Source organism: Diabrotica virgifera, chromosome 7 (genome assembly GCF_917563875.1).
Source record: "Diabrotica virgifera virgifera chromosome 7, PGI_DIABVI_V3a".
Lineage (NCBI taxonomy): Eukaryota > Metazoa > Arthropoda > Insecta > Coleoptera > Chrysomelidae > Diabrotica > Diabrotica virgifera.
In genome coordinates, this window is record NC_065449.1 from 223,138,936 (window position 1) to 223,207,136 (window position 68,201).

Consider the following 68,201-nt stretch of genomic DNA (forward strand, 5'->3'; position numbering starts at 1 on the left):
AAGTAGAAGACTGACGAGGACAAAACCGTTTGAATAGTTTTAGTGAGAAGGAGAGCACAGCACTTGGGCGTGTGTTCATGAATTTATGATAGAATATTTCACTATTCCGTCAGTTTAGGTAAGAGATGCATAGGCTAGTGTGCAACTTTAACAGTTGAAGGGGTAATAATACTTAAGGCTATATTAAAATTATTGCTCCTGAAAATATTCCTGTTTATTCATAAAAACCAAATATTAAAAAAATAGAAGATGAAGAACATATTTGTCAAATTATTTATTAAATGAAGAAGAAAGATGTTTCCATATTATTTTCTTTAATAAAAATTAAAAATTACTGACAAAAACGTTAACAATTAACTTTTTTTCTTTTTTTAGTTCCATCATATTTTTAATCACTGGATATCCGTCGACTGCTCTGTTAAAGTAGATAACGACCAGACAAATAATTTCGCAAAAGTTATCGTTTTTTAGAAACACTAAATTAAATTATTGTAGTTCCCGCAATTCTGCCAGATAAGAGAAACCCAGAATTTTTTGTTAGTGGGTGTAATCAAATGAAAGAGTGTTACATTGTGATTTGTGATATAGTTTTCCTGTCTGTCGAATATTATAAATAGTTCATCAGTTTCATTTTATTACAAAAATCAAAATGATTTCCTTGCTGTTAGTTGCCTTGGTGTGTGTTGCGCTAAGCAAAAATGCAGTGTTGTTTGCAGAGGTAAGCTTGGTTCTTATTTAGCTCTATTACCGCTTATACACATGTATTCCCTTATTGAATATTCGTGTTAATATTTTATATATTCATTCATCTCAGGCCTTTAAATATTCTATCAAACTCATTTGTTCCATGCATTTTATTGTTTTCCATGCCGTCTCTTAATTTTCCAATTCGATCCAATGAATTCGACTAAAATATTTTACTATCCATTTTATATTTAGATGTTTGCTGGATATGATTTGCACTTTTAATTTTGCTCTTTATTTTAACGCATTTCGTACTTTAGTTTTGTATTTATCGTCTTACTATGCTCTCTCAACCAAAATTGGTTAACATTTTTAAATATGTACTCTAAAGCAACATTTAAAGTAATTGGTTGATATTGTGTCAGCATAAATAATCTACTTCATTTGAAAGCTTACACTAGTAAGTTTTGCTACTACTTTATTCCAAAAACATATTATTCTTCTTCTTCTTCTTCTTCTTCTTCTCATTCTTTGGTGTCATATTAGGTGCCCGAAACATTGGAAATTCTACTGAGAATTGTTTACGGTTCTCAGATAATCATTATAGTTGTTGGTCACCGCATATTCCTGTCCAATCACGAATTTTTTCTTGGGCTATGCCATCTGCTTCCTTTCAATTCTGCTAAAACTCTCTATTTCACCTTTGATGGTGAGCTACAATATTATGTGCCGGTCTCCTCTAAGAACATGTCCAAGGTATGAAATTTTCTATTTTAAACAAACATTATTTTGCTCTATTTAATACAGTTTCGTTGGTTTGTATCACTCTTCTCTATGTAACCACATCTCACATAATCTAGGCTTCTAGGCAATTCATCCTATTAGCCTTCATATACTAGGTCTCGGTGCCATGTAACAACAATTGATTTTATGTTTAAGATAAGAATGATTTTATTTTTACAAACGTTGTGCTAGCTGCTACACGTCAACATTTTTGATCTGTTGACTTGGATCTAGTTGATGTTCAGTTATCAGTAATTCAGTAATCATTCAGTCTCTATTTGCCATATTTGTATAGTGTAGATACGGATTTTGTGTTACGATTAACAATGTATATTATTGACCTGTTTGATCAATATCTTAATCTTAGCTGTATAAGACAGAGTTAACAAAACAGACTAATGCATACAATTTCTTTTCGAATCCTGAGGAAACTAATAAGTATTTTTAAAAAAGGGTACCCCCCCCGTTAAGACGGGCAAAATGCCCTCACTCCCAGAATTCAATTTTATTAATTTTTTTACGTTCTATGCAACTAAAAAATTAAATAACGCGGATTTTTAGCTCGCCACCCTCCTTACCCCTCCCCCCACAGCCAAAAACGTAGATTTTTAGATTTAATTTTTTTTAGTTGGGTTTTAATTGATTTAAAAATTTCAAAAAATTCACACGTGTAGCTGAGGCTTTTAAAAAACACGTCCATTTTTTATGGACCCATAGGTCGAGTGTACATAACCTCAAATTTTTTTTTAACTTTTTTAAAACCTATAACTTTTTTTTGGAGGGGCCTGCAGGTCCAATTTTTTTTGTATTTTGTGTATTTTATCAAAAGCTCTCTCTGATTTTTTTCAGATTTTTCCGTCAGGTGCGCCATTTTGAAAAATCAAGAAAACTGTTTTTTTAGGCGGTTTTTGGGGATTTTCTCCAAATTATAGACTGAAACTTATATCAACTCAAGGATTTGTTAATAGATTATGTATAATTTAAAATAACTGAATATATTAGGATATTCAAAAATTGGGCGAAACACTTTTAAACCCCCCAAAATCCATGTTTTTTTAAAGTTCTGTAAGGATTTTTGCAGGTGTAATTATATTTTTTGTGGTCGATTCAGCCTGAATTTTTTTTATTTTTTTATGTTCTATATGATTTTAAAAAATTAGGACTCACCGCAATTTTAGCCCACTTCCCCTATTCCCCCTCCCCCACAGCCAAAAATATAAATTTTTCGATTTTATTTATTTTTTTTTAAGTTGGTTTGCAATTAAATTATGAATGTTATTCTGAAGCTATTTATTTGTGGCATTTTTGTAATTAACTATTCTAAATGGTTTTTTTTAGTTAAATTGTGGCTTATTTTCCATTTAGAATAGTTAATAATTATTATTAAATTATAAATTACAAAAAATTCACACGCACAGCTGAGGCTTTTACAGAACATCTATTTTTATGGACCCGAAGGTTGAGTGTACATATTATAACCTTTTTTTTGTTATTTAATAGGTACGTATATTTTTTTGGTAATGGATATATGTCTATTTTTTTGTGTTTTGTGTATTTTATCAAAAACTATATTTCTGACTTTTTTCAGATTTTTCCGTAAGGTGCGCCATCTTCAAAAATCCGCAAAACTGGTTTGTTCGGTGGTTTTTAGGCATTTTCTCCATGTTATAGACTTCAAAATAGATTAACTCAAGGTTTTTTATAGGTTATGTAGGCATAATTTGAAATAACTAAGTTTTTAATGATATTTTATATAATTTGCTATTGAATAAACTTAAAAAGAACCTGCTAGTTTTCACAATCATAAACTTGCCAGGATGACACGTTCCACAATTAAAATTACGTTTCACAATTAAAACTTCCCCTGTTTCCATACCTACATCAAAGTTTGTCCGACTAGACACCGTTAAACTATTCACATATTTTCAGCTTGCTATTAATCAACTTTTTTTTTGGTATGCGGGATCCAGGCCTAATATTTTTTGAGATCAATACAGCCTGAATATTTTTTCATTTTTTTACGTTTTATGTGTTTAAAAAATAAGCCTTAGACCAATTTTAGCCCTCCTCCCTCTCAACCTGCCCAATATATAATCATTTTTTCGTTTTAATTTTTTTTCTCAGTATATCTGTTGCTCAATTTGTCCTCAAGTAAACTACATTTAACAAAATAATTTCAAATTTTTGCAATATTTTTATATAAAATAAAGATGTCATTGTGATATCTTTTGGGTAGGATACAAAAAACAAAAATAAAACAGAATAATCAATTTAAGAAAAATACATTATTTTAATATATCCTGCTTCTTGTTGTTTTGAGAATCAAAACATTGTGTTCTTTGTTCATTAGTTTGTATTTAGTAGGTACCCTAATATTACCTTCCATTATACAATTATACATATTCTAATTATTCAAACATGTGCTTGTACCATCTACATATCCTATATCTCTGCTCTGCCTATTATAATGTCATTTTGCTTCACGTTTACTGCCACGTAAAACACAATAAAAAGAATAAGGAAAGTATTACCAAAGAGTATAATATACTCGTAGAGTATTCGGAGAGTATATTCGTTGGTATTACACTTTACAGTTCTAAAGTCTTCATCGCTGTCTTCGTCTATTACAGGTATAACATCTGTATTGTCAAAAAGTTTTGTAAGATATTCTGCTGGCTTGATGATTTTTGTAAAATATCTTCCATGCGATAAATATTATATTATGGCAGTTAACAAATCCACATGGTGCCAGGCAGTACCGCGGTCGAAAAATTGTTAAACAATTTTTTAAACGAATTCAAAAAATCAATTTTTTCACTTAGGACAAATTTGTTTTAGATTGTCTGGATCAACCTGAGCAAAACAAGTCTCCTGTAATTTTTCTATAAAATTGACTGTTGTCGAGTTACGTACAATTTAAAATTTGAAAAACGCGAAAATGGCCATTTTCAAGGCTTAATAACTCAATTAAAAATTATTATTATGAAAGTCATAAAGTGACCAACTCAAAGTGTAAAGCCCCCATCCCCCTGCAAGAGCCTGAAAAAATGTTTGTCATTATTTTATTACTATTATTTTTAATAATCAAAAATGAGCGCTAAGCACGTATTGAACTGGCCGTCCGCGAGAGAGATGTACAATTCATTGGACGTTTAAAGAAAATATCGATTGGAAGTCAAAAATATGTTTTAAAAAAATAAAAAAGAATTTTGAGGTTATATGTATTGTACACTCGACCTACGGGTCTATAAAAATAGATATGTTTTGTAGAAGCCTCATAAAATTTTTAAATTAATTGCAACTTATATAAACAAAAAAAAAATAGAAAAATTGACGTTTTTGTGGTGACAGGGGGAGGGGGTGGTGGGCTAAAAATGCGATTAGTCTTATTTTTTAATCATATATAACGTAAAAAAATGAAAAAAAAGTATCCAGGCTGTATCGATCTCAAAAATTTAATTAGACTCGCAAACATCCTTACAAAACTTTAAAAAACATGGCTTTTGGGGGGTTTAAAAGTGTTTCGCCCAATTTTTGAATATCCTTATATACTCAGTTATTTTAAATTATACATAATCTATTAATAAAACCTTGAGTTGATCTATGTTGCAGTCTATAAAATGGAGAAAATCCCCAAAAACCCCCTAAAAAAACAGTTTTCTTGATTTTTCAAGATGGCGCACCTCACGGAAAAATCTGAAAAAAATCAGAGAGATAACTTTTGATCTAACACACAAAATGCAAAAAAATTGGACCTGCAGCCCTCTCCAAAAAAAGTTATAGGTTTTTAAAAAGTTAAAAAAAATTTGAGGTTATGTACACTCGACCTATGGGTCCATAAAAAATGGACATGTTTTGTAAAAGCCTCAGCTACACGTGTGAATTTTTTGAAATTTTTAAATCAAATGCAACTCAACTAAAAAAAAATTAAATCTAAAAATCTACGTTTTTGGCTGTGGGGGAGGGGTAAGGGGGTGGCGAGCTAAAAATCCGCGTTATCTCATTTTTTAGTTGTATAGAACGTAAAAAAATTAATAAAATTGAATTCTGGGAGTGAGGGCATTTTGCCTATCTTAACGGGGGGTACCCTTTAAACGCAGAATAAAAGACTGCATTATTACCGAGCGCCGAAAATGTCTAAAAACTTCTATAATATTTATTTTAATAAGTTACATGGGCGCAAAAAAGAGAAAATTGAGTGTGATTCTCTCAATCTCTCACTCAAATTTTTCAAAAATACTTTATTAGTTTTCTCAGGATTAGAAAAAAAAAGACATTGGCGCGAAATTTTGCACCTACGTTCTTAAGTATCGAGATCATTAGTAGCAATAAATATTGATGTTTTTTTATGAAAGAAACGTATTTCATTTTTAGGCAGTCAAATCCGAAAATGATCCTGTTAACATGAAGTTAACAAAATTGCTTGATGTAAAGATCGAAAGCAAAACTGATTATTGGAAGAATGACTTAAGCAGACTTCTTCAATCGCAAGCTGAGGAAAATAGTATAGGTAATGAATATAAAACATAGTTTTTAAATCTGTTTAAACTTGTGTTTGATATAAATGAAAGAAACATGGTTTAATTGCTTTTATAACGTATATAGTAAATTCAGTTTTAGAAGTAAAATGGAAAATATCACATTCAATGTCATTATAGTTCCAAACCAACAATTATTTCCCTTTAAAAAATTAATAAATAATTTGATTTTCTCTTTTTAACTCTGTTTTTTCTGTGTTCGTTAGTTTTCCCTACAGAGCATATTGGTGTTCCTGTTAAATTTGTTTTCATTGGACCTGCCATGAAGGTCGCAACATCCAAAATTGATAGGTACTACAAGAAGAAGAAGATAAAATATTTGCTTTTCACTGAAAATTTAAAAAAAAATAAAACCATATTTTAAAAATTAAAATCATATTTTAAAAATTAAAACCGTATTTTAAAAATTAAAACCATTTAAACCAGGTTTTTATCAATTTTTTTAAATATTAAATATAAATATTTTTCAACATAGAGTGATATTAATAAAATTTTGTGATATTTTAGGAAAAAACGAAGAAGAATATGTGCAGGTTCCTCTAAAACTCTCTTTTGGAATTGAAAGAATAAATAATAATAAAAACTTTTTTGAGGAAGGAATGGAAAATATTTTTAAAACTTGCGGATCTTTAGTTGGACGAAGCCAGTTACCATTCTGCCGCTTTAATCCACATAAAGACCAAGAAGTTAACTCCAATTCATATCCAAGAAGTTGTAGAGAAATATTAGAGAGTGGTAAGTAAACTATATGTATGACAACTTTCATAGCAATTAGACAAAAACTGTTGAAGAGAGAGAAATAGGAGCTTTTGAAATATTTTGAATTTAAATTAAGTTAATAAATTCAAATAGGATTTGAATTACTAGTTTAAGTTGGTAGTTAAGGCCATCGCTACATAATTCGCGAATATTTTAGGGCTATCCCTACTTTTTCTGTCTTTACGCGGCAAATTAAGTGTAGTAAAATTCACACTGGTATGGATATGTAAACATTACTACTTAACAGTGTCATCATTAACTTTAAAGAGATGGCTTTTGAAAGTTATTGGATAACTGTTGCTTGAATAATTGCAAATTATTAATTAAGTTAATAAATATGATTATTTTTTCACTAATTATGTATTTAGTGATTGTAACAATTTATATACTGTACACCAAAACTAATACTCCATCGAGAAAAGAGGAAAAGTCTTAAAGTTATTTTTTGATAATATATTGTTACTATGGAACGCTTCAAATTTTGAACATCTTCAACAACAAAATACTTGGATCACAGAATATATCCTGGTCAGTTTTTTGCTTTGATCTTAAATAAATAACAAACAGTTAACTTTTTATTAAGTTCACGTCTTAAATCAATTATTTATCAAATACACTATCAATAGTATTTAATCAACAACTCAAAATATTCCCGATGCTATATAAAATATTTAAAATTGTCACTGTCTTGTTATCATATTCTATTTGGCTCAGTGCGTTGTATGACAAAGATAGCGAATGTTCGATTTGGAAAATATCACCCCGTACTACATGGTGTCTATTTTCTTGAAATCTTGAAAAAACTAATAAATATTTTTAAAAAATTTAAACGCAGAATGAAAGACTAAATTATTATCGGGGGCGGAAAATCCCTTAGAATAAATAAAGGGTTTCCTTTTAACAAGATATTTGAAATTAAAAATCACACTACATTTTCTGCTAGTTTTTCACCCCTGTAAGTCATTAATATAAACATTACAGAAGTTTTCAGGTACTTTCGGCCCTCAGTAAGAACGTAATCTTTCATTCTGCGTTTAAATTTTTCAAAAGTACTTATTAGTTTTCTCAGGATTTGAAAAAAAAATGAATCCCATTTAAATAGCATTAGAGCCGAAACTAAGTACCCATCCCCTTAGGTGGTGTTGTCTATTAATTGATTAAAATTCTTTATGACATACGGGTTTAATATTGTGTATTTATTACTTAGTTACGAACCACATAATGGTATTATTTATGGCCGCGCGTGCATAAAGGAATTATTGCAATAGGAAAATAGAAACATTTAACATTTTACGCAATCAGTATTATTTTCTTCCATCCATTGTTGATATTTACCGTATTCCTTGTCGTACGTTTATTTGGATTTTTTCGGTAACAGATTCTCAGTCGCTCTTTTGGCTTTATGTCTTCAGAAATATCGAATTTTTGTTGGATTCTGACCTTTTTTTGACAATGTTACATAGAAAAACTTTGTTTACGTTAATAACAAATTGCTAACCAACATCACTTTCCTAGCAACGATACTAAATACCTGCTGCGATACAAAATTACCTCTAATTAATATAAAATAAAATTAAAACTTTAATTGATGCAATGAACCGGTATAACGTAAATTTTCGTATGCACCTCGTCCATTATTATATTATGTTTATACCCTCGGGCGACATAAACTCTCGGGCGCCAGAGGCCCTCGAGTATATAAGCTTGTCGCCATTAGGGTATAAACATATATTTAATGCCTTTGATACATAAATAACTATAATGACCTTTTAACAACTGAAACTATCTGAAATTGTATTTCATCTGAAAAGGATAAACTAGTTTATTAAAATGAGCAGGACAAGCAAAATATTTGTAGAGTCAGAACTTCTATAAAAAATGTTAAGCTACACGCAAAAGCCGCCAAATAGTTCCCTTACAAATCACCTATATACCTACAAAAAAAAAAAAGGGAAAAATAAAAAGATTTCAAAAAGACTAAGTTTTCACTCTAATGGAATATAAAACAACATAATGCTATTCTACATCCCACCAGAATGAAAACAATGGGAACCTTCTCTGGTTACACCTCCGAGGCTTCTACAATTTGCAAGCCATACGGATGCTGAGACTAAGGAAGATGAGGGAATTCTACAATTTACAATTCACGTCCCATCTGCTCAGCGCGGTAAAGTTCCAACGAGAATGGTTCCCTTCATACTCCACACAGAGTAAATGTAAATCAAAAATGAATAACCATTTACAATTTCGTTGCAAAACGAAAATACAGCCGAACCATATTCTGGTCCAATCAGAGAGTGCTGCAAGCACCTCTACCGGTTTCGAAACTTATTAATCTCTCATCAGGAGGCACATATGCTGCTCTCCCCGATCCAACCAAGACAAAACCCAGCGTGCAGTCCCGGATTGCAACGAACGAAATGGCATAGATGCCCTAGCGGCAACTGCTAGCAAAAAGACTAAGTTTTCACTCTAATGGAATATAAAACAACATAATGCTATTCTACATCCCACCAGAATGAAAACAATGGGAACCTTCTACAATGGGAATTGTAGAAGCCTCGGAGGTGTAACCAGAGAAGGTTCCCATTGTTTTCATTCTGGTGGGATGTAGAATAGCATTATGTTGTTTTATATTCCATTAGAGTGAAAACTTAGTCTTTTTGCTAGCAGTTGCCGCTAGGGCATCTATGCCATTTCGTTCGTTGCAATCCGGGACTGCACGCTGGGTTTTGTCTTGGTTGGATCGGGGAGAGCAGCATATGTGCCTCCTGATGAGAGATTAATAAGTTTCGAAACCGGTAGAGGTGCTTGCAGCACTCTCTGATTGGACCAGAATATGGTTCGGCTGTATTTTCGTTTTGCAACGAAATTGTAAATGGTTATTCATTTTTGATTTACATTTACTCTGTGTGGAGTATGAAGGGAACCATTCTCGTTGGAACTTTACCGCGCTGAGCAGATGGGACGTGAATTGTAAATTGTAGAATTCCCTCATCTTCCTTAGTCTCAGCATCCGTATGGCTTGCAAATTGTAGAAGCCTCGGAGGTGTAACCAGAGAAGGTTCCCATTGTTTTCATTCTGGTGGGATGTAGAATAGCATTATGTTGTTTTATATTCCATTAGAGTGAAAACTTAGTCTTTTTGCTAGCAGTTGCCGCTAGGGCATCTATGCCATTTCGTTCGTTGCAATCCGGGACTGCACGCTGGGTTTTGTCTTGGTTGGATCGGGGAGAGCAGCATATGTGCCTCCTGATGAGAGATTAATAAGTTTCGAAACCGGTAGAGGTGCTTGCAGCACTCTCTGATTGGACCAGAATATGGTTCGGCTGTATTTTCGTTTTGCAACGAAATTGTAAATGGTTATTCATTTTTTATTTTTTATTTTTTTTTTTTTTAAAGATTTCAGTTTAAAAATAAACAATATTTTAATGAATATTAACCCAAACGGGAAACGTGTAACTTAGGTTTTGTTTTTGTTTATTATTGTCATTAATTTAATTTTCTTTTGTGGTCAGATTAACTAACAGAGTTGACAAAATAAATGCAATATTTATTTTATTCTTTAACTTTGACTGGCTCTAAGACAAATCCAACGGTGGAAGTCAAAAATATCACTAAAATTTTATGCTACATGATATAATCAATTTAAGGTAAAAATCAGTCTGGAATATACGTCATTAAACCCAGAACAAGCAGTAAACCATATTCTGTTCTTTGTGATATGGAATCAAGAGGCGGCGGTTGGACTTACATTCAGAATAGATTTGATGGATCCCAGGATTTCTATCTGCCATGGAGAGACTACAAGTTTGGTTTTGGAGATCTGGATGGTGAATTCTGGATGGGATTGGAACATATTTATCATATGACAGGTAAGTAGTTTATCAATTTTTTTTACACTATACTCCTTACGAATTTTATTAAAAACTGTGGTAGCAGTAAATTATTGTTCCTATTGTTTCTTATTCATATTATACTTATTCATATTATACTGGTTAAACGTTTTTACAAGTTAAAACTTATATCTCTGCGATGAAGAAGTAGAAAAGATTTTAAATCTAAATTAAGATACAGGATGTGCCATTAAAAATACGTAACTTTTTTTTTCCTTACATTACGCATCAACCACGCAGGGTTATTAGCGTGTATGGATTGTGTTACAAAATTAGAACTTAAAAATAGATTTTAAACATAATAGGAAATTATAAAAAGCTCTAAATCTATACAAAGTAAAGTAAAATACTATATTTTTGGTAAGAGGTTGCAGTCTTTGAGGAATGTGAAGATGCTTTTTGTATCACTGTCTTTTCCGAGTGCACTTTTTAATGTTGGTGGTATGTTGCACTTTTTTCGTTGCACTTTATACTTCGGACACTGCAATAAACAATGCTTTACGGTAAGGACACTTCTACACAGATCACACACAGGTTGATCGGCACGTTGGAGTATGTAGTCATGGGTTAATCGAGTATGGCCAATCCGGAGACGAGTGAAGATTACTTGCTCTCTTCTGTTTTTGAATTGTGGAATTTGATTGTGGTTAATGTCAACTTCGTATAGCTTGGTTGATGAGTCCCTCCATGTATCCTGCCATATTTTAAAAGTATTTACTTTGAAATATGCTTTCAGGTCGGTGTGTAGGGTTTTCATGTTCTCTTCTGCGTTTGGGTTATTAGGTGCATTCTTTGCTATTTTGTCCACAACCTCGTTACCTTCGATTCCAGTATGAGATGGTACCCAAATAAAATTAAAAATTAATATTCATATTTTCTGCATATTTCAGTTCCTTTTTAATGAAAAGTAGTAGTGGATGATCAGAATAGAGTTGTTTTAATGCCAATATTGAGCTGAGAGAATCTGTGATAATGATGTTTCTCTTATTATTTTTGTTAACTATCAGAGCCAATGCTTTTAGAATAGCAAACAGTTCAGCGGAGAACGTTGTTGTATATGAAGGTAGCTTATAAGCTGCTGTGTAATCTGACGAGTAGATTGCTGCGCCAGTTCCGTCTTCGTCTCTGGAGGCATCGGTGTAAACTTTGAAGCAGCTACCATATTTGCTTAATATTTTAAGAAATTCTTGATTGATTTGACTTGCAGGCGTTTCTGATTTGTTTAGTCGCAATAAGCTGGTATCAGTAGAGGGAAGGCGAATTGTCCAAGGAGGAGGGGTTTGGATTGCGGAAATATCGTAGGTGTCTGGAAAATGAATACCTATTTTTGATAAGTAAGTTTGTATGCGGTAATAAAAAGGGTGATCAGTTCTATTTGAGTTTTGGAAACAACTTTTAAAGTGGTCAGCAAATACGTTGTGTATAACTGGGTTATCTTGATTAGAGGATACTGCAGCGGCATAAGAAAGACTTAGATATTGTCTTCTAAACGTGAGTGGGATCTCTCCAGTCTCCCAGTATAGAGTTTGTATTGGACTTGTGTGGTGTGCTCCTAAAGAAATTCGAAGACCTGTAGTTTGAGTCACATCTATTGTTTTTAAGTACGTCTTTTTTGAGGAGTTGTAAACGATTGAGCCGTAGTCAAGTTTGGACCGTACTAGGGCCTTGTAGATATGTAGTAATGTAGACGAGTCGGCGCCCCATTTTTTGTTTGCAAGTGATCGTAACAAATTTATTCCAGGCTGACATGTCTTTTTTAAATGTTCTAAACGTATTTTCCATGTTAGTTTTTGATCAAATATCATACCGAGAAATCTAACTTCGTCTACATATTTAACTTGTTCTCCATTTAAGTATAAGTTCTTCAGTTGTATTTGGTGACTTTTCGTAAAACACACTGCTTTGGTTTTAAGGGTATTAAACTGAAGTCCACTTGTGGATGACCATTCTTCAATATGATTTATGGCTTTTTGGACATGGTTATGGATGGTTGTTGGGTTCTTTCCTCTACAAAGTATAACCAAATCATCTGCATATAGCCTAGCTTTTACAGGATGTTTAATTTTTGCGGTAATAGAGTTCATAGCTATAAGAAACAGAGTTGTGCTAAGGTTCGAGCCCTGTGGTATACCATTTTCTTGATTTCTTGTTGAGGAATATACGCCATCTACTCTGACTTGAAACTGTCTATTTTCTAATAAGTTTGATATATATTTGAGTATATTAACTCTAATTTTCCATTCGCTAATAGTTTTTAATATTGATAATTTCCACATTCTATCGTAGGCTTTACGAATGTCGAAAAATATTCCGATACAATGTTGTTTAATTTCAAAAGCCTCATGTATTTCCGATTCTACGTCAATAAGATTGTCTACAGTAGAACGATGTTTTCTGAAGCCACTCTGTTCTGGTATAATTAATTTTTTTGATTCCAGATACCACATTAGTCTGTTATTTATTATTTTCTCTAGTATTTTGCCCATACTACAAGTAAGAGATATTGGCTTATATGTTTCGGGATCTGATTTTGATTTACTTTGCTTAGGAATAGGAATTATTATTGAATTTCTCCACGATTTTGGAAATACACTTTTCGAGAAGATTAAGTTGAAAATGCTGAGTAAGTGTTCTTTAGATGGGTAGGTGAGGTTTTTTAGAAAAATAATGGGTATATTATCTGGTCCAGGGCACGAGTTCTTACAGTTTTTTATTACCGTTTCTAATTCATCCATCGATATTGGAAAGTTTATTTCACTATTATTTTGATCTTCATAATCTATGGTATATCTTTCCTCATTTCTTTTGTTCCTTAAGAAATTTGGTGAATAGTTTGAGTCGCTTGAATTTTTTTCATAAACTAATGCCAATATATTTGATATTTCCTTTTGGGATTTATATATTATATTATTTTGCTCTAACAGATTTATTGACTTGTGTGATTTTGCACCAGATATTCTTTTTACTTTTTTCCATACAGTTGTCATTGGAGTAGAACTGTCAATTGTTGAAACGTATGTTTTCCAAGATTCGCGCTTAGCTTTTTTGATAGTAAATCTGGCTATAGCTCTTAATCGTTTAAATTCTAAAGAGTTTTGTTCATTTTTCTGTCGTTTGAATTTATTAAACGCTTTTTTGGATTGTTGTATTACTTGCCGACATTCATGATTCTACCAAGGAACTGGAAGGAATTTACTATTGAAGTTAATTTTTCCAATATTTTTATCTGCTGAATCTATTATTAGTTTTGTAATGAAATCTTCCGCTTCGTTCACATTACTATTTTCATTTATGGCATGCAAGTTGCGTTCGATATGATTTTGAAATTTCGTCCAATCCGCATTTTTTAAGTTCCATTTTGCTTCTGGTGTAGCTGTAGATGCATCTTCGTTATGGATTAAAATAGGATAATGGTCGCTGTCGTATGGCTCTGGTAATACATCCCATGAAAGTGTATGCGTTATTGATGGTTCACATATAGATAGGTCGATAGCAGAACCCTCGCCCGTTCTTATGTCGAAACGGGTATCTTGTCTATCATTAAGTAAATTTAGGTTGAGTTTTACCAGAAGTACTTCTATTTTTCTACCAAGGTGTGTTAATTTTTTTGAACCCCATAAAGGATTATGTGCGTTGAAGTCCCCGACAATGAATCGTGGAGTAGGTATTTGTTCTAAAAGATCCGATATTTCGTTATGGTTAAGTTCTTGATTGGGGGGGATGTATATGTTACATACGGAAAAACTAGGTACGTCTTCTGACTGCAATTGCCTCAATGTTTGTTTCTGTGTATTGCTGTGCTATTAATGTCGTCCTTTATGTATATGGCTACTCCTCCACTGGCGATTTTAGCATGTTGTCGATTTTTAAAGAAACAATTAAAGTTTTTTAGTTTATGTGCAGTGTTGTTTTTAAAATTAGTTTCTTGTAAACATAGAATCATTGGTCTGTATTTTGAGATTAGTATTTGCAACATTTCTAAGTGGGTGTAATACCCATTCAGATTCCATTGAATTAAACTAGTGAATGATATTGATATTTTAATATGTGTCCGTAGAGGTGTCGCTTTCTGGTTCGGTATGGAAGTCCGGATCAATCTGTCGTAAAATTTTATTTCTTATTCGGGTGCATGCACTTTTAATTTTTCGGTCAATTAGTTTAGGATAAATTTTTGTCAGTAGGTCTGTAACTTCAGAAATTTCATTGGTATACATTTTTGTATTGCTTATTGGGTCGGAAAAGCCTGTACAATTTTCGAAGAAATCTATTAGTTGATCATAGTTTAAGGGATAACTGGAATTTTGGTCTCTAAATAATTCTTCTGTAGGTTTCAGCATTTCCTCTAACGTCTTTTTTGGTTTATTGCCTTGGTTTAATTTAGTCTTTTTCTCTTTGTTTTTTGGTACTTCAAAAGCGTGTTCTGATGAAGGAGTTGGAGAACGCTCAGAAACTGTGCGTTTTTGAGATATGGGATCTGTTTCTATTTGGTTAGTTTGGAGTTCTGTGCTTAGTGTTTCATTTTGTACAACTTGATCGTTAAGTTTGGTTTTATTTTGTGGGATGCCACTCGTTAGTTCTTTAGTCGCCTGATTGTAATTATTTTCAATAGAGTTCTCACCTGATTCTGTATTTTGAGGAATTGAAGTGGTGTCACCTGATGCAGATGCCTTTGTTGGACAGTCTTTTGCTGAATGCTTGGTGTTTTTACATATATGACAAGTCTGGTTGTCTAAAGATATCCATATTCTATATGATGTCTCCTCGTGGGTTATAATAAAAGGATCGGGTAAGGTATGGTTGGTTAAAGGGGATATATAGGTTTGTCGCCTAAAGCTTAATATATGCTGGAACTCAGGACTGGAAGTCCCTATACGGAGAAATGATAAGGGTGACAAAAGGTTGACACCAAATGCTTGCAATTCGGATTCTAAGATTGAGTGTGGAATAGATGGACATACGCCTGAGAGTACTAGTCGTTGGCTGGGTGTGATTAGTCGTCGTGCTTGTAAGAGTTGTTGATTAACTTTGATTTTTCCATGGTGGGTAATAAAGTCGTACACTAATTTTTCATTTGCTAAGTAAATGCACATTCTGTTGTTGGATAGCTTTGAACAGAAAATAATATTTATTGGTCGAATAATTTGGCTTAAACTGTGGAGGCAATCTTCAATTTTGGTGTTGTCAATTGGTTTCTTGATGGAAAAACATTAGCGGTTGGTTGTCTGGTTACGGAAGAGTAGCTTTTAGGTTCTAGAGATTGTTGGTCTGGTGTAGAAGTAGGTTTAGTTGACGTAGATGAGGATGCCATGATGTAGAAATTGATATTTTGTATGCCAAAATATCAATTATTTGGGGCCAGTAAATACTGGCCTATTTTTGAAGTCGTCTATAATATGTATTTAAATAAAGTCACCTTACCAATGTTTATCGTTAAAATAACACATTCACAAAACGCGTTTTTATGTTTTGGAAAAAGTGTAAGCGAATATTAATTAGAATTTAACGTCTTTACTCGTCGGCTGGTATGATAAGACTCAATACGTAACTTTGAAACATTGAAAGATTGTATGAAACATCTTTTAAGTTTGTAGGTAACTTATTTTAGAATGTGAAATTTAAATCTGTGTACAATTTTTGTAAATACCTTTTTTTTACTATTACATATCTACTGAGCTGCTGTAAACTAAACCTTTTATTTTTAAACACAATGTTTAATTTGATTTTAGGATTCGAAACAAATGAACTCCTTGTTGAATTGACAGATAGAGAGGAAAAAAAAGCCTATGCACAATACAAATCGTTTGCAATTGGACCTGAGAAGGATGGTTATAAAATAAATACATTAACTGGATATTCAGGGGATGCTGGAGATTCTTTGATACAACATTTAAATTTTAAATTCACTACTTTTGACGTAGATCAAGATGGACATGCTACAGTTAATTGTGCACAACTCTACGGTAAATATAATATTTTTTTAAATAAATTTTGCTAAATAAAACTTTAATTTAACAAAATTTCGTGTCATACTTTTTTGATATTGTAATTTAGTAGTATAGCTAGGAATCCAGACCGTATAATAATGTCATGGTTGTGCAATTTGAGAGAGTGGTTTGACTGCACCACTAATGAACATTTTAGGTCAGCTGTAAACAAGGACAGGATAGCCTTGATGATTTCCAATCTTCGATAGGAGTGGCACAAGAAGAAGAAATAGGGATGTTTCAAAACTTCATGAACCTTGGAATAAGCATGCCAGAAAAAATTGATCCTGAAATTTTTAGTATTTTAATTTTCTACCGAATTCAATATAAGTTATCAAAAATAACTGTTTTCAGTAATGTCGGATTTCATAGTTTCGTTCGTAGGTTGACGTCATCAAATAACTGATTCAGGTTCATGAAATTTTATTTTGATGAATTTTATAATAAGACCTATATTACACGTCAAATTCTGAGAGCATCATATACCAATAGGTATATGGTGCGCTTCATATAATATGGTACAAATGTCAAAAGGAAAAATTTAATCTTTGTAGCTCACCAAGTTGATACTTTAAAGAGTTTTAATGTTAAACTACTTTATAGGTTATAGCTTATTAGGCAACGTTTTTATCATAAGAAAAATGTTATGAATTAAATATAACATATTATGGTAATTATAGAAATATTGATACAATTTACAAATAAATACAATTTACAAATTGTAATAAGAGCAAACATAATTTACAACAAAGCAATCTGAAAATAGTAAAGAAACCTGTTATGACTCTGAACTGATTCCTGATTTTTTTCTCTAGTACTTCAGCTCTTATTATGTACAATTTCCATTTAGTCATGTACCTACTTGACCGGGTACACTTTCTATATAGTCCATGTGGTGACACTGCTCCCGTCTGGAAAAATTTCTGATTCGGTTTCTGTGTGGATTCCTATTCAAAAATGTCCCCTTTTAGCAAATCTGAAGGGGGCCGGGCGGAATTTTTGGGCAGAAATTGTTTAAACAATTTTTTTAAACAAATACAAAAGATAAACTTTTTTTTGCTCTGGAACATATATTTTTAGGTTTTTTGGGTCATTTTAAACAAGAAAGGTATTTGTAATTTTTCTTAAAAATTTATAGTTTCCGAGTTATAGGCGATTTAAACATCTGAAAAATGCGAAAATACGCATTTCGAGGCCTAAAAACTTTTCGAAAAATGCGTTTTTTGGCATTTTTCGGATTTTAATCGCCTTATAACTTTAAAACTATTAACTTTTGAGAAAAATGCCAAGAAACTTATTTTATTTAGAATATCCCAAAGAATCCAGAAAAAATATTTTTTGGAAGAAAATTGGAGATTTTTGAAATAGAGCGCGCCGCACCGGCAAAAAAATCGGATAGACATGCATATATAATAACTAAATAACAACGGTTTAAGTTAAGGTTAGACGCAATCACTCTTCAGAACTTTGAAGCTGAATGTTTAAACTTCAATTTAAGTATCTGGCAACCTCAAAAATACTAATTTAAATATGAGTTTTTAAGCCTCGAAAATGCGTATTTTCGCATTTTTCAGATTTTAAATCGCCTATAACTCGAAAACTATCAATTTTTTAGAAAAAATACAAGATACCTTTCTTGTTTAAAATGACCCAAAAAACCTAAAAATATATGTTTTAGAGTAAAAAAAGTGATCTTTTGTATTTGTTTAAAAAAATTCTTTAAACAATTTATGCCCAAAAATTCCGCCCGGCACCCTTCAGATTTCTTTAAGGGGGACATTTTTGAATAGGAATCCACAAAGAAACCAAATCAGAAATTTTTCCAGACGGGAGCGGTCTCACCACATGGACTAATAACATTCCTTCTTACACTATTATTTTGTAAACACGTTTGAGAATTTCTGTTTGCTTGTTTGTAAATAATTAAAAATAATCAACGGTTTTGGCAGTTATTCTTCTTTTTCTTCTTCTTCGGCTTTTTAACATTATGATACCTTTGATAGAGGATGGAACTTAAAGAAGAAGAAGAGGAAATTTAAATATTCAAATATATAGAAAATGAACAAATTAGTCGATTTTTGAGTGATTTTAACTCTGCAAGATGCTTACAGATTTCAGGGGGTGCATCTGAACTTCAGGGGATTGCATTTAAATCTATACATACTATTAACCAGTATAAAATATACAACTATACATGTATAGCTAAGTACTTTCTTTCCGGACAGGGGAGTGCCATTGCTACTTTGACAGGGTATGTTTTAATATAAACAATAAATATTCTAAAAAAGACAGGTTTTTGTGTTAACATTTTGTGTCTGCCAGGTGATCAAAACAATTACACGTGTATATGAAGGAAAAGCGCTATAAGTAAGTTACAGTGTGAGAAAATTGTATTATCGATAGCTGTTTTCCGACCTCGTTCGCAGCGATTCCATTCGTTTGAGCAAAATCACGTCACCTGACGATACCCATGTTGTGCGTCAAAATGTTGTCAAGAGTAATTATTATATAATAATTTATATAATTTATATAATTTATATATGGATTTCTGGATTTCTTAGATATTTTTTATTAATCAAAAGAAGATAATACACACTATAAAAGATTTTATTGTTATACATAAATAAGCTTACAAGTACAAAAATATAAATTAAATTAATTCTACGTCCGAATCTTGTACTCCTTCAAACTCTTCATCTGAGTTTTCTTCTTCTTCTTCGTCGGAGTCCCCCCGAGACTCGGAGTCCTCTGTACTCTATATCAGGGGTCACCAATTAGCGGACCGCGGTCCGCATCCGGACCGTGAGCTACTTTTGTGCGGACCGTCATTAAATTCAGAATATAGCGTTTGGCAATTTTGAAAATCTTTGGCCATGAAATTGTATATTATGTTTGACTCAACTTATGTGTGCGAAGCCGCTTTATCAATAATGAACTTTATTAAAACTCGGTACAGATCTCAGCTAACAGATGAATATTATTTCAAATCCCCAATGAGAATCAGTTGCACCAAACTCACTCCAAACTTCAGACAGGTTGTACATAATAAAAAATGTAATTTTTCTCACTGATAATTCAATTTTGTAAAGAATGACAAATTTTCTGATTCGTTTTTTTTTTGTGGATTCCTGTTCAAAAATGTCCTCTTAAACAAATCAGAAGGGGCCCGGTGATGCCGGGCAAAACAATATTTATATACAAATTCAAAATTACCTTTTAGCCCCGAAAATTGTATTTAAAAAGAAGGTCTCTCGTCATGTTTTTTTAAAGTTTATGATATTCGAGTTATAAGCGATTTAAAATTTAAAAAATGTGAAAACACCTACACATTTTCGAGGTTTGAAAACTCATATGTAAATTATTAGTTTTCAGGTTGCCAAGTGCCTAAATTGAAGTTTATAAATTCAATTTCAAGATTCTAACGAGTAATCGGGACTTACTTCAATATAGACCGTTGTTGTATAATTGTGAATTATGCGAGTCCACTCGACTTTTAAGTCGCCGCACATCGCAATTTATAGTGCGTCTCTGTCGCACTTTGAAAGCACCTACACATTTTCGAGGTTTGAAAACTCATATGTATATTATTAGTTTTCAGGTTGCCAAGTGCCTAAATTGAAGTTTATAAATTCAATTTCAAGATTCTAACGAGTAATCGGGACTTACTTCAATATAGACCGTTATTGTATAATTGTGAATTATGCGAGTCCACTCGACTTTTAAGTCGCCGCACATCGCAATTTATAGTGCGTCTCTGTCGCACTTATTATACATATTATACGTACTTATGCAAATAATGCCCAACAAATACTCCACATTTATTAAAATTTTATAATTTATTATTAACATATTTTTTTCTTAATGATTTATTTATTTATTTAATTAATTATTGCCAATATGCTAATTAAATACGCCAATAAAAACAAATGGCTGAAATTTAAATAAACCTCGATAACTCATCAGCATCTTGAAATTGAATGTTTAAACTTCAATTTAGGCACTTAACAACCGCAAAAATAATAATGTACACATGAATTTTCAAGCTTCGAAAATCATTATTTTCGCATTTTTTAGTTAATAAATCGCTTGAAACTCGAAATCTATCAAGTTTTGAAAAAAATGACAGAAATCTTTTTTATTTAAGATGACAAGAAAATGCTAAAAACATATTTTCGGGAGCAAAAAAGGTGATGTTTTGGATTTATTAAAAAACTGTTAAAAACAATTTCTGCCTAAAAATTTCGCACTGCACCCTTCTGATTTGTTTACCGAATTGGAACAACCAAACAGGTAGTGTTAACTCCGGACCCCGGAAGTGTCATAGGTTTTCGAAACGGACCCTCAGGGAAACTAATTGGTGACCACTGCTCTATATGATCTGTAAATAGTTTTAATACGTGTTTATTGAATCAATTAAACATTAATTAATAATTATTTAATTAATTTGCTAAGTATTCTCTGTCCTTGAAAAAAGTCTCACCATTTTGGAGAAGTTATCGATGAATGTAAAAAATATAATGGACATAACACGGAACACACACAGAAACATTAAGAAAGATAAAAAAGAAAAAAAAAATATTCAATATAGAAAAACCCGAGTGTCGAATGGGGTCCGACGAAAAAGAAGAAGAAAATTAGTATTTTAGCTCAGATGAAAAGTTTGAAGAAGTTCAAAATTCGGACACAGAATTATTCATATTTGTAAAATTGATTTTGTAGTTCGTATTATCTGTTTTTAATTAATAAAAAGATATCCGAGGAATCTGAAATATATAATAATTACTACAATATTTTGAGGCACAACAACATGGGTAGGTAACGTCAGGTCACGTGATTTTGCCCGAGCAAATCGCTGCGAAAGGGGACGCAAACAACTATCTCTCTGTATCACACCGCAGCTTACCTATGGCGCTTTTCATTCACATGCACGTGTAATTTTTTTGATTACCTTACAGGTAGAAAATCTCTGAAAAACCTGTCTTGTTTAGAATATTTATTTTTATCATTAAAAATACCCTGTCAAAATAGCAATTGCACCCCCTTTTCCGAAAAGAAAGTACATAGCTATACATGTATAGTTGTGTATTATACAGGGTGTAACGAAAATACAGGTCATAAATTTAATCACATATTCTGGGACCAAAAATAGTTTGATTGAACCTAACTTACCTTAGTACAAATGTGCATATAAAAAAGTTACAACCCTTTGAAGTTACAAAATGCAAATCGATTTTTTCCAATATATCGAAAACTATTAAATATTTTTTATTGAAAATGGACATATGGCATTCTTATGACAGTAGCATCTTAAAAAAAAATTATAGTGAAATTTGGACACCCTATAAAAATTTTATGGGGGTTTAGTTCCTTTAAACCCTCCCAAACTTTTGTGTACGTTCCAATTAAATGATTATTGTAGTACCATTACTTAAACACAATATTTTTAAAACTTTTTTGGCTCTTAGTACTTTTTCGAAAAGTTAGTTTTTATCGAGATATTTTGAATATTTTTCAAATCCACCACATATTAATTTGTAACCCGTGTTGAGCTGGCCCCCCCCACTTGCAAAAATTAAAAAACAAATAGCCCTGATTTATGAGCTATTTATGAGCTCTCATATTCCGCAAACTAAAAATTTTGAGCTCGTTCCATTGAGCAGGAATTTAATACCCTAGTGGGGGGGGCTGAGTCAGCCCCCCCCACTACTTAAAAATAGGAATATTGAATCGGTTTTTGCGGCAGAATTACGAGCTATTTATGAGCTCTTGAAATTATATAGTTTCGATTTTTGAGCTCATCCCCTTCACCCCCAAACAACCCTTTAATTGATTTAACTTAAGAGAAAGATGCTGAGAAAACTTAAAATATATCGTATTGCGAATATAATTCCTATAGCTTATATACTCTAAGAATAAACTATTATATCAAGAGCATTTCGATTATTGAGCTACAACCCCTTCGCCAGAAAACCACCTTATCTTCCCGGCTTAAGAGAAAGTTGTACTTAAAATGCGTTAAACTAATTATTTGGCGACTACATATCATTTAATAATTTATAAGCTTCCAAATTACGCGCATTTAGATCAGTAAATTGCAATTTATTTTGTATAGTGCAGTCACTGAAGGTAAAAATAAACGATTACCTTCAATTCCGGTGAACCTTCATCGATTTTCACGAAAATTGGTCAGTGGTTAGAGGATACGTCAAGAAACAAAGGTGACATGGTACCACCTTGCGCCTTTACCCTGAGGGTGGATACCGCCCCTTCTCGGGGGTGAAAATTATTTTATAAAAAATAACTGCACAAATCAATAAAAGAACAAATTAAAAGCAAAATTTATTATATAAAGTTAATAAAATAAGTAAATACTTTTTAAGTTATTAAAGATCAAAGATTTTAATTATTTGTGAAAAAAATGCATGTTTTGAAGAGGTTTTTTGTAAATCACTAAAAAACTGTAAGTTTTTACAAAAAAGTTAATAGTAGTTTAATTCGTATAGCTTATATTCTAAAAATAAACTCTAAAATCACGCGCCTTTCGATTATTGAACTACAACCCCTTCGCAAGAAAATCATCCCATATTCCCGGCTTAAGAGAGGGTTGTACTTAAAATAATTTAAATTAATTATTTGTCGACTATATATTGTTTAATAATTTATGAGTTCGCAAAATATAGGCATCTCAATTATTGAATTGCCATTTTCTTTCTATAGTGCAGTCGCTGAAGGTAAAAATCAACTATGACCTTCGATTTCGGTAAATCTCCATTCATTTTCACGAAAATTGGTGAGCGGATTTTGATACTATCAACTTTTTCTGGATCTTATTTTTCATAGGTATTTCTTAGTACTTTGACAAGTATTTAGTACCTAAGTGTTATAAAATGCATCTCTTTCCCGTTATTTAAGCTTGAACCCTTAGATTTGAACAGTCGCGGAAAAAAATATACATTTAATTACCAATAACTTACTTTAAATTAACATTAAAGGGTTTTTCAAGTAAGCAATTTATTATATTTCTTATTAGCTTCAATTTTAGTGATGAAAACTTTTTTGTAAAAACTTACAGTTTTTGAGTCATTTATGAAAAATCGCTCTAAAGCATGCATTTTCTTTCCAAAAATCAAAATATTTGATCTTTAATAACTCAAAAAGTATTGATTTATTTTAATCACATTATATAACAAATTTTGCTTACAATTTGTCCCTCTCTCGATTTGTGGGGTTATTTTTAATAAAGTAATTTTCACTTCCGAGAAGGGGTGACATATACCCCAGGCTAAAACCCCAAGTTGTTATTGTCAATTCGTGAAAATAAATGGCGATTTGCCGAAATCGAAGGTAATAGTTGATTTTTACCTTCAGTGACTGCACTATAGAAAGAAAATGGCAATTCAATAATTGAGATGCGTATATTTTGCAAGCTCATAAATTATTAAACGATATGTAGTCGAAAAATAATTAATTTAAATTATTTTAAGAACAACTCTCTCTTAAGCCGGGAATATGGGGTCGTTTTCTTGCGAAGGGGTTGTAGCTCTATAATCGAAAGACGCGTGATTTAAGAGTTTATTCTTAGAATATAAGCTATACGAATTAAACTATTATTAACTTTTTTGTAAAAACTTAAAGTTTTTCAGTGATTTACAAAAAACCTCTCCAAAACATGCATTTTTTTCACAAATAATTAAAATCTTTGATCTTTAATAACTTAAAAAGTATTGACTTATTTTATTAACTTTACATAATGAATTTTGCTTTTAATTTGTTCTTTTATTGATTTGTGCATTTATTTTTTATAAAATAATTTTCCCCCCGAGAAGGGGCGGTATCCACCCTCAGGGTAAAGGCGCAAGGTGGTACCATGTCACCTTTGTTTCTTGACGTATCCTCTAACTACTGACCAATTTTCGTGAAAATCGATGAAGGTTCACCGAAATTGAAGGTAATCGTTGATTTTTACCTTCAGTGACTGCACTATACAAAATAAATTGCAATTTACTGTTCTAAATGCGCGTAATTTGGAAGGTTATAAATTATTAAATGATATGTAGTCGCCAAATAATTAGTTGAATGCATTTTAAGTACAACTTTCTCTTAAGCCGGGAAGATAGGGTGGTTTTCTTGCGAAGGGGTTGTAGCTCAATAATCGAAATGCTCTTGATTTAATAGTTTATTCTTAGAGTATATAAGCTATATGAATTATATCCGCAATACGATATATTTTAAGTTTTCTCAGCATCTTTCTCTTAAGTTAAATCAATTAAAGGGTTGTTTGGGGGTGAAGGGGATGAGCTCAAAAATCGAAAGTATATAATTTCAAGAGCTCATAAATAGCTCGTAATTCTGCCGCAAAAACCGATTGAATATTCCTATTTTACAGTAGTGGGGGGGGCTGACTCAGCCCCCCCCACTAGGGTATTAAATTCCTGCTCAGTGGAACGAGCTCAAAATTTTTAGTTTGCGGAATATGAGAGCTCATAAATAGCTCATAAATCAGGGCTATTTGTTTTTTAATTTTTGCAAGTGGGGGGGGCCAGCTCAACACGGGTTAATTTGTATATGGTTAAGTACGATTATGAAGACGTGGTAATAATATGAAAATTTATGTATGATTTACATTTTTAGGTATATTTTGAACCGTATTAAAAAAGAAGCCATATCTCGATAAAACTTGCCTTCTCGAAAAAATACAAAGAGGCAAAAAAGTTTTAAAAACATTTTGTTTAACTAATGGTATCGCAGTAATAGTTTAATTGGAGCGTACACAAACATTTGGGGGGGTTTAAAGGAACAAAACCCCCATAAAATTTTTATGTAAACATATTAAAAAAGAAGCCGCAACTCGATAAAAACTGCCTTATCGAAAAAATACTAATAGTCAAAAAAGTTTTAAAAATATTGAATTTAACTAATGGTACCACAATAATAATTTAATTGGAACGTACAGAAAAGTTTGGGGGGGGGGGTTTAAGGGAACAAAACCCCCATAAAATTTTTATGGGGAGCACAAATTTCACTATAATTTTTCTTTAAGATGCTCCTGCCACAAGAATGCCACATATTCATTTTCAATAAAAAATCTCTAATAGTTTTCGATATATTCGAAAAAATCGATTTTCATTTTGTAACTTCAAAGGGCTATAACTTTTTTATGTGCATATTTGTACTAAGGTAAGTTAGGTTCATTCGAACTATTTTTGGTCCAAGAATATGTGATTTAATTTATGACCTGTATTTTTGTTACACCCTGTATACTGGTTATTAGTATGTATAGACTCACATGCAATCCCCTGAAGTTCAGATGTAGCCCCTGAAAATAATCCTGGGGCGCTGAAAATAATTTTTAATCCTAAAAATTTGCAGACATATGCATTCGCGGGAACAATAAACGAATAGCCAATAATTTTTTTTATGTTTATTAATTGCTTAAATAAAAAAACCATCTTAACGGAAAATGCTTAAATTTTCTTGTTTTTTTACAATGAAGGAACTTGAAACATTTACAGATTGCAGCTAATTTTATGAACTATACATAATTTCACTTTTTACGTTAATTGTTTACGTTATGCTTCATAAATAAACAATAAAGTTTCAAAGTTTTTGCCGATCCCGACTACTTTTCATGTTTGTACATGTTTTATACATATTTTACTAAACATGACGATATATGTTAATGTTTGAAAAGTGTAAGACTAAAAAGTAAAAAATAAAAAAATATGAAAAAAAAATTTAAGAAACTCTTTTCTTTAGTTACGAGTGACTCAATTAAACATATGTATTATAAAAAAATCAACTAAAAAGCAAAAAATAAAAAAATTGAAAAAATCTAACACATTCGTTAAAGAAAAATGTGGGACGAATACCGTTTATTTGATGAAGATGCACCACGCTTTTCTTTGACGAATGTGTTAGATATTTAAATTTTTTTATTTTCTGCTTTTTAGTTGATTTTTTCATAATATTTTTATTTTAGTCACTCGTAACTAAAGAAAAGCGTTTCTTAAAATTTTTTTTAATATTTTTTTATTTAATTTTGCATTCTACTTTCATTCTGTTATATATTTCTTCTGTTCTTATTTTGCCCATTCTGGTGATTTGTAGACATCTTCTCATAAAGTCGTCTTAAAAAGATGTCTTTATAAAAGACATCTTTTCTAAACTTAAGTTCATATCTGCAACCTCGGATCCAATACATGTGTAAGGGCTTCGTTTCCGTGATACGGTGTTTAGAAACTTTTCTTAAAAACTGACGATTTATTTATACCCCAGTTAATAGGTAAAAAAACATGAAAAAATGTTAAGCAGGGTTTTGAAGGTGCTAAACGGTAGAGGAGTGATAACTGATGATAATTCCGTGAAGACGTACAGCTAATTTTTCTTCTTCTTTTTTTAAACAGTTACAAAGAATGAAAAACTCAGTTTTTTGACGATAAAACGTTTTTTGTTCATTTTAGAGAAAAATGTTTCAAAGAAATATTGTAGACCTTAAAAAGTTCTTTAATTTGGTGGGACACATATTGAAATATATATACAATTGACCGAGATAATTGCAAAAAACCCTCATTTTTTGCACTAATTTATAAATATTGATAACTTTACTTTTTGCATAATGATATATAATTTAACTACTTTAAATTATGCTATTTAATGGGCTATTTAAGTGTGCCAAATTTCAACCAGATCGACCAAATAGTTTATAAGTTATTCAATTTGTTTATCCAAGAGAGCAATTGTTTATACAACTGTTCTTGCCCTAACAGTGACTCTAGAGATATTTAGCAAGTCGCAATCAGTTACTCGAGACTCTATTTTTAAGATATATTAAAAAAATTTAATATTTTATTAAAATTGTTATTAAAAAAACCGTTTGAAAAAGGCCCTACTTTTTAGGTTATAAACAATTATAATAACTTTGACAGTTTTTATGTCACACGTTTGCATGTAGGCTCACTGAAAAGCTGATGAAAAAATACATATTAAAATAGAAAAATTAATTGTATATGACTAATATGAATGAAGTTATTATTTTTTTAATAAATCAATTTTGCCTTGTTTATAAACATTAAGAGCTGAAAATTGAACATATTGTATTTATGGGAATCTATATTTTATGATCCAGTGTATAGATTGCATAGGCAGTGAAATAATAAAAAAACTTATTATTATAACGGTATCGCTAACTGACGGTACTCGTGAAACACCACCAACGAAAGTGAAGGTGGGAACTGTTCGAGCTTCGCTTCCTTTTTTGGAAAAAAAAACTGCAATAAATTATCACCTTCCATAGCTCGCGCAACCTTCTTTTTTTAACTGGGTTAGCTCAAAAAAATAATAAAAACTGTGCAAATTTCAACTTCCGGGAAAATGGGAAAATCCCGTGAAAATCAATTGATTTAATTATACTATAAAAGTTATTGAATTTTACAAGTATTTCGTAAAAATTCTTTAAATTTTATTAAACAAAGTATATTTTTTATATAAGTATAAAATAATTATAAATTAGTACAATACAATATTTATTTATTTTAATTGCAATAATTAAAAGTATATAAAAGTCCTTAATAGTTTTTAAAAAATTAATTTTTGTTTTATTATGATTTAATTGAAAGAAGCTATTAATATTTGTCTAGGTAGGCATCTAATAAGTATAAAAATAAAAAATAAAACATTGTTTATGAATTTTAATTTGATTATTCTAGTGAACATCTACAACTTCTAAACTTCTCGGCAAGTTACAGTTAGTTCATTGTCTACAAAGTCTGACTCGACATCGTCAAGAACCACTGCAGCGCGTTTGCAACATTTTTTCTCCTGTTCTTCCACTGCACACTCTGCACAGTGTGTACAAAGATCCGTACAGTTTGTACCATATTTTTTACAGCCACATCTTGTACTTTTGCAACCCGTTAAACATTTACATGCTATTTGTTTTAATATCACTTAAGGAGTCAAACAATATAAGGTGTAAATGGGTTCAAAATCCATATCAGTCTTTTTCTATCCATATTGGGTATGGGTAGCATCCAGTTTTTTACCTAACCAGTGTTGTAATTGATGATAAACGCAATTTTTTTTCCCTGTATTTCTTACAAATTGTAAAAATCGTAACTCATTTAATGCCAATATGTTATTGTGTTTTTTTATATGTAACATCAATTGCAGCAGAATACAAAGCAACAATGATATATCCGTTTTTCATGATGTCCTCCTTGTTAGCATTCTCGTCATAAAAAATATTTATCAGATCTAAAAAGTTGTATCACACCCAGTAAAACTATATAAGAAGAACCCAACGTATTTTCTTATATGAGATTGTTTAAACCTATTACAACTATAATAGATAGATAGATTGTCCTTTTTCGCTTTTTTTTTTCTTTCAAAATATATGTAATTGTCCGGAACAGAGAGTTGCGTCAATACTATGATTATATCGGTATCATTACAAATTATTACAACGATCTTGTCAGGTTCATATGTATGTTCGTAAAGAGATGTCTGCACTATTAATACGTCTGCATCTTCATCTGCTACTTTAGTTCGGTACCCAGATTTGTTGAGCTCTGCACATAAAAGTTGAATTAATTGTAAATTGTTTTAAATTGGGATTCCATTCTAAAAAATAAAACGAAGCTATTCTCACCTTCACATTCGTTGGCGGTGTTTCACGAATACCATCAGTTTAACGGGTCATGAGTAGTCATGACTTTTTATTTTTTCACCGCATATGCAGTATATGAAGTGGATCATAAAATATAGATTTTCTTAAACAACTCATTCAATTTGCAGCTCTTAATGTTTATAAACAATGGAAATATGATTTATTGAAAAAAAAAATTCTAACTTGATTTATATTGGTCACATAAAATTCTTTTTACAATTTTAAAGTATATTTTTTCACCAGCTTTTCAGTGAACCTACATACAAGCGTGTATCATAAAAACTGTCAAAGTTATTCCAATTGTTTATAACCTAAAAAGTAGGGTCTTTTTCAGACGGTTTTTTTAATAACAATTTTGATAAAATCTTAAAACATTTTCAATACATCTTAAAATTAAAGTCTCAAATAATCGATTGGGATTTGTAAAATATCTCTAGAGTCACTGTTAGGGCAAGAACAGCTGTTTAAACAATTGCTCTCTGGGATAAACAAATTGAATAACTCATAAACTATTTGGTCAATCTGGTTGAAATTTAGCACATTGAAATAACCCTTTAATTGGCATAATCTAAAGTAGTTAAATTAAATATCGCTGGGCAAAAAATACAGTTATTAACATTTATAAATTAGTGCAAAAATGAGAGTTTTTTACAATTATCTCGGTCAATTCTTTATATATTTTAATACTTGTCCCATCAACTTAAAGAACTTTTTAGGATCTACAATATTTATTTGAAACATTTTTCTCTAAAATGTACAAGAAACGATTTATAGTCAAAAAAAGAATGTGTGTGTACTTTGTACGCACGTAAGAAGTTATACTTCTATTATATGATTATATGATTATAAACGAAATTAATATACTTTTTATTTATATTTTATTTAAATATTAAATTAATTTATACTTAATACTTCTCAAACATTTTTATTAAAACAGTGCCAAAAATTAAAATAATAAAAATATAAAACACACACAAACACATTAAAAATGCCACAAATGATTTCTGAACATTAATTGTCGGAAAATTTTTTAACTAAATACGTATTTTCTGAAAATAAAATTATATAATAAATATACTTACAATCATAAAATATATAAAAAAAATAAAAGTTTCTATTGGGATTCGAACCAACTTACCACGCGGCTGGTATTTGCGTTGTATTGGGATTCACTCGCATTAAAACTGCGCCACAGAGGCAGCTTGTCATTATGTGCGAAGATCGTCTAACTAAACAGATTACCCTTTTGACATTTTTAACTTATGTAAATCAAATTATTTTGATTTTGAATTGAAATGATTTAGAATTGAAAAAATACAACAAAACATAGGGTAAGAAGACAATATATTAGGTGAATATTGATAGAAATTTTGATGGTAATCAAATTATGTAAAAAAAAGTATTACATACTACTTTTGTATTTTGGTAGGTTCAAGGTAGGTATCGGAGCCCGTATAACGACTAATAAATTTCGCAATCACTTGCGTCGTGCAAAGTGGCTATGTTCAAATATCATAACAAAATTTGATCAACTATTTATAAAACACTTACCAGTGAAAGATTCTTTAGCTTTGAATAAGCGAGATCTGCGGCACTCATACTAGGCACAGTTTGATGAGCTTTCACATTGGCATGCAACAAACATCTCTTCTATGTAAATAAGTCCAAAAATATAATATGAACACTATTTAAAAAGGCAGTATAACCATTAACTAACTTTTTGTTTGTTGTTTCTCTTCCTACAAATTTTAAAACGCAACAAGCATACATTATAACCAAACACAGTCCCACAGCTGTGCCACAGCTGCCATATTGGATAATTTTTGTCATGTCATTTGAACATCCAATCAGAACAAAGTTATAATGCGCATGCGCCCGGTCGCTAGGTTTTCCCATATAAAATTTCACCGTCATTACGCCCGTAAAGAAGTATAACTTCAAAAACTGAGTTTTTCATTCTTTGTAACTGTTTAGAAAAAAGAAGAAGAAATATTAGCTGTACGTCTTCACGGAATTATCATCATTTATCCCTCATCTATCGTTTAAAACCTTCAAAACCCTGCTTAACATTTTTACGTGAAATCGATGAATTTTTTCCCTATTAACTGGTGTATTATTGCTCTAAAATCGGTTGAAATATGCAAATGAAATTTGGTGGGCTTTAAGAGTTAGTTATTGCGCATTTTTTGACACACAATTAATAATTTTATATTCACCATTGGCGTGCATACGGGTTTAAATAATGTCTAGATTGTTTAAATATTGTCATAAAACACCTAAACAAGATTAATTAACTTATTAAACTTAATACGAAGGAATTAACTTACTAAACACAACATTAGATTAACAACCAAAGTGATAACAAACGAATTGAATGAAATTATACTATTAGCAGAAGAACAACAAGGTTTTAGTTCGGGAAGGTCATCCACTGACGCTATATTTATGAGGCAAGTTCAAGAGAAATCGTTGGAATACAACAAACCGGCATATTTATGTTTCGTGGACCTTAAGAAAGCATTTGACAGAGAGATTTATTTGTTATACTCGAGAGAGATACCTCTAGGAATAATTAAAACGATCAAAAACATCTACCAGAACAACACAATAAAAGTAAAGGTGGAAGATGGACTAACTGACCCAAGTGAAGCCGGCAATGGGATAAGACAGGGGGATTCCTTGAGTCCTTTACTGTTTAACCTGATCATGGATGAAATAATAAAGAAAGTAAGAACTAAAAAAGGATACCAAATGGGAGAAAAACAACTTAAAATAAACGATGCAATATCTCAAAGGGAAGTTGATTTACAACATATGCTGCACCAATTTAACATAACCGCCAGAAAATTTAACATGTTAATTTCCTCAAAAAAGACAAAATGCATGTTTATAACAGCAGATCCAATAAGATGTAAATTGGAGCTGGAAGGTTAGATAATAGAACAAGTGATGGAGTTTAAATACCTAGGCATCACACTATCTAGCTACGGGAGGCTTGAAACAGAAGTGGAAGAATCAAATGAATAGAGCAAACAAGCTGCAAGTTGCCTGAATGACACAATATGGAGAAATAAAAATATCGGAAAAGAAATGGAAGGCAGAATTTAAAAAACAGTCATCAGACCAATAATGTGATACGCGGCAGAAACACGACTCGACATAGAGAGATGACAAACGATTGCTCGAAACAGGGGAGATGAAAACCCTTCGAAAAATCGATTGAAAGACTCTATGGGACAGAACTAGAAGTACAGATATACCTACGACGGAGATGCAAGGTGAACGACATTAATAACTCGGTAAGAAACAGAAGAATATAATGTAATGACCATATAAGCCGAATGACAAGAAATAGAGTAGTAAGGACAGCGAGAGACGGTTCCCCAATAGGAAAAGGATCAGTGGGAAGACCACGAAAACGATGGAACGACAATTTACTGTAGGCACATTGAAAAAACAGAGTCATGTCTATACAAAAAGAAGGAGACGAAGAAGAACATCTAAAAAAGCGAAAAACTTCACTGTAGCAGAAAAATGAGATAACTACTTATAGTATGGTATACAGTGGAACCCCGATAAGTCGGCCCCCGATAACCCGGAAGTCCGGCTAACCCGGACTGATTTTTATCAGACAAACATTTCAACAATAAAAATGTATCTAATATAATATTTGAGAGCTAATAGGTATTTGTGTAATTTGAACTATATATACGATAGTAAAAATGACTCATGGCACACGACGTTCATTGTCATGTTATCGGAAACAACAGGCACCTGTAGTATCCTTTATTTATTTCAAAATATCTTAGCATTGTTTAAAAAACACTTAAAGACTATTAAAAAAATTCTTTTTTAAACAATGGACTTAGTCTTCACTGTTATTAAATAACATAACATCGTTGCGATTGAGACCGTATTGTGTGTAGTACAGTCGTATTGTTCGCTTCCGTTCTGTAATCGTTCGTAAATCTATTCAGATTTTGTGTTTGCGTGTTTTTTGTCTACGTAATGGCAACAAAACGTAAAAATGTTGTACTGACAATGGAAAAGAAACTAGAAGCATTAGGTAGAATTGATAAAGGCGTAATTATTACGTAATTTAGATGTGTACTGTGCATATATATTTCATGTTATTTCAATTATAACGGAGTTTATCTGTAAGTATACCGTATTTTATTAATTTTTACCATTTTCTCTGGCTAACCCGGATTTTCGATAACCCGGATCGGCCGCGGTCCCGACTAATCCGAGTTAACGAGGTTCCACTGTAGTTAGACCCAAACCCAAACATCCAAAGTGAAAGTTATCCTCCAACACCAAATTTTTCTATATGGTCCACATAATGTTCAGAAAAAAGTCACACCATTTTGAGCGTCGGGCTTGGGGGGGGGGGAGAGGGGGGAGAAATCTGCAAATTCGTAGTTTTTTACGTTTTTCGTCAATATTTCTAAAACTAAGCGGTTTAGCATGAACAACCCTCTACACAAAATTGTTCTGCATTAAATTTGAAATAAAAAAGGTCCTATAAATAACCCTTCTAAAATGAACGGTTCCAAAGTTACGGAGGTAGTATAGTATAATTGGTCCAAAAAAAGGCCTAACCCAGACATCCATAGTAAAAGTTTTCCTTCAACACCAAATTGTTCTATATGGTCCACATATTGTTCAGTAAAAAGTTACACCATTTTGAGCGTCCGGTTTGGGGGGAGATGGGGGAGAAGTCGGTAAATTAGTAGTTTTTTAAGTTTTTCTTCAATATTTCTAAAACTATGCTTTAGCGTAAGCAATGTTCTATAGAAAAATGTTCTACATAAAATTTAAAAAAAAAGGTACTATACATAATTGTTATAAAATCAACGGTTCCAAGTTACGGAGGGTGAAAGGTGGAGGTTTTCGATACTTTTTATATCTACCGATTTCTCCCCCTCTCCACCCCAAACCCGACGCTCAAAATGGTGTGATTTTTTTCTGAACATTATGTGGACCATATAGAACAATTTGGTGTTGGAGGATAACTTTCACTTTGGATGTCTGGGTTTTTGGTATAGTTATATCATAAATATTGCCCAAAAAATATAAAAAGTATCGAAAACCTCGACTTTTCACCCTCCGTAACTCTGGAACCGTTGATTTTATAACAATTATGTATAGAACATTTTTTGTTTTAAATTTCATGTAAAAGATTTTTGTATATAACATTGTTTACGCTAAAGCATAATTTTAGAAATATTGACGAAAAACTTAAAAAAACTACTAATTTACCGGCTTCTCTCCCATCTCCCTCTCAAACCGGACGCTCAAAATGGTGTAACTTTTTACTGAACAATATGTGGACCATATAGAACATTTTGGTGTTGGAGGAAAACTTTTACTTTGGATGTTTGGGTTAGGCCTTTTTTTGGACCAGTTATAGTTTACTACCTCCGTAACTTTGGAACCATTCATTTTAGAAAGATTATGGATAGGGCCTTTTTTATTTCAAATTTAATGTAGAACAATTTTGTATAGAAGGTTGTTCATGCTAAACCGCATAGTTTTAGAAATATTGGCGAAAAACTTAAAAAAACTACAAATTTACCGATTTCTCCCTCCTCTCCCACCCAAACCCGACGCTCAAAATGGTGTGACTTTTTTCTGGACATTGTGTGGACGATATAGAACAATTTTTTGTTGAAGGATAACTTTCACTTTGGATGTCTGGGTTATGCCATATTTAGGATCAACTATACTATACTATTAAATGTTTTTTAATTTACCAAAATCATCAAAAATGTCAAATTTTTATAGATTTTGATTGACCTTGCAGGATCAGAAGATATTCGTTAAATGCGTAAAATTATTTTTTTATTACTCAACCATGCAGACTGTAAACAAATTTTACTACAGCGATAAATAAAACGTACACGAAGGATAAATAAAAATGTTTGAAACAAAGGAAGAATTTCAATTTTTTTATAATTTTTAGGTCCGTTGCGAGATTGGAAGATAAAGTCAGATTTAAATAATTGATCGCAACTTTTGGCACTATACCGACGCGGAATTATAAACTTGACATTTTTCGCATCATACTAATGCCTATTGTTCCACATTTTTTTATAACATCTTCTCAAAAACTGATCGATGTAGGTATATGTTAAGAAGTGTAGACCATATCCCTGTTTGACCATTCTTTTGTTGCGATTATTGTTTGTGTTATTTCATTTCCTATCTTTATTTACACCTGTGTTTCTTTATATAGTCTTCGTGTGCACCTATTTCTCTCTAACGTTCATTCTTCTCATTGCTTCCCACTCCCACAGTTGTTGCGCACGCTATCGTATGCTTTCTCCAACTCGATAAAGATCATACACCGGGTGGTGAATCGTAAAACGGGCCATAGGAAACTCAATGTAAAATTCTAAACTGTTGAAGTCCTGCATTCCTAATTATTTTACATTAAAAGTCATAAGAAAGTATTTGTAGAGGATTGTTAATAACAAAAGTTAAAATTGTTCTACGATTTAAACACATTCCAAAATTTTGAAAAATATAAAATACATTTGCCACAGTAGGTTATTATTTAACTAAGTAGTTACTATTTAACTATCAATGCGCACACTATTGACTGAATAAAACATCTTGATTATTAATACCTTCTCCTTAAGTGAGATCTTACTAACATTATTGCCTTTTAAACAATTAATAAATGATAAAATAAAAATAATAACAGTTTAAAATATTGTTGCACTGTGTGTGGCCTAACTTTGGCGGGATACTCTCAAAAATGAATTTCATTTTTACAAAATTTTGGAATATGTTTAATTCGTAAAACAATGTTGACAGTTGTTTTCAATACAGATATATATTCTCTACAAATAGTTTATCATGTCTTTTGATGTAAAATATTTAGGGAAACAGGAATTCAACAGTTTAGAATTTTACATTAAGTTTCCTATAGCCCGTTTTACGATTCACCATCCGGTATATGTTTCAATACTTTTCTCTTTGTTCTTTTATATCACTTGTTTCATGATGCATATAAATATATGATCCAGACATGAGCTGGATTTTCGGAATACAGCTTGTTTTTCGCCGTAATGCTCCAGGTGTTGTTCCATTTTTTCTAAATCTAAAGATATTCTTGCTGTATTCTTGGATGTTCTATCTCACCAACACTATCCAAAATATACCTCGAAGCAGCTCTCAACAAATGGAAAAAAAAATGTATGAATATGGGCATACCGCTAACGGACTCAACTTTGTACACGCTGTGCTTTGCGGATGACCAAGTGATCATCGCACAGGACTTGGAAGATCTTACTTACATGATGCGAAAACTATTAGAACAGTTTACAGAGTGGGGTTTAAAGGGTTTAAAAGTAAATATGGAGAAACCTGAATACATGAGTATTGGAGGAGACCAACATAGCCTCCGAGTAGAGGAAAATTAAGAAAAAAAATTATATGAAGACTACAAATACCTGGCAGTAAAGATCACTCAAGACGGAAAATTAGATGCAGCTATTAAGGAACAAGATATACAGGGAAAGAAAAACATATTCTTACAAACAGCGTACTGTGGGTTAAAAACATCTCTAAGAAAAATGAAATGAACTACTTCCTCCGCCAAAATAAACAAATATCCGAAGACGTAACTGCACTTAATAAATTCTCAACTGGCAGTGACCACCGCATACTACGAGCCAAAATAGAAATAAGCAAACTAGAGACGCAGAAATCTAGAAGAAAACCAACTGCTATTGACGATAGCAGAATAAGACAAAACGCAGAAGAATATAGACAGACTTCAAGGGAAAACTATAAACAACAAGTAGCAAAGGAAGAGTCAGAAATTAATAAGATTAATGAAGAAATGAAAGAAAAGCTCTTGGAAGTGGGAATGAAAACTGACAAAAAACTAAGAACAAAAGAAAATGGATTAAGTAGCTGGATAGTTAAATTAATGGAAAGTAGCCGAAAACTAATAAGCGAAAACAAAATACACACAGTAGAATACGTAGAACTAAACTAACTTATTAGGAGAAAAACCAGAGAGGATCTAAGAAAACACACTGAAAATGAAATCGACGAAGTAATTGAGAGAAATAAGGGCCTAAAATGCTTACGACCAAATTTAGGGAAACCACTACTCATTTCAATAAAGGATGAAACAGGACGGGAAGAGAGGAGAAAAGATAAGATATCAGAAGAAGTAAAAAGGTTTTATCAAGAACAATACACCTCAAAGAAAGACGCGAACTTCAACACTCAGGAATATATCAAGAAAACAATCACGAATATAAACTCAGAAACATTACCAAAAATAGAAAATTATGAAATAGAAGCAGCACTATCACAATTAAAGAACAACAAAGCACCAGGACCAGATGGAACCTTTGCTGAAATGTTGAAAGAAAGGAAAGAAGAAATCTTACAAACATTAAGAAATCTATTTAATCAGTGTCTACATAAAGGAGAAATACCCGACGAATAGAACGAAAGTCCTACAATCCTGCTATTTAAGAAAGGCGACAGAAAGGTCATAAAAAATTACAGACCCATCTCACTGCTGTCGCAAACATATAAACTATTCATGAGGATTATCAACAACAGGCTAACACACAAATTGGACTCGTATCAACCAGTAGAGCAGGCAGGATTCCGAAAGGGATATAGCGCCACTGACCATCTTCTAACAATTAGGACACTAATAGAAAAAGCTAACGAATACCATATAGATATGCATTTAGCGTTCGTTGACTACGAAAAAGCATTTGAGAGCGTGGAAATATTTGCAATAGAAAAAGCTATAAACAACTGTAGAATAGATTCCAGATACAGAATGATAATACATAATATACATAAGAAAGCAACAATGACAGTACAATTGGAAGAAACCACAAAACCCATAACAATTAACAGAGGAGTGCGACAGGGAGATGTTATTTCTCCTAAACTATTTATATTAGCACTGGAAGATGTTTTCAAAACAATGGAATGGACAAACATGGGAATAAACATAAATGGAAAGAAACTAAACCACCTAAGATATGCAGACGATGTAGTAGTGATAGCATCAAGTTTTGAAGAACTACAAACCATGCTAACCGAACTAGCAAATGAATCCGAACAAAAAGGTCTAAAAATGAATTTTGCCAAAACAAAAACAATGACAAACACACAAGATAATAGAAACGTAATACTAAACGACACCACAATAGAAGCGGTTAAAGATTAAATATATATTTGGGACAGATGATAAAAATAAATAAGAAAATCAAACAGCAGAGGTAAAAAGAAGGGTCAGATTAGCCTGGGCAGGATTTGGAAAATTAAAATGGGTGCTAAAGAATAAAAAAATACAACAATACTTAAAAACAAGAGTGCTTGATACTCCCAATTCTCACATACGCATGCCAAACATGGACCTTGACCAAGGCAAACACCGATAAAATAATGAAGACACAAAGAGTCATGGAGAGAGCAATGTTAGGAGTAAAACTGACAGACAAAAAGCAAAACAACTGGGTAAGAAATAAAACGTAAGTCAAAGACGCAGGACAACATATAGCCAGGCTAAAATGGAGCTTCGCAGGTCATAACGCTAGACAACCGAACAATAGGTGGAATACCACGATACAACAATGGAGACCATGGACAGGAAAGAGAGCAAGAGGACGACCCCAGATGAGATGGGGAACGACATTAAAAAGATAGGAGGAACGCACTGGAAACAGAAAGCACTAAACAGAAGCGAATGGAGGAAATTGGGGGAGGCCTATGTTCAAAATTGGACGAATTAAAGGGCAAAAGAAGAAGAAGGAAAATAAAGAATTTATAACACCATAATAAAAAGCTGTAACGAAATGATACCTCGGCAAGCGATGAGCTGCTATTACCAGAGACGACCGATGGAGTGTCCGTGTTTGCGCATTCCTTCTCCATAGCACCGCTGCGATGGTTAGCGTATTGAACAAACTATGGCTCAACAGCTGATGCTCGCGTATTGAACGAGCTTTAGCTGGCTTGGCAAAGATGCACCGTTTGTGAGGTGGGACTATGGCTAGGTAGACGCCACCGTAGTGACGTGGAGTCTTGCCGCAATCGTTATCGCAGTAGGCGGTAGTAGCAAGGAGCGAGTGACTGCATTGTCTTCAGGCTATGTTGATTTAACGTAGCAATATTGTTATTGTATAATTGTATGGTTTATCGTATTATTTTAATGTTGCTGATATGATCGGATGGCTGTAATAAAGTTTAATATTGTTTTTCCTTTGCAGAAGATGGAATTATATTTTATTTTATTTGTTTTAAACTGTATATAATTATCTTTAATATATTTGCTTTATTTTTAACTTGTGTTTTACTGAGTCTGTCGTCCTTAAAAGAACTACCCGTTACAAAGCAACATATGGATGCGAAGTTTGGCCCCTAAAAGACAGAACAGAGGTAATGCTTAGAGCAAGAGAAATTGACTTCTGGCGTCGTTCGGCGGGAATATCTAGACGCGAAAGAATAACAAACGAGAGAGTCCAAGAAATCACGGGGGTTACGCATACTACTGTTGTGGACATCAGGACGAAACAACTCAGCTGATACGGACGCGTAATGAGAATGCCGGAGAATAGAATACCAAGACAGATCCTCGAATGGCAACCAAGAGGAAAGCGCAGACCAGGAAGGCCCAGAAGAAACTGGAGAGAAGGAGTTGATAGAGAAATCAGGGACAGAGAACTCGAGGACGATCTTTGGAATGACAGAACGAGATGAAGATTGGAAATCGGAAGACGTCGAAGAACGTTGGGAACCGATATTATATACACTAAGCGCCAAAATTAACGCACCACCTTAAAAATGGGACATTTTTAATGTCTGATATTTCCTAAACCTGTTATCCGATTTTAGTGATTTTTTTAATATTTTACATCTTTGTTCTTCAGAAATATCAATGTAATAATATTGTTGCTAAACATATAAGTGTCATTGTATACCGGGTGTAAAAATGATAGTGTGTTTTTTCCTTAAAGTTTGGAACACCCTGTGGAATATTCTAGCGTATATAAAATATTGAAATTAAAACTCAACTGTAACCTTTAGCTATCTTAATATTCTGCTTTTTGATTCATTCGCTTATGATGGATAATAAAAAAGTTAGGTACTTTAACAACTAGCAACGTTTTTCATCAATACAGGGTGTTTCTAAATAAGTGCGACAAACTTTAAGGGGTAATTCTGCATGAAAAAATAATGACCGTTTACTTTACAAACATGTGTCCGCAAATTCTTCGTTTCCGAGATACGGGATGTTGATTTTTTTCTTACAAACTGACGATTTATTTATTGCTCTAAAACCGTTTGAGATATGCAAATGAAATTTAGTGGGTTTTAAGTGGTAGATATTGCGCATTTTTTGACGTACAACTTAGAATTTTATATTCACCATTGGCGTGCGTACGGGTCATATTACCCGTATGCACGCCAATGGTGAATATAAAATTCTTAATTGTATGCCAAAAAATAACCAATAACTACCTCTTAAAACCTACCAAATTTTATTTGCATGTCTCAACCGGTTTTAGAGCAATAAATAAATCGTCAGTTTGTACAAAAAAATTCAACATCCCGTATCTCGGAAACGAAGCATTTGCGGACATATGTTTATAAAGTAAACGGTCATTATTTTTCATAGAGAAACTACCCCTTAAAGTTTGTCGCACTTATTTAGGAACACCCTGTATTGATCAAAAACGTTGCTAGTTGTTAAAGTACCTAACTTTTTTATTATTTAACATAAGCGAATGAATCAAAAAGCAAAATGTTAAGATAGCCTAAGGTTACACTGAAGTTTTAATTTCAATATTTTATATAGTCTAGAATATTCCACAGGGTGTTCCAAACTTTGAGGAAAAAACACACTATCATTGTTACACCCGGTATACAATGACACTTATCTGTTTAGCAACCATATTATTACATCGATATTCTTGAAGAATAAAGCTATAACGTATTAAAAAAATCACTAAAATCGGAGAACAGGTTTAGGAAATATGAGACATTAAATATGTCCCATTTTTAAGGTGGTTCGTTAATTTTGGCGCTTAGTGTATATGGAAGGTATTCTTGCTATTGAGCTCATTTAACTGATCCTTCTATTAGCAGTCATTCTGCCAAGGGAAATATTTTTTTTCTCGGATTTCTCTTGAATCTCCTTCATATTTTCCACAAAAGTAGTATTTTGTTACATCGGCTTCTCTAGTAGAAGCACTTCATTTTTTTGTTACATCTAGTTTTGAATTCTTTTCCTACTTCTGTTGGAGTTTATTTATTCAACCAACTTTCCTATCTTATTCTCCTTAAATTCATTCCAACAGAAGTTCCTGTTCTTTTTTGTTACATATCCTCGCTTGTTAAAGAACATTTATGTTGTTCTGAAGCTATTTTCTTGTGGCATTTTTACAATTTTAACTATTTATGGGAAATAAGCCACAATATTATTAAAAAAAAATTTTTATTAACGTTTCGACGCCCAAATCGGGTGCCGATTTAAAACATTTATATTCATTAGAATATAAGTAAGTAATGAATTGAAGTTCACTTCACTTTTCATTGCTAACATTTTTGGGTAAATCTAAACAATATTTTGAGTTTATGGAAATACGCCTGGCCCTTAACCTGTTTTTATAAAAAATCGGGGAGAACTTTAAGTTGCGTTTTTAGGCTGTGACGATATTAATTTGTGTGCATATTTTTTCATTATGTATGTTGCAAATGTTTGGAATATATTCGTTAATTCGTAAGCCAGCGACTTGAAGTAAAAGTCCTGAAATACAGGTAGATTTTTGTTTTTAAATTATGGTTTTTGTTTCATTTATTAATTTTTAATAAATAAAAAATTTCCTACCCAGCTGAGATTTGATTTCACGACCGCTGAATCCAAAGAGAAAATATCTTTGAAGTACAATTATCTAAAATATTGTATAGGTACCAAGGTGGTGTGAAATACAACAATCTACAGGTCGAGCAAGTCTCGTAAATTTCACGATTGCGAGCCACGCTTCACGCAACCGTGTTTGCGTACTTGTGTTTCAAGTTGCGTGGTCGTACGGAGTTATATTTACCAAATTTAAATATAATCGTTTTCAAAATTAAATCAATATGTCAATATGGCTACTGGGCTACTGGGTGTAAAAGATAAATCTTATTCTATCTGTTCTTAACGAGTTTTAGATAATTTTAGTTGTATTTCTTTGTAATTTTGTGTTGTACAAAGATTAATTTAACATTTTCTCTGGAAGTATTAATTTAGAAAGATAATATGCTTCATTGGTGTTGTGTTTTGAAGTGTGAAATGTGATAAAGTCAAGATAAAGTTCACTTTTAAACTGAACTAAATAAGGTATCTGAGAGACAACAATGGTTAAATGCAATACAATGTACAGGTTTTACTAGCGAAATGAAAATTTTCCTGTCCTGTCTGCTGTAATCATTTTATATCTGGTAAGTTACAATTACAACAGTAACGATTTTTGAAGATGTTAACATTTTAATCTTATAGGAAAACCAGCCGACTTAATAGATAATAACAATCTCCAGATTGGGTTCCTTCAATAAATATGGTCTATAAACACAATGAAATAAGTTCCCCAAAATCTAAAATGGAGTGGTATCAAAGGAGAATTAAAGGGAAAAATATTCATATTGAAATTATTTATAAGGCACTGGACTGTCTTAAATTCTACAATAATACTAGGTGGGTAAATGATTTTAGACATTTTTCATTAAGATTAAGTAGATTTTCATTCAGTAGATTTAAGACTTGTTTACACGGGTAGAGTAATGATGCAAGTACTTGATAGAGTAGAGTAACTCTACCTGTAAAAATGCTCAGCACAGTAGAATAGCTGGTAGAGTGTATAGTTGGAGTTAAAGTAGAGTGACTAGCAACCTATGGCAAAGTAACTACTCTATGACCACCACTACTGCCAAAATGTCTACTCGGCTGCACACTCTACCCATGGAACACGCTCAATTATGGCAGAATAGAGTAGGTAGGAGAGTACATGGGGGCGCTGTCATTCTGGCTGGAATTGTGTTTTGTGTAAATAGTGAAAATGAAGTTCACCGAAGATGAAACTTTAAAACTTGTAGAGCTATAATACGGCGAATACCAGTGTTTATGGAATTTAGGTAGTGTATACTACAGAAATAAAAGTTTGCAGCAAGCTGCGGAGGATGAAATCGTCGAAAGAATGGCAAAGGGGGCTTTGGAGTAAACAAGCTTAAGCAAAAAATTAAGAATTTAAGGTGCACTTATAATCAAGAGTGTTTAAAAATACAAAAATCGGTTTCACTATACTAGCATCAGTATTATACTTGTACTCTCCTCACGTGAATGGTATCAAGCCATTTTTGGTAGAGTACTACCACTACTCTACTCTCCTCAAAACTCTACCCATGTAAACAAGTCTTTAGAAACAGTGGAAAATGAGGTAGCTAGGAGAGTAGTAGTAGAGTAAAATATACTGGTTTAGCAAATTGCAATGTTTTAAGGTAATACAGTAGCGATAAACAGGTAGCCAAAACGTGTTCCAAGATTGTCAGTGTAATTTTGAATATTTTTTCGAGGCATTTGGCACACGTATTCGTAAAATAATAAAGAATGGCGGTACAGAGCCCAATTTGAAAAATATATTAATATGTGGAAATTACTCTGTAATTATACAATATTTAAAAAATGAGCCTGTACCGCCATTAAGAAGAACAAAAAAATACACTTTCTTCAAATAAACTTTTTTATCCGATGCCTAGATTTTGTGTAATTTTGGAACTACTAATGAAATAAAAAATTTTAGTAGTTCCAAAATAACACAAAATCGGATAAAAAAGTTGTATTTGAAAAAAGTGTATTTTTTTGTTCTTCTTAATGGCGGTACAAGCTCGTTTTTTTTATATTGTATTTAATTACAGAGTAATTTCCACATATTAATATATTTTTCAAATTGGGCTCTGTACCGCCATTCTTTATTATATTACGAATATGTGTGCCAAATATCTTGAAAAAATATTCAAAATTACAGCCGCAATCTTGGAACACATTTTCGCTACCTGTTGATCTATACTGTTTCCTCTTAAGATAGTTTTAATAGTTATTTATGATATAAGTATTAAATTTTAAGACGCGCATGTGAAAGTTAACTTGAAAAAATAATTTTATTAATGTTTTGACTTCCACATCAGATGTCATTGTCAAAATACAAAATATTCATTATTATTAGGTTTGTTCTAGCAAACGGTCAAACTAGTCAAAAACCATCAGCAAACAGTTGGTCAGTAAAAGAACATAATACAGTCACCAGTGCGATCCCCTCTACTCGCGCTGGTCCACTATTCGCTGATGGTTTCAAACTGATGCTAGAACAAACCTATTATTATTATACATATCATTATCTGTAAATAATATTTCTTCTGATTGTTAATTGTAAAGGATAGAAAAATTACCATTTATTTTATTTTTTTTAGAATCAGCTGAGAGAAGTGGTCTACAAAAAAACCAGGAAGGAAACGGAATATGTGGCTACGAAAGGCAAAAGAAAGGTTTACAAAGCAAATGTGACACATTTTTTTGAAATATTTAGGAATATCAGTAAATTGCATTAAAAAAATGTATGAAAAGATTTTGTTCAATAAAAATGTTTATATTTATCAAGGATGTATTATTTGGTATGGCCACATATCGTCAGTGATGTAATAATACATCCTATCTGTTTTTTCATGAGTTTTGTAAGAGAGACTAAAAACTTGTCTTAGGGTCACCTCCTGTTTTCATATGATATTTTTTGACTTGTTTTGTAGTAAATTAAACTATCTATGAACTACAAAACAAGTCAAAACTTACATATGAACACAGGAGGTGACCTTAAAACATGTTTTTCCATCTCTCATACAAAACTCATGAAAAAACAGATAGGAGGTATTGTCACATCAGCAAGGATGTACAGTGATGAGTGCCCTAATAACCGGCAAAATATTTAGTTGTGAGATAAAAAGAAATGAAACTAGTCGAGCTGGGAAATTTAGCGAAATTAACCTTTAAATTTACGTTATATTGATCCCACCTTTACACATATCGGAGGAGTATGTCAACTAAAACTGTCACTGTGACAGTGGTAGTTTCCAAACTCGTCTGATACGTCTGAAGGTGGTACACAATCAATACAATCTAAATGTATAAGTTAATATCGCTAAATTTCCCAGCTCGACTAGTTTCATGTCTTTTTATCTCACTACTTAATACATCTTTTGTGCTATTTTGCCGGTTATTAGAGCGCTCATCACTGTATTTCTGGTATATCCAGGGAATGTCTACAAAATATATTTTGAATGTCCAGAGAACATTCGTGGACATTCATGGAATGTTCCAATAAGACATTCAGGTAATGTTTAAAATGCTGGCACAGGATTTTCCTGGGATGTTCTCAGGGAACATGTTTTCGGGGATATTCCAGGAATTTTTCAATGTCTGTGTACCTTCTATGGACCTATATGGAATATTTTGGTGTTATTACCGCCGCACTCCACTTGTGATTTGTAATCAGGAAGATTGAACACATTGTTTCAAATACAAGTCAATCCATTTGTGACTAAATAATCATGGATTGACTTCTATTTGAAAGAATGTGTTCAATCTTCACAACTACAAATCGCAAGTGGAGTCCGGCGCTTAGGGCTACTTCCTCTTCGGTATTATGTATTATACTACAGAAATCAGGAACTTTCCTTCTAAATATATGTATGCATCTTGGCCATCAAACATATTCTTCCAAACATTTTTTTAAGGGGTCTTGTGGGTAAAAAAAGTGACTTTTTAAAAAAATTATATCTCGAAAACTAAAATTTATTTTTATTTATAATTGGAACATGTAAAAGTATAGTACTTAAGGTAGTCTCAAAAAAAGTTTCAGCCAAAAATATTCATTTTTGTAGAGTTTAAGTTTTTTTGCGTTGGCAGCATAACTAAGTCCAGTCTCATCTGAAATCAAAAAGTTTCTTGTAGTTTATACCTCTGGCTAGAATATGAACGAAGGAATTAAAAAAAAATGAAATTTGAAGATTTTACATAAGTTTAAACACATTTTTGACCCCAATTTTTCTCATTTTTAAAGTAGTTTTTTTTATAAAACAAAAATGACCTCATCTAATAAAAAATCCTTTGTTGATTCACTAGCCAGAGGTATAAACTACAAGAAACTTTGATTTCAGATGAGACTGGACTTGTTATGCTGCTCACGGCAAAAAAGGGCTGTTGTCGAAAAATTGCAGTCAACTCTACAAAAATGAATATTTTTGGCTGAAATTTTTTTGAGAGTACTATACTTTTACATGTTTCAATTATAAATAAAAATAATTTTTAGTTTCCAAGATATAATTTTTTAAAAAGTCACTTTTTTTACCTGCAAGCATTGATTATAAATATTCCTCTGCAAGACAACAACTTAACAAATTGTTGATTTCAAATTGTAACAGTTGTTTTGCAAAGTATGCTGCCCTCTTGTATTTTCTGTGTTATCTTCATCATACAATTACTTCATCTAAAAACTTTTTGCGATATATTCGCAACAACAAAAACAAACAAAACAAAAAAAAATAAAACAAAAGTTTAACCACCTTCACACCACAGAATCAAGCAATCAAGTTACACAAATTTTCAAACACCTCACAGCGTCTCAAGTACGATTGCGCGAATTGGTAAATATAACTCTGCACGACCACGCAACTCGAAACACAAGTACGCAAACACGGTTGCGTGAAGCGTGGCTCGCAATTGTGAAATTTACGAGACTTGCTCGACCTGTAGATTCTTGTGTGTGAAATATGGATTTTTCTTGGTTTATTTTATATTTAATTTATAATTATTACTTATTAAGTTTATTTTTAATTGCAGAAGGTGGATGGTGGTACACTAATTGCCACTCCAGCAATCTCAATGGAAAACATATGGACAAACCTCTTCCCGATGCCTATAAATTTCATGGACTGAACTGGGATGGATTTAGAGGACATGATTATAATTTAGCTGCTTCAAAAATCATGATACGTCCAGTTGTATAATGAATAATACATTTATTATTATATACCTCATCATAGGTATATATTTACTAAAAATCTTACTAATATTGTATCTTATATTTGCTTAACCAAATAAATATTTTATGGTGTTCACGATTTATTTTGTTCAATTATGGTTTTGTTTGAGATAAACTATGTAGTTTATGCTAGGCTAAATTGTTTTTCTATGGATGCTATACAATGTTCAACTTCTCTCACTACTTACATACATTCAAAATGAACAATTTCTCAGGCAGTGAGAAAAGTCGGCCATTGCAGTGAGAAATATTTTTTCTCACGGGTTCACCGCCGGTTTACATACATATGATCGCCATTTCCATGGTATCATGCACAATACAAACACAATTATTTTTGTCAAACAAAATGTGTTCAAACTTGTCAAAACTTATCAAAAATTACCTTTTAAGACTTTTCAACTGTGAATTTTAATTTTAAATAAATAAAGTATATAAATATTAAGAATATTAAATACCTATGTGTATATATGTATTTTATTTCAATTTAGGCATATATTATACCTAGAAGCACCTAAATTATTTAATTTTGAAATTTGAACTCTTGACAAAAACGCATCCATAGAAAAAGTACAGTGTACAACGCGAGAGAAAATGACATATTTCTCTCTCGCTTGATTTGCGGCACTCGCCTCGGCTTGTGCCAACAAACTTCTGCGCTCGTGAGAAATATGTCTTTTTCTCTCTTGTTGTACAATATACTATTGTTTTTAACCAAGAGGAGTGAATCAAATTTACCGCGCCGTAATGCTTGTTTCTAATTTGTCCAACCGCAGGCAAGTTTATTCCACTGTTATTAAATTTTGACACTAATGACATTTATGAAATTTTGGCACTTTTGTCATTTTATAGGTTAATTAAGTACACACACCGGCAAAATTAGCCGAACACGAAAAATGGGACATGTTTGATGTCTCGAATTTACTAAACCTGTTTGTCCGAGTGCGGAAAAGAGACTTTCTGCAAGCGTTAGGAACAATATTTTTTCTACGAGTCTTAAAAAAATGACCAAATCTAATCAATTAATGTAATTAATATGATTATTTCATTCATAGGAGATTCTGACCAATATAAAGCTACAGAAATCTGAATTAAATCGATAATTTTTGATAATCTCCCGTCGTTAAGTATATTACATCAGATGCCCTTCGTTGCTATGAAAAAATACATTCAGTGACATTAATGACAATTAATGTTTTAAAAATTATAAAAGTGATGACTTTCAATCGTCAAATAATTATAAAAACTGTGTGTTTAATGGTACTTACATAAATAAATTACAATAAAATTTTGGTTTTGAACAGTTTTATTCATGAAATAATCGCAACAAATTGCACTCGACCTCTGAAATTAATATAGAATTTTTGCTCTCGTGACACTTTGACATAATTTCACTCGCCTTCGGCTCGTGAAATTAAAACTGTCAAAGTGTCACTCGGGAAAAATTCAATAATTTCAGAGCTCTTGTGCAATTACTACTGAAAATGCATACACAAAATAATTCTTTGACAAGGTTGTCAAAATCAAACTTTCAGAATAATTGGTTAGCATGACCACGATCTTGGTTTCCATGACGACGATTCAAAACCACTGTTACTGTCTACTAATTTGACTTTTGAATATTATGTCAAAATTATTTTATTTCATCGAATTCTCGCGTTAATTTCATTAAACCATAAACACAATGAGATATATTTCTAATAAATTAGTAAATAATATCTAAATATAAGTTTATTGCATGTATTATAATTACTTTAAGACCGTATTAACATATCTAAATTAACACGAAAGCGGAAAAGTAACACGCGTGCGGAAAAGTAAAACTTTCTAAACTAAAAAGCGTGCGCGAAAGTAGACAATTTTACACGCTCGTAGAAAAAATAATTTTCAGATTTAATACGTTTGCAACAAACACCTTGCATTGAAACTAATGTAGAAAAGATAACATGTTAATTAGCATTTTGTCTTATGATTATTTATTTTAAATTCCTCAGTTTCCTTTCTACAAAATTGAAGATGTCTAAAAACTTCATTAGCATTCAAAATATAAATTCCTAACTTTGAAAATATTCTCAGTAACAATTTACAATACTGCTGTTATTAAAATATACTAATAATAACATCGAAGCAATGAATTTATATTTTATTTGTTGTACCAGGAAAACTTACAGGAAAGTATACAGTAACCAAAAAACAATCAGATATTATTAGTTTTCCTTTCCATATTAGTCCATGTGTGAGGCCACTTTCGTACGAAAAATGTTTCTGACTCGATTTCGTTGCGGATTCCTGTTCAAAAAAGTCCCCTTTAAACAAACCAGAAGGGTGAAACATTTTTTAAGCAAATTCAAAATTACTTTTTTGCCTCAAAATATGATATTTTTAGGTTTCTTGGGTAATTGTAAACAAAAAAGTTATCTTGTCATACTTCTGAAAAGTTGATAGTTTTCGAGTTATAAGCGATTTAAAATCTGAAAAATGCAAAAATATTCATTTGCGATGCTTGAAAACTCTTAAGTTCTAATAAAGTGACAGATATTTTTTTAATATGACCTAAAAATGCTAAAAACATATTTTCGGGGGCAAGGAAGGTGATGTTTTGAATTTGTTAAAAAAAATGTTAAACAATTTCTGCCCAAAAATTTCGCCCGGCACCCATCTGATTTGTGTATAGGCTAGGGGATATTTTTTAACAAAAATCCGCAAAGAAACCGAATCAGAACAGCCAGACACATGCAGCATAAATCCGGACCCCGGAAGTGTCATAGGTTTTCGAAACGGACCCCCCTGGAAACTAATTGGTGATCCCTCTGCTATGGCATGGCCGTAGCCAGGTAACAATGGAATAACATTGATAACATAATGAATTATTTTGACAGATTGTACAAATATACAGAAAAATGATAATAAATATATTTACTAATAAATTATCAGTAAATATTTATCACCTTCGTATATACAGAGTGAACCAAAGAAAACAGTCCACCTCGATATTTGGCAGTATTTATTAAATTTTAAGGAAGTTACGAAACAGGTCGATTTTTGATCTAAGGAGGACACATTTTTGCGGTACATAAATTTGTCATTTGTGAATCCCCTCCCTTCCACTTTCTCCATTCCCTATTTTCAAATAGGTAATAGGGGTCGTGTGCTAGCTCATCTAAAAGACTATTCAATTCTCTGTTCAGTAGTATAAACATTAACAATTATTTATACGGGGTGTCCAAGAAAAAAACATTTTAATTAAATTAATTGACACAAGAAGAAGAATGTGTGTAACCTATGTAATGCATAATACATTCCACTGCTGTCATAAAACAGAAAAAAATGTTTTTTTATAAATAAACATTGCTTTCCGCTTAATTTCAATGTTCAAGCTGCCACCCATCTGCCTCTTGGTAGGTTGAATATAGAATTTAAGCGAAAAACAATATTTATTTGCCAAATAAACATTTTTCTCTGTTTCTGTCAGTAGTAGAATGTATTTTGAGTTAAATAAATTGCATACATTCTTCTTTTTGTGTCAATTAATTTAATTCAAATAATTTTGTTATTACTACTTAGTTAATACCCCTGAATAGAGAATTGAGTAACCATTCAAATGAGGTAGCACACGAACTCTATTCCCTATTTAAAAATAAGGGGGGGAATGGAAGGAAAAGGGTTGACAAATGACAGATATATGTACCGTAAAAATGTGTCCCCCTTAGATCAAAAATCGACCAGTTTTTTCATTTCCTTAAGATCTAATAAATACTGCCAAATATCGAGGTAGACTGTTTTCTTTGGACCATTCTGTATACATAATTGAATTAAAAACATACCAATATATTTCATTTTTTTCACACTGTTTATTAGCATTATTAGTTAATTTATGAAAGTATTATCAACTAACTTCAGACTGTTGCTTTTTCTGTCAGTGTGCGCGTACTTCAGGCTGTGGTTTTTAGTATACGAAAGAGTAAGATAAAGAAGTATATTTCAAAAAATGGAATTGTGACTGAATTATACGCTATACATTACTTTATTAAAACACATAAAACATGCAGTGTGATTTTGTGACTGCTCAAAATGTAAAACAATAAACTTTATCGGTACCCCGTCAAAATAGCCCCGTCAAAAAAGCTCCGACAAAATAGCCCCGACATAATACCCCGCACACAAAATAGCTCAGACAAAATAGCCTGCAGACAAAATAGCCGCGGAATAATAGCCCGCCGACAAAATAGCCCCGACAAAATAGCCCCGACAAAATAGCCCCGAAAAAAAGCTCCCTTCATAATTCGTCATGAAATGATTCCTTAAAAATACATTTTTTCGGAAATGGTAATTATCTTCTATTCAGATGTTTATCTTAACCACATTAAATAAAAATTGTCTTGATATAAACAATGATATAAAGTTTTTTCTGTTTTCGGGCAACAGTAAAATGCATTTTAAATTAAATAAATTAAATACATTCTTCCTTTTTGTCAAATAATTTAAATTAAAAAAGTTTTTGGACACCTTGTATAAATAATTATGTAATTGTTTATAAGAGGCTGTTTTAGCCGGGGCTATTTTAGCCGGGGCTGTTTTGACCGGGGCTATTTTGTGTGCGATCTATTTTGTCGGGGCTATTTTGTTTGCGGGCTATTTTGTCGAGGCTATTTTGTGTTCGGGCTATTTTGACGGGGCTTTTTTGACGGGGCTGTTTTGACCGGGCTATTTTGACGGGTCTCGAACTTTATCTGATAGGTAATATTAAAACTAGTACATGTTAATAACAGTTTTGTCGAATTGTTACGAACAAAAGTTTCGATTTTACTCGCTAACGGGTTGTTACGTTACAGTTTACGGTTGTTCAAACTTTTTGGTTCATAGTCTGTTCTCAATTTCGTTTATTAAAATTTTGTTAAATCTATTTATGGCATAAATTACATTACGTTGGAAATCTTACAGCGGTATATTTTTCACATTGGTAGTTTCTATTAAAATGGGAAAATCCCCAAAAACCCCTAAAAACCCCGTTTTACGAAAAAATCTGGAAAAAATTAAAAATATAATTTTTCGTAAAATCCACAAAATAAAAAAACAGCCCGGTAGCCATATCTGACCAAAAAGTTATACGCTTTTAAAAAAAAATGTATTGTGTATGTACACTCAACCTACGGGTTTATAAAAAATATACATATTATACAGGGTGTCCCGAAAAGATAGGTCATATACCACACATTCTGGGGTCAAAAATAGTTCGACTGAACGTAACTTACCTTAGTACAAATGTGCTCATAAAAAAGTTACAGACGTTTGAAGTTACAAAATGAAAATAGATTTTTTTCAATATATTAAAAACTATTAGAGGTGTTTTATTGAAAATGGACACGTATCATTGGACACGTATCATATCACGGGAACATCTTAAAACAAAATTATAGTGAAATTTGTCCACCTCATAAAAATTTTATGGGGGTTTTGTTCCCTTAACCCCCCCTCCAAACATTTTTGTGCGTTCCAATTAATTCATTATTGTTGTACCATTAGCTAAACACAACGTTTTTAAAACTTTTTTGCCTCTTAGTATTTTTTCGATAAGCCAGTTTTTATCGAGATGCGCCTTCTTTTTTAATATATTTACATAAAAATTTTGTGAAGGTTTTGTTCTTTTAAAGCCCCCAAATATTTGTGTACGTTCCAATTAAACTATTATTGCGGTATCATCAGTTAAACACCGTATTTTTAAAACTTTTTTGCCTCTTAGTCTTTTTTTAACAAGTGTAATTTTATAGAGATGTGGGTTCTTGTTCAAAATATAACTAAAAATATAAATTATAAATAATTTTTCAGATAATTAACAGCTTTTATAATCGGACGGAATTCTGCAGAAAGGATCCAACCCATACTTTGTTAAAACTCATATATTAGCCAAAGATTTTACGATAAAGTCTAAAAAATTCTCTATTAAAAATAATTATGGTTTAACATTAGAATCGGTACAATATTAACGATTCTAATGATACACCATATTTATTTTTAATAGAGAATTTTAAACTTAATCTTAAAATCTTTGGCTAATATCTGAGTTTTAACAAAGTGTGGGTTTGATCCTTTCTGCAGAATCCCGTCCAATCGTACTTAACCATATTATATAAATATGTGGTGGATTCGACAAATATTCAAAATATCTCGATAAACACTGGCTTATCAAAAAAGTACTAAGAGACAAAAAAGTTTTAAAAACATTGTGTTTAACTAATGGTGCCACAGTAATAATTTAATTGGAACGTACACAAGAGTTTGGGGGGAGCGTTTAAGGGAACAAAATCCTCATACAAGTTTTATGGGGTGAACAAATCTCACTTAAATTTTTTTAAGATGTTGCTTCCATAAGAATGCACATGTCCATTTTCAATAAAAAATCTCTAGGAGTTTTCGATATATGAAAACAAAACGATTTTCATTTTGTAACTTCAAAGGGCTGTAACTTTATTTTGTGCACTATTGTATATAGGTAAGCCAGGTTCAGTCAACCTATTTTTCACCCCAGAATCTGTGGTATAATTTACTACCAATATTTTCGGGACACCCTGTATAAAAGCATTAACAATGCGTTTCAATTTTTTGACATTGTTAAATTGATCATATCCCGCCTAAAAAATAAGAAAGATAAAATGACGTTTTTGGTGGAGGAGAAGGGGGAAGGTGTAGGTGGGGGTGGAGTTATAATTCGGCTGAATCTTATTTTTTAATCACAGACAACGTAAAAACATTAAAAAAATTAGGGGGTTCCCTTCCATCCCATCAAATTTCGATCTTCTCCTTCATCAAACATTTTCCATCCAATCCTGAAAGAGGGTCTCTCCCAATTGCTTCCACATTTCGTTGGTTTGGAAGAACACTGTCAAGAGTCGAAAAGTTCTAATTTTCAGGAGCGACGTCTTAAAATTTTAATGTGTTAGTTTTCATTATAATGTTAGTAAGGTAAAAAATAAAAGGTAAAATCTTTTACAATATTAAAGAGCTCATTATTATAATCTAAATATAAATAGAAAGACCTTTCTTGTTCTCACCTTTCTACCTGTAATTAGCATTTGGAACAGTTTTCCCAAAATTTGTTCGAAGTGTTACTCTATTGCTCATAATAATTCTATATAAACGCACATATCCTGTAAGGAATAATTACCTAAGACGAAATGTAACTGTTTTGCATTAAATATTAAACACAAAATCCCAAAAAATACGTTCCTTTTTTAACTTGTAACACTGTTCTCCAAAAAACACGTGGTAACTTCCACAACAACTGAAACATAACTATATTGCGCCGCTCTTCCATAAAATGTAATGCATGGGTTTGACAGCGTCAAACTGTCATAAGTCGCCATCTAGCGGAAATTATATGAGTGTAACTTCTGACAATTTTTTCCGTAATAAAGTTTAATATTTAGAGTTGGTTAGAGGGTAAACCTCAAAAATGGCAATTTTTGAGTTGTGCCATTCTTCTTCCAAACCAACGATTTGTTTATTACGCCAATCTAATCCACTTTTTGCTTGCCACTGTTCTTATGTCATATACCCATCTCTTTTGAGATCTTCCCATTTTTCTTGTCGTCCTCCTTGGTTTCCATTCTAGGATTATCCGTATCCACCTGTTGTCATAATCTGTCGACCTGTTTTCTCTTTCAAGATATCCCTGATTTTCGATTTACGTCTTATCTCTTCAACTTCCGATAAACCGTCGAATATAAATAATACAGACAACACTTTTGCTCCCAGATCTTATGCTGCTGCTACCTGAATTGCCTCAACATTGTATCTTCTCGAGACCAACTGATCGTCATGCCTTCTCTGCTGAAGAGTACTCCTTTTTTATTACATTCAATTAATAGGTAGTATTGTTGCTTCCAAAGAATCTCCCATGCAGGAATCTGTATTTACATGTCTTCTTCGTATCAAGTTGACAATCATATAGGCACTCATCCAATTATTATAATTAATTCAAATGTTATTCCTAATGTAAGCGGATCTGTTCTTCACCCCATAATTGAAAAAGCACTCTAGAATCGAGAACAATTTTACCTCTTCTTTTTGTTATTAAGCTGTTAAATCTGGATCAACCGATGATGAAAACGCTCATGTATTGAGTTTCAGCCCTGTAACCGTAATTTTACACAATATTTTTTCACAATATATATTTCTTCTTTTTCTTTTTGTTTAAACATGACTGTCTGATTTTCAATGTAGCTTCAGTAAGTTGTCGTACTATCATTTTCTTGGTCTCCCCACTGATCGTCTCAATATTGGGGAACCGTCTCCCGAGGTCTTTGCTACTCTAGTTATTGACATTCGGCTTATATGGTCGTTCCACTCTTCTATACAAGATGTTTTAATATATGTCCATATAGTAACTGGAGAAAACGAAACAACATTAGTCTTTTAAAATTCACATGTCATATACAAACCATATGCCAACAAGAACCGTTGATTTCGAGAAACGAAAATGTATCCCCAAACAGATTGTATAAAATTAATGTTTTTTTCAAGGAAACACTTATAGATTACTATGCCAGATTGCCACGCTCTTTATGTTAACTTCTTGAAATACAAAGAGGTTCTCATAATTTAAAAAGCAGATGTAGTAATTTATTGCCCTTCTGGCCATTATCGCAAAACCGCAAATTAATTGACATAATAGTTGGTGGTCCGGCAAGCAAGTTTCTACACAGCATGCGAACGATTCAGACACACCATCGCTTTCTCTAACAATACATTTCGAGATATAAGTAGAACACCGCTTGTTTACCCTTAAGGTCGCCTCATATTATAATGCACGTCACGTTTTCGTCACGTAGCGTTTCGTTTGCGAAAAATATAATTTAATGGTTTTTAAATTGAACCATTCATATTGTGCGTATAAGACACGTAACGTAGTGTATAAGACACGTTACGTCTGCGTTCGGTTCATTCGAAAACAATATTTTTCGGATGTTGACAGATACGGTTCGTTTTCCCCTTGTTGTTTATGTAGGTATTTCTTTGAATTTGATACCGAGTATTTAGACCGGTCAGTATCGTCGCCCTCGCTAGCGAAATTATTCCGATTCGATTTTTTGCACAAATTTACTCAAAGAGAGGTTCTTATAACATATCCACAGGGTGCCAGGCGGTGCCGTGGTCGAAAAATTGTTTAAACAATCTTTTTTAAACAAATTCACAAAAATATTTTTTCATTCGAGCAATATTTTTTTTTAGATAATTTGGGTAATTCTGAGCAAAAAAGGCTTCTTGTCATTTTTCTCTAAAATTGCGAAAAATCAAGGCTTAATAACTCGATTAAAAATTATTATTATGAATTTCAATAAGTGACCAAATCAAGTTTCAAACAACTTCTTCAAGGTCCTGAAGAGATTTTGGTCATTATTTTATTACAAAGCTGTTATTTTTAACTATTAACAATTACCGCTATAGTCCAACTGTATCGTCGCCCCCGTTAGCGAAATTAGATTTTTTTGCACAAACTTACTCAAAAAGAGGTCCTTATAACACATCAACAGGGTTCCGGACGGTGCCGTGGTCTAAAAATTGTTTAAACAATTTTTGTTAAACAAATTCACAAAAATAATTTTTTATTAATAATTTAATTAAACCCAAATTAATAATAATTTGAGTTATTCTGGGCAAAAAAGGTCTCTTGTGATTTTTCTCTAAAATTGATTGTTGTCGAGTTATATGGCCATTTCCGCATTTTTGCAAGATATGTTTTTGACTAAGAATAACCCAAATTATCTAAAAAAAAATCGTTCGTAATGAAAAAATTATTTTTGTGAATTTGTTTAATAAGAATTGTTAAAACAATTTTTTGACAACGGCACCGCCCGGCACCCTGTGGATGTGTTTGTTATAAGGAATCTTTTTGAGTAAGTTTGTGCAAAAACATCTAATCGAAATAGTTTCGCTAACGGGGGCGACGATACAGTTGGACTATAGAGCTAATTGTTAATAACTAAAAATAACAGCTTTGTAGTAAAATAATGACAAAAATCTCTTTGGGACCTTGAAGAAGGGGTTTGAAACTTGATTTGGTCACTTATTGAAATTCATAATAATACTTTTTATCGAGTTATTAAGCCTTGAAAATGGCCTTTTCGCATTTTTCAAATTTTTAATCGCATGTAACTCGACAACAATCAATTTTAGAGAAAAATGACAAGAGACCTTTTTTGCCCAGAATGACCCAGTTTATCTAAAAAAATATTGCTCGAAATGAAAAAAATATTTTTGTGAATTTGTTTAAAAAAAATGTTTAAACAATTTTTCGACCACGGTACCGCCCGGCACTCTGTGGATATGTTATAAGGACTTCTTTTTGAGTAAGTTTGTTTAAAAATATCGGATCGGAATAATTTCGCTAGCCGGGGCGACGATACTGCCCGGTCTAATTTAAAAAGTAGTTTTCGAGGCAATTTGTCATGTAAACATGTGTTGTGACAATAAACACATCTGCACCACACCAAACTGAAACCAACGTAAACGTTCTATGTATGATAATGTGAATGGGCAGTCCGATTGACGGTCTGCAAACGCTACGTGCCGAAAACGCGACGTGCATTATAATATGACGCGACCTTTAATCTATATAAATAAAAATGAATGTTTGTATGTACGTATGTATGTTCCGTATAGACTCGCAAACTATGCATTTGATCGTATGACGACCTGAATCAAAGTTGTTGTGCATGAACCCGGGATGGTTTCTGAAGTGGTACGGTCTACCTAAGTGAAAAGGGGGCTTGTCCCCCGAAATTTTTTAAAATTTTTTTGGCCAAATTTTTTTTTCTTAATTTTATACGATGTAGAACCAAAATATACATACAATCCTAAGTTTTCACTTTTTTATCTTTAACCGTTAATTTTTAATAGCCATCTAAATATTACCTCTTCTATATAAATAAAAATGAATGTTTGTATGTATGTATGTATGTTCCGTATAGACTCGCAAACTATGCATTTGATCGTATGATGACCTTAATCAAAGTTGTTGTGCATGGACCCGGGATGGTTTCTGAAGTGGTACGGTCTACCTAAGTGAAAAGGGCTTGCCCCCCGAAATTATTTTAAGTTTTTTTGGCCAAATTTTTTTTTCTTAATTTTATACGATGTAGAACCAAAATATACATACAATCCTAAATTTTCACTTTTTTATCTTCAACCGTTATTTTTTAATAGCCATTTAAATATTTAACATCTATATATATATATATATATATATATATATATGTTACACTTGAAGTTTCCGCGGGAGCTATATGTGCTTTCTGTTGTTTTCCGGGTTTGACTCCGCGTTGAATAATTTTGGTTTTGATAAAAACCATTATTTTGACGACGTTTCGGCAAGATCTCACTTGCCATTGTCAAGTCAGGTAGTTCCGCTTCTCGCTGCTGCTTGAAGTAAACTGAATTTTTTACTCACGATACCGTCGCTTATGTAGTTGATCCTGATGCTGCTTGCCCTGCGCGAACTCTGGCTCTTGTTATTGGTCCGGTGTAGGTTGCAGTCGTCGGCGGGATGTTACGCGTGGATGTTGCGGCCTGATTTATTTTGGTCTTTTTCTTCAATACCGTTTTCCAAGTTGTAGGAAGCCGTTGCGCATCATCTCTTTGGTTTAAGCCGTTGGGATTTCTTTCAATTTCTATCGATTCTCTGATTTCCCGTTTTCTTTTTATTTCGATGTTAGCTAACATCGTTGTTTGGTTCAGGTTTATTGTGTGTCCTGTATTTGCGACATGTTGAGCCAGGGATGACGTGGTTTCTCCCCTTTCGATAGCATTTCGGTGTTCTTCTCGTCTTACCTGGATTCTTCGGTTGGTCTGTCCAATGTACGACTTTCCACAATCCCCACACGGAATCTCGTATACACCTTGGCTTTCTAACGATATTTTGGTCTTTGGTGTTGGTAAAATAGTTGAGATCTTTCTGTCCGTATTAAATATCGTTTCTATGTTGTGTTTTCTCAGCACTCTCCCTATTTTCTCTGTCGTACCCTTCACATATGGCAGAATGGTTTTGCCGATCGGCTTATTGTCTTCTGTAGGGTCCTTATCTCTTCTTCGAGCATTTTGAGCTTTTTCGATGTTGTATGTTGAGAAGCCGTTTTTTCTTAACGCTGTTTTCACGTTATGGATTTCTTCATTTTGATGTTCTTGGTCTGTCAGTCTTTCGGATCTTGTAATCAAGGTTTTGATGACTGAATGCAATTGTGCAGGATGGTGGTGTGAAGCAGCATTTAGATATCTATCGGTATGTGTCGGTTTCCGATACACTGTATGGCCTATGTGTCCGTCTTGTTTCTTTATTATTAACACATCTAAGAATGGAATTTGATCGTTTTCTTCCAGTTCCATGGTAAACTGAATTTTATGGTGGATATTGTTGATGTGTTCTAAAAAAGCCTTTAGTTTTTCTTCTCCGTGGGTCCAGATAATAAAAGTGTCATCCACGTATCTAAGCCAAAGTTTGGGTTTGTATTCAGCTGTTTCTATTGCCCGCTGTTCTATTTCCTTCATAAACAAGTTCGCTATTACTGGTGACAGTTCGCAAATACAGGACACACAATAAACCTGAACCAAACAACGATGTTAGCTAACATCGAAATAAAAAGAAAACGGGAAATCAGAGAATCGATAGAAATTGAAAGAAATCCCAACGGCTTAAACCAAAGAGATGATGCGCAACGGCTTCCTACAACTTGGAAAACGGTATTGAAGAAAAAGACCAAAATAAATCAGGCCGCAACATCCACGCGTAACATCCCGCCGACGACTGCAACCTACACCGGACCAATAACAAGAGCCAGAGTTCGCGCAGGGCAAGCAGCATCAGGATCAACTACATAAGCGACGGTATCGTGAGTAAAAAATTCAGTTTACTTCAAGCAGCAGCGAGAAGCGGAACTACCTGACTTGACAATGGCAAGTGAGATCTTGCCGAAACGTCGTCAAAATAATGGTTTTTATCAAAACCAAAATTATTCAACGCGGAGTCAAACCCGGAAAACAACAGAAAGCACATATAGCTCCCGCGGAAACTTCAAGTGTAACATAATTAACCTCTACGGGGAGGAAATTCTACCAGACATCAGAAGATACGAAAAACTACGATCGAAACGAAGGACGTTGTTATGCAACCTTACGTTTTTAGAACGCTGCCGTGACGAAAGCATTATACCGACTTGTATGAAGCTCACTTTTCACAAAAACAACTATAAAACTAAAAACATCTTAAGAAGAGCAAGCCTAGCGCTTATTAGAGAGGCAATCCATGATACCAGACGAGACATCGACAAAATGAATGCAGAATCATTACAGCTGCATCTTAAACTAAGTAACACAATCCATCCAACATTATGGAATTTCTTTGAACAACTGACAAACTTTCGAGCAGAAACAGATGCTGATCTCACTAAGACCAAACAAATTAAAAAGTTTGAAAATTTGTTACTACAACAGCGGCCAAAAAAGAAAGAAAATCCACAAATAGAAACAAACAATTTAGTATATAACTTTTCAAATCTGACACTGGATGAAGCCACGAATAGTGTTCTTGCAAAAGGTTTCAATTTTGCTGTTGCACCTACATACATTCCCGTAGAAAACATCATTACTGAGGTAGAGACTACAATTACTAATCTCCCAGCAGAAACAGCCGAGATCATACGCCAAGACGTATCAAAAATATTAAGAACAGCTAAACCACCAAAAAGAAATTTAACACGGGAAGAGAAAGAAGCCTTACATAATTTGAAGAACAACAAAGAAATCATCGTGCTTCCAGCTGACAAAGGCAACGCTACGGTAGTGATGAATATTCAAGACTACGAAACAAAAATAAACGACATCTTAAATGATACAACATATCAAAGCATCTCGTCAGACCCGACCACCTATCTAGAGAAAATAACAAAAGCCAAGATCAAAGCCTCAAATATCAATAAAGAACAACAGGTCCATCTCATACCTAGAGAGAAGTCATCTAGATGCCCAAAATTTTACGGCCTACCCAAGGTACACAAGGCAGGATTACCACTGCGACCAATTGTGAGTTCCATCGGATCTCCCTTACAACCGCTGGCGAAATTTCTGGCCCAACAGCTGCAACCATACGCGGAAGAAGCGGAGTCTTACGTCAAGAACGCGAGCCACTTCATTGAGCGTATAAAAGGTGTGACTCTTGAGCCGGGACATTTGCTAGTCAGCTTCGATGTTGTCTCACTTTTCACGAATGTTCCTATAGATGAATCACTGGACATCATAAGCAAAAAGTATCCAATATCACCGGATACACTAAACCTAACCAAACACTGTTTAAATAACACTTATTTCATCTATAAGGAACAAAGATATAAACAAATTGAGGGAGCACCGATGGGTTCTCCACTGTCACCAGTAATAGCGAACTTGTTTATGAAGGAAATAGAACAGCGGGCAATAGAAACAGCTGAATACAAACCCAAACTTTGGCTTAGATACGTGGATGACACTTTTATTATCTGGACCCACGGAGAAGAAAAACTAAAGGCTTTTTTAGAACACATCAACAATATCCACCATAAAATTCAGTTTACCATGGAACTGGAAGAAAACGATCAAATTCCATTCTTAGATGTGTTAATAATAAAGAAACAAGACGGACACATAGGCCATACAGTGTATCGGAAACCGACACATACCGATAGATATCTAAATGCTGCTTCACACCACCATCCTGCACAATTGCATTCAGTCATCAAAACCTTGATTACAAGATCCGAAAGACTGACAGACCAAGAACATCAAAATGAAGAAATCCATAACGTGAAAACAGCGTTAAGAAAAAACGGCTTCTCAACATACAACATCGAAAAAGCTCAAAATGCTCGAAGAAGAGATAAGGACCCTACAGAAGACAATAAGCCGATCGGCAAAACCATTCTGCCATATGTGAAGGGTACGACAGAGAAAATAGGGAGAGTGCTGAGAAAACACAACATAGAAACGATATTTAATACGGACAGAAAGATCTCAACTATTTTACCAACACCAAAGACCAAAATATCGTTAGAAAGCCAAGGTGTATACGAGATTCCGTGTGGGGATTGTGGAAAGTCGTACATTGGACAGACCAACCGAAGAATCCAGGTAAGACGAGAAGAACACCGAAATGCTATCGAAAGGGGAGAAACCACGTCATCCCTGGCTCAACATGTCGCAAATACAGGACACACAATAAACCTGAACCAAACAACGATGTTAGCTAACATCGAAATAAAAAGAAAACGGGAAATCAGAGAATCGATAGAAATTGAAAGAAATCCCAACGGCTTAAACCAAAGAGATGATGCGCAACGGCTTCCTACAACTTGGAAAACGGTATTGAAGAAAAAGACCAAAATAAATCAGGCCGCAACATCCACGCGTAACATCCCGCCGACGACTGCAACCTACACCGGACCAATAACAAGAGCCAGAGTTCGCGCAGGGCAAGCAGCATCAGGATCAACTACATAAGCGACGGTATCGTGAGTAAAAAATTCAGTTTACTTCAAGCAGCAGCGAGAAGCGGAACTACCTGACTTGACAATGGCAAGTGAGATCTTGCCGAAACGTCGTCAACATAATGGTTTTTATCAAAACCAAAATTATTCAACGCGGAGTCAAACCCGGAAAACAACAGAAAGCATATATATATATATATATATATATATATATCAAGCAGTGATTCTTGAGGATGCAGTTTATTTTGGCGGCCCACAAGACAAAGAAAATTCTTTGACTTACTGTCAAGCTTTCGAATTTATTTTAATTCTTTTTCAAGACATCTGTTGACAAAAATATACAAATATAAAAATTATGTAGGTACTTACAATTTTCTTAATTACTTACTAGTCATGAGATTACATTGAAAAAATTTTTTATTATATATAAAATATATATATATATTATATAATATATATATATATATATATATATATATATATATATATATAGTATTTTTTTTTTATATCTTATCTACCGTTTAGTTAGTAAAAAAGGTGTTTTATATCAGGTTTTGCGGTCAAAATTAAAAACGATTCTATTTTCTCGAAAACTCTATATTTCGCCAATGGTTATTGGCTTCTTCAGGAGTACACTAAAATTTTAATAAGAAACAATTAATAATTAAAAAATACTTACAAAAAAAATTCAAAACTTACAGAGCGGAATCGTTAAACTACATGCCAACACATTATATGATTAATTTGGGAAACTATTAACTATTTTTCTGGAGGTTATTGATTAAATTTATTAGAGGTATTTTTTGATGTTATTTTGAAAATTATTTTTGATGTTACTTTGAAGTTTTTAGAATATTGCAATATATGTTACTAAGGTTACTCGTGTCAGTTTTATATATATATATATATATATATATATATATATATATATATATATATATATAAATTAAGGATCACTCGAAGAGTGGAGGGTTTTTCGGTCAATAGGTGGAGAAATAAGACAAAGAAGGTGGCTACTTCATCTATTTATTCGAAGACGTTTCGCTCTCTGATCAAAGAGCATCATCAGTTCATCTAAAAAGAACAATATGAAAAAAACCAAACATCCATAGAGAAGTTAATATAACAGTGTTACCTCAAAAAGACATGTAGCAGTCAAAGGTATAAAAAGTAACAAAAGCTTGAAACAATGAACCATTGAATCGTTAGGTGTAGAAACAATCAATAATACTAAGTACAGTTTACAATTTAACAAAGACTTAGAACAGCAAAAGAAGTATGTGGTTATCATACATGTATAAAAAAAATTTTATGTAAAAAACTTGTATTCGCCGAGAACTAGTAAGATCACCAAGATCAACCTTCCAACAAAAGCATATTAATTTAGTTTGATTTTGACTTTGGGTAACATTATTAAAATGATTGTAAAAGTTTAAAGTTGCAAATTAATAAAAAAGTATTAAAAGTTACCACAAAAGCTTCTACACTATTCAAATTCACTCGGCAAAATGGGCATTTCTAAGAACAACGAACCATCCCGTAAAAGACAGTGACCTTGAAGTCAAAATTGACAGCAACAAGGCGAAATACCAACCGCTAATGTATTTGAGCGGTAATTTTAAAGATGTATTATAATATTGTAAAGAAAACTTGTTGTTAGTTCGAAACATTAAAAAGAAAGTAACAGGTGGTTAACAAACACCACTTAACTTTCAAGGAATGGTTCGAATAAAAAAAAAACAACCAAGTGAGGAACGATCTTTCCCAATCACCATAAGTGACTCGGTTATAGCTGGTTAGCCAGCCAAACGAAATTATAAACTCATCCAACTTCCACAGTCCAAGGTTCATCACACTATAGAACTGAGTAATTAATGAGAATTATGTAAATCCAATTAATTTAAAAATTTTTATTAAACTATTTTATCAAAAATTTTCAGCAATAAAAATTAAGTTAATAATAGTTATGGTTAAAGTAAAAAATTTTATTGAATATATTTAAGAGTGAAAATGTATACAGAAACACACCATAGGGGACCATAATAAAGTAGACACTGATAATGACTAATTCTGCAATATTAATGCATGATAAATTTGACTCAGGTTACTAATGTCCGTTCTTTTATTAAGAGCATTGGGGTGCTTCAGTATTGAACACATTTCCAAGAACTGCCTTTTCACGAGATTGCGTTCATTGCCAAGAATCCTAACTTCATTGAAGTCTACCTTGTGTTTTGTGGTAATCGCATGTTGAGAAAGAGCACACGTATGCTTGGATAAGTTAATATCACTGCGGTGCGTTGTAAGACGCCCCCTTAATGATCTCCCTGTCTGACCGATATAGCACGAGTCACACTCAGCACAAGGTATGTGATAGATAACGTTAACTTGTTCCAAAAGGGACAAGGGTGTTTTAGTTTTAGAAAACAAATTTTTGACCGTCCTGGCATTCTTAACAGCAATTTTGACAGGAATGTTGTTATTTTTATACAGTTTAATCAGTTTTTCAGTAACATGAGGAAAATATGGTAAAGAGGAGTAATGGGTAGTTGGAGTCCCAAGTACAGTAGTAGGCAGAACAGTGTTGTTTGATATTGATCTGAGTTGGTCACCATTGGGTATGTCATTTAAAGAAGAACCATAACTCTGTGAATTGAGGTATTTGTTAATAAGGGAAGATGGGTAGGAATTCTCAATCAATATGTTTCTGAGCAGTATAAGGGATTCCCTTCGATTAGTCGGATGTGTCAACCTATTAAGCCTGCAGCTTAAAGCTTTAATAAGGTTTAGCTTATATTTCAAGGGATGACAAGAATGGTAGTTGAGAAACCTATTGGAGGCCATTGGTTTCCTATACCAACTTGTAGTTAAAGTATTGTCTCCCATTCTTATGACACGCATGTCTAAGAAGGGAATACTTTTAGTGGTGGGATCCTCAAGTTCAACAGTGAACTGTAAGTGAGGATCAAACTCATTGAAAATAGACAAGGTGGCCTGTATCTTGTCTGGAGGTAAGGCTAATAGTAGGTCATCAACATACCGCTTAATAAAAGGGACTTGGAAATCCAAAAGACTCAAACGGTCAGACACTAAATCATCCAGTACAAAGTTGACTAGGATGGGAGAGATTGAGGAACCCATAGGTGTCCCAAAAATTTGTAGGTAATATTTGTCGTCAAAGACTAAAAAATTGGTGTCAAATACTAATTGCAAAAGTTCTGCAAATACATCCCAGGACACAGGACAGTTAGGTTGGATGGAGCTCCAGTGATTTCTTAAAGAGGTAGTGACACTAGCTAAAGGTAAATTGGTGAAGAGAGATACCACATCAAAACTCACTAAAATGTAACCTTGTGGAAGTTTAAAGTCATTAATAAATTCACTAAAATGAAAAGAATCTACAATGTTATAATCATTGTTATAGTTGTAAGATTTTGACAAGATGTCAGTCAAAAATTTAGCAATATTTATATTGGGTGAATTAATTGAAGAGACAATGGGCCTCATACTGAGTGTAGGCTTATGTATTTTCGGTAGACAATAAAATCTAGGAGCATAACCATCATAGTTATGTAAAGATTTTGCTAGAGGTTGGTCAATGATCTTTATGTTTTTAAGATGAGTAATGAATTTATTAATTTTATTAGTGAATTTAGAACAAGGGTTGGTAGAGAGAGGTTGGTAGTACCTATCATCATCTAACAAAGATTGACTAAGACTGAGATATTGATCTCTATCCATGAGTACAGTGGCATTACCTTTGTCACTAGTGAGAACGAGAAGATCAGGGTGGGTTTTTAAAAACGATACCGTCTCCCTGTATATCTTATCTAACTCCGATATGGGTTGTCTAGGGCGTTTAGTAAAATTCAACAGAATATTGTTGGAAGAAGACCTAAGAGATAGAAGGTCAGATCTGTCTGCATGAGACAAAATATTCTCAACATCGGCCAATATTTTACTAACAGAATAATCTTTGAAAGTTGGGTGTAGGCCAAATTTAGGACCCAAAGACAACAACTTTAGAATGTCCTGAGGAACCTCAATATTAGAAAGATTCTTAATCCACTTAGGGTTGAATGGAATTTTCTTAAAATCTGGGGTGTCTAAGTTATCAAGCTTCTTATGAAGATGTACCATGGATTTTTGGTAAACAAAATTGAATTTTCTATGTAAAGATGACTCAAAAGTATCCAACAATTGGTCAGGAAGGTTGTTATCCAAGAAAGCAGTGACATTATTGATTTGAGAAATAATAAACTTAATATCAGTGTGAACCTTAGATATATGGAAATTAAGTAATCGTGCCCTCACCTGTCTGTTTAATGCCTGGCTTCTGCGGTAGAGTGTTTCATTAGTGGAGCTTGAAGTTGAAGAAAGGATGTTAGAAGTGGTGTCTGTGATGAATCTTGGGATCTTCTTAGTTCTCCTACACTCAAGAAGAAAGGTTCTTCTTGCTTCTGCTGTCGCTAGTTTCTCTGTCAGGTTGGTCCATCTTTTCAGCTTCTTCACTGCCGGTTCTCCATGAATGCGCCTGGTGGTGGCGTAAAACCCCTCTGTAACAGAAAGCATCGAGAAAAGGAGTACGACCGTTAATCCAATATAAATTAAGGATCACTCGAAGAGTGGAGGGTTTTTCGGTCAATAGGTGGAGAAATAAGACAAAGAAGGTGGCTACTTCATCTATTTATTCGAAGACGTTTCGCTCTCTGATCAAAGAGCATCATCAGTTCATCTAAAAAGAACAATATGAAAAAAACCAAACATCCATAGAGAAGTTAATATAACAGTGTTACCTCAAAAAGACATGTAGCAGTCAAAGGTATAAAAAGTAACAAAAGCTTGAAACAATGAACCATTGAATCGTTAGGTGTAGAAACAATCAATAATACTAAGTACAGTTTACAATTTAACAAAGACTTAGAACAGCAAAAGAAGTATGTGGTTATCATACATGTATAAAAAAAATTTTATGTAAAAAACTTGTATTCGCCGAGAACTAGTAAGATCACCAAGATCAACCTTCCAACAAAAGCATATTAATTTAGTTTGATTTTGACTTTGGGTAACATTATTAAAATGATTGTAAAAGTTTAAAGTTGCAAATTAATAAAAAAGTATTAAAAGTTACCACAAAAGCTTCTACACTATTCAAATTCACTCGGCAAAATGGGCATTTCTAAGAACAACGAACCATCCCGTAAAAGACAGTGACCTTGAAGTCAAAATTGACAGCAACAAGGCGAAATACCAACCGCTAATGTATT

General features: G+C 32.7%; 1 protein-coding gene across 2 annotated transcripts; it reads left to right on the plus strand.

The window, feature by feature from the left end:
- Nucleotides 1-573: 573 nt before the first annotated feature.
- On the plus strand, nucleotides 574-47,505 carry LOC114324254 (techylectin-5B). 2 transcript variants are annotated; one of them, XM_028272049.2, is made up of 6 exons: nucleotides 574-718; nucleotides 5,842-5,977; nucleotides 6,525-6,740; nucleotides 10,419-10,640; nucleotides 16,388-16,621; nucleotides 47,230-47,505. In XM_028272049.2, exons 1-6 carry the CDS (start codon nucleotides 650-652, stop codon nucleotides 47,394-47,396), a joined length of 1,044 nt encoding a protein of 347 aa, XP_028127850.1. In that variant the 5' UTR covers nucleotides 574-649; the 3' UTR covers nucleotides 47,397-47,505. The 2 variants fall into 2 exon arrangements, with proteins under 2 accessions (XP_028127850.1, XP_028127849.1); XM_028272048.2 differs by having other exon boundaries at nucleotides 575-718; nucleotides 6,513-6,740.
- The last annotated feature ends 20,696 nt before the right edge of the window (nucleotides 47,506-68,201 follow it).

What these genes read in the sequence shown, in the direction of transcription:
- LOC114324254 (XM_028272048.2), top strand. Translation starts at nt 650, where the DNA reads ATGATTTCCTTGCTGTTAGTTGCCTTGGTGTGTGTTGCGCTAAGCAAA. An exon ending in AGCTGAGGAAAATAGTATAG is followed by an intron (nt 5,978 to 6,512) that starts GTAATGAATATA and finishes GTGATATTTTAG; the next exon opens with GAAAAAACGAAGAAGAATAT. An exon ending in ACATATTTATCATATGACAG is followed by an intron (nt 10,641 to 16,387) that starts GTAAGTAGTTTA and finishes ATTTGATTTTAG; the next exon opens with GATTCGAAACAAATGAACTC.